This window comes from Gossypium raimondii, chromosome 10 (assembly GCF_025698545.1).
Source record: "Gossypium raimondii isolate GPD5lz chromosome 10, ASM2569854v1, whole genome shotgun sequence".
Classification (NCBI taxonomy): Eukaryota; Viridiplantae; Streptophyta; class Magnoliopsida; order Malvales; family Malvaceae; genus Gossypium; species Gossypium raimondii.
The window spans coordinates 49,243,726-49,315,620 of NC_068574.1; the positions used below are offsets into that span (position 1 = coordinate 49,243,726).

The following is a 71,895-nucleotide window of genomic DNA, read 5'->3' on the forward strand; positions in this document are numbered from 1 at the left end:
TCATTCGTCCTTGATTGCATTTACTGAATAGAAAATAAAATCGAATTGAATTAAATGCAATAATTGGAGTGAAGTATAGTAGATTGGATCAACATGGATTTGTTCATTGACTGGGCTATTCGTCCAAGTTCGAAGGCCCGCATGAAATTTGAAAGGGTTTAGACAAAAATATTAGGCTCGAAAAATGAACTTGGAAAAAAAAGACCCGTTTAACATATGGGTCGGGCTTGAACATTCAAGGCTTGAGCCCGGCCCAACCCGTTTTTAAGTTTATAATACTTTATATTACGTTATTTTTATATATTATGTAATTTATAATACATTAAAAATATAAACTTATACTAAATATATGATACTATTCTAATGTAAATATTAAAATAATGTTGAGATGACTATATAAAAGTTTTCAATAAATAAAAAAATAAAATTATTAATATTAAAACAATATAATATAAATATATTTTTAAAAATATTTAAAATATAATATGAGTGAGCTTTATGAGCTTAGATTAGTTTTTTAGAAATATGGACAAATTCAGACAAAATTTTAAGCTCATATTTCGGGCCAAGCCGAACTTAGACAAATATAAAATATATTAATATTATGTTTAGACCCAACCCGACACCTCTAGATCAACATGGAACATAGCTTTAAAAATGCCATGTCTGAAAGAAGCCTAACATAGTGACATAATGTTGAAATCAAACGAAGAAGAGAAGAGAAGTAGAAAAGGGCCTTTGGGCTTTAGGTGTCCACCAAATGGACTTATGTTTATTGAAAGACCCTCATACACAAAGAACCGAAAAAAATTAAATATAATTTTAGTCCTTATAATTTTTAATTTTTTGAAATTTAGTCCTTTATTTATTTAAAAAATCAAAATCCAATTGTTAACAACATTAATTTATTTCGGTTAAATTTTAATATTTTTATCAATTAGGCTTTAATTTTTAAATCAATCATTTGAATATTAGAATGCCACCGTTTCAAATTTAAAGGAACTTAATTAATAGTATTATCAATTGGACTTTAATTTTTAAATCAAAGGGACTAAATTTTAAAAATATAAAGAGTAAAATGACTGAGAACGTAATTAAACCAAAACAAAAATGCGACCATTAGCCATGGAAGAACTTTAAAAGGAGCGCATTTGCTCTATTCTTATTTCAACAGGTTGCGTAGCCTACAAGGCAAAGATACATGCTATACTTTTCTATTACCTTTTTTTTTCTTCACAGCTGCTTCTTTCGTATTGAAAACCATCTTTCATTCAGCAAGCAGAGAATGTATGCTTGTTAATTTATCACAAACAATCCTCAAATAAGCAAAGCATAAATGTCGAATCCTCCAAAAAGACCTTTTTACGTTTGGAATCACTTTCTGACTCTCCTTTTACTATATATTTGTATATATGTATATATGTATATATAGCAAACCATGTTTGAGCCAATTAGACGGTGTCTAACAATCCTTTCTTGTACAAAATCTGTCCCCATGGCCACTCTCGTATCCGATAACCTTGATGGTATCTATCATTAAACATCTCTGTATATGATTGTTCTTCATTCAAACACAATGTCTGGTTCATTGTTTTTTTAATTTCAGCTCATATTTTGTGTATGCTTGTTAAATTTGCAGAAGTTGAAAGATCTATATCAGATACAGCACCCTGTCATTACATACTAAAGATACAGTCATTTTCATTACTTTCAAAGAATGGCATTGAAAAATATGAATCTGGAGAGTTCCAAGCTGGTGGATACAAATGGTACTTTTGACTTATTAATGGCTGAATTATAGGACTGTATGTTTTATAAGTTAATGTTGGTTTTTTATCACTTGCTTAGCCTATAGTTTTTGTGCGCACTTGCAGGAAACTCGTACTGTATCCGAATGGGAACAGAAGCAGAAATGTGAAAGAACACCTTTCTCTATACTTGGTTTTTGTTGATGTTAGTTCTCTCTTTCGTCACGGTTTGGAGGTCCATGCCGATTTCCGGTTTTTCTTGCTTGATCAGAGCAAGGACAACTACTTGGTAGTTCATGGTATTTTGATTCCATGCAGCTTTCTTTTCTCATTTCAACTTTAGAATGTATGTATATACATGTATAGAAGATGTGAAATTGATTTTTGTTATTTGTCATGTCATGCCTAAGATGCCAAGGAAAAAAGCAGGCGCTTTCACAGATTAAAACATCAATGGGGATTTGATCAATTGATCCCCATTAGATCGTTTAATGATATTTCCAACGGATACCTACTCGATGACACTTGCGTATTCGGAGCTGAAGTGTTCATTACCAAGGAAACGAGCTCGGGAAGAGCAGAATGCTTGTCAGTGATGAAAGATGCCATCAGTTGCAAGCATGTTTGGAAAATTGAAAACTTTTCAAAATTAGAATCAGAATACTTGGAATCACAAGCATTTTTTTCTGGAGATCAGAATTGGTATGGTATCCATTGATATGAATATGAATACGGATATGATACGTTTTCAGGGCCTACTCAGGTTCGATTTTTCATGTTCATGATGCAGGAAAATACAGCTTTATCCGAAAGGAAGACGACATGGATCAGGCACTCATATCTCCCTGTATTTGGCTTTGGAAGATCCAGTCACTCTCACGGCTGGTTCTAAAATGTTTGTGGAATTCACTTTGCGTGTCCTGGATCAGATGCAAAGCAGGCACATCGCTGGAAAAGGTATAAACGCCGATACCATTCGTTTAATAACATTCATCTTCATCAAGCACATCATATCATAATCACACAAGTAAAAATATCGGTTTGTGTTGCAGTTAGTCACTGGTTTAGTGAGTCAAGCCCGGAAAGTGGGTGGGCAAAATTTGTTTCATTGCCGTATTTCCACCATACCGGCGCTGGCTGCCTGGTCAAGGATATCTGCATGGTGGAAGCAGAGGTGATCGTCCACGCGGTTGCTAGTATATTGTAACTATAACCATTATGTAAACAAATTTGTATTCGAACTTATTACAGCATGTTGTGTAACTTTTTTTGGTTGGATTTGCTTAGAATTTACAACATGCCTTGTTACTGTGATTGGTCCACCTGAAGCTTGTTATATTTACATATTGAGGATTTGCTTAGAGTTGAGACATATATATATATATATATATATATATATATATATATATTGAGTTGAATGACTTTCATAAGTAAAACCTGTCTCTTTATTAGTTTATCAGGGAATGTTTTGTACAGATAGCAGCAAGAGAGGCTGAGATTTGATTTAACTCCTTTGGAAATTTAATTTTCCGATAAAATAAGCGAAAAGAAGTGCCAATACGACAGGGAAGATGATGAGAACAATGGAAACTGAAGCTAGAGACGTATGATGATAACCAAAATAATTTTCTAAGAAAACAGAAACCGTTGTAGTTTCTCCGAAAGCATGTATTTCTTTATCGATATCTCCATACTGCGACGTGAAGATGGCATTCAGTGACCAAGACGTGGGGGTTAAATAATATAGCCAAACCCACCAACTCGGCATTTCCTGCAAGAGGGCATCAATTTCATGCTTAAACATGCCGAAATTCAGCAAGAATTGGCAAAACAAGGAGCAATCACATTCACTAGTATTTTTTATTTTTTTTTAGTATTAGGAGTTTTCAAAGCTTACGTACCGGTCTCGGCATGTAAAAGCCGGAGAACAAATTCAAGACGGAGTAAGAAGATGAAGCCATAATGAAAGCCACTGGAGTGTTGGGTGTCAATGACACTATCATCATCCCTAAGTAGGTGAAGCATAGCAGTGAACAAAACATGGTGTAAAATGACCACAATACTTTATAGGCTGACCAGTAGAAACCAATCATTGGATATGTGATCATCACATATAGAAGTGCAACACCAAGTAAGTATGGAATCTCAATTATGACCTACAAAATGAAAATCCCAAGTCCATTAGATAAAGAAAACAAAAATGGCAACATCTCAAGATATCCTTCACCTTTTACTAGAAACACCATGGATTTACTACATCTTACTTGGCACCATGCTGACCTTATCGGATTAATTAACTTCGCATCAAAAGAAAATGGTACTCAAATTATAGTGTAAAGCACCATCAAGTATATCTTGAAATGCTAGACAGAATAACTCAGATAAACTTTGAGGGAAGTTTAAACCTGTGCAAATGAGTACGCCCACGAAGAGTACATTCCTGCAAACATTTCACGGTACATAACTGTTCTCTGGATTGAAATGAATGGTAAAATTGATGAGCAACTGTTGATGCCAAAGAAGAATAGTGCTGAATACATCACACCAAGTGCATTGAACAGGTCTTGTTGGTTATTTCTGTAAAAAAAGAAGGGAAAAAAAAGGTATATTACACTAGTCTTGAATATTTTCAATTTTGAAGCTCATAGTTATCGGGATTACTGACATTTTGGTTCCTCTCTGCCAGAATAGTATGCCGAAGATAACAGATGAGACAGAGAAGAAAAAAAAGCGTGCCAAATTGTATGAAGGACTTCTCCAATAAGACAAGTGCTGTTTCCATAGGCATGCTTTGAACTGCTCCCAACCATTCTGAGGAAATCGGGTAGGGAACTCCAATTCTTTTGAATCAGGAGGTGGTGAACTCAATTGCTTAACCAACTCTATATTTTCCCTGTTATAGTAAGATGGCCATAAGAGTTACTTGCATGCTAAGCTAGTCAAAATGCAACCATATATAATATGTATGGAAGTCAGCAAATGAATGCCAATGCTGGTACTGGAAAAACCAGCTACTAAAGTTGTGACAGTGTTAGCCTGCGCCTAGCATTTGCCGTTGTACTTACTTATACAAAGTGGATGTCTCGTAAACATCAGCAAAATCTATGCTAGTTTGGGCCTCTGCAGATTTAGAAGTAACGTCTAGCATCCATGTCGCTGGATTATACTTGTCTTTAATCTTGGGAACTCCAGGGATGTTCTAAAGCATTAAATAGTAACAGAAACGGAATATCTCATTACAATTAATAATGATAATATGTTTCCAAGATTAGATAATACTTGCAACCGTCATATTGTTCATAATAAATCCTCTAGTATGCTGACCTGAAAGTACTGAATAACTCGACTGGAGTTCTGACCCAGCGGTCCAGAGTAGATAATGCGCCCTCCGGTTTTCATTAAAATCAACTGCCATGCCATGTGAGCAAGAAAAAAGTGCATGTTAGCTTTAGATCCCATTTCACCATAAGAAATGTATGTATATATCATATTATTCTACCTCATCAAATGCCTCAAATATATGAATACTAGGTTGGTGGATAGTGCAAACGACAGTTCTCCCAGTTTCAACAACATTCTTCACTGCCCTCATAACAATTGCTGCTGCTCTTGCATCTAAACCTGTAGTTGGTTCATCCATGAACATGATGGATGGATTGGCAACGAGCTCAACAGCTATGGTCAGCCTCTTACGCTGCTCAGTAGATAAACCATTAACTCCAGCTATGCCTACTATGGAATCTTTGATTTCATCAAGCTCTATGGTTTCAAGTACTTCATTTATGAAGCTCTGCAGGAAAAATAAAAAAGAAGAGACAAAGATGAATAAGAAAAAGGAAATCATTAATTATAATCTCAAGTAAGGTGCCTTCCATACAGCTTTAGTTTCTGAATCAATATAAGATGGAAGACGCAACCAAGCGGAATATATTAGTGATTCTTCTACGGTGAGATGGGGAGTATGTATATCAGTTTGCTCACAGTAGCCTGATACCCTTGCATATGCATCTTGAACCTTGAGGTACCCACCAATTCTAATCTCTCCTTCAATTATGCCCCCGGTTTTCCTTCCGGAAAGAACATCCATAAGAGTTGTTTTACCTGCTCCACTGACACCCATCAATGCTGTTAAAATACCAGGCCTAAATGCTCCGGTAATGTCCGATAAAAGCTGCACCTTTTTCTGCTTAAAACCCTGAAACAAGCATTTACAACTTCGTTCGAGTTAGAGAGCAATGAAGAATTTACAATGCCAACTACATGAACGAATCTAGAAGTAGGATTAGGATTGTTACCATAGGGATATTCACATAGTACTGCACATCCCGGAATGCCACAGTCAGTGGCTGGAAAGGCAAAACCATTTTTCCTATAGACATATTCATACAACACAAATTCTGTTGAAATACGTGAAACTCATATATTTTGGCATATATTTTAAAGTTATTAGATAAATCTTAGAATAAATCATTTGACATATTCTAAGAATATTTTATTTTATGTTTTAGTAGTTTATTAGAATAAGTGAATTATTTTCCTTATCTTTTAGTAGTTTATTAGAATAAGGGAATTATATTCCCAATTAGGTTAGACTCTTTTCTCTATTTAAATTCAGTTGTTTAGTTAATAAAATATAGAACGGTTTTATTAAATGCTCTTTTGAAAACTTTCATGGCATCTGAGCTAGGTTATCTCTAGTAGCATCATGGTTAAAACAACTTTCATTGGAGATAAGAGATCCAGCAATCAAACAGAGGAAGAAAGATTTACCGTTGAAACAACTAACGAAAATTATGAGGGCCAAAGTTCTCTAGAATGGTCTCCATTCACTAAGGAACAACTAGAGCATCTACACAAGTTTTTTCAATCACCACAATTTTGGATGAATTCTTATCTTCCTAACTCATCCAATAATCCTTCTTCCTCCTTTGCCCAATCAGGTACTGATTTTTTTTTTAGTGCCAAGCCTTGTAAAACAAACACGTGAATCGTTGATTCTGGAGCTAGTGATCACATGACTAGTAGTCATTTTCTTTTTTCAACTTACACACCTTGTACAGGAAACAAAATAATCAAAGTTGCAGATGGGTCGTTCTCGGCAATAGCCAGGAAAGGCACTGTTAAAATTTCGCCTTCCTTGGTTTTACATGATGTTTTACATGTGCCAAATCTAGCTTGTAATCTCATATCGGTTGGTAAATTATCCCAGTCCTTGAATTGTCATGTTATATTTGACTCATCTATATGTAAATTTCAGGACATAGTCTCTGGTAGGATGATTGACAATGCTAAAGAATTTGGTGGAATTTACTTTCTTGACGACAACCATCTAAGTCAACCATCAACTACTTTATGTTTAAATTCTACTTCTAGTTTTGATAAGGTTATGATTTGGCATTATAGGCTTGGACATCCTAATTTTTACTATTTAAGATATTTGTTACCTGATCTATTTAAAAATAAAAATCTTTCTTTATATCACTATGAATTTTGTGAATTGGTTAAACATCATCGGTCATTCTTCCCACCTCAAAAATATAAAGCTTCCAAACCTTTTTTGTTAAGTCATAGTGATGTTTAGGGACCTTCAAAATTCTCTACTTTTTCAGAAAAACATTGATTTGTCACATTTTTTGATGATCATACTCGCATTTGTTGGGTGTTTTTATTAAAAGATAAGTCTGAAGTTAAAAAAGTGTTTCAATCTTTTTATGCTATGGTGAAAACACAATTTAGTGTGAGAATAGAAATACTTCGGACTAACAATGGTGGGGGATTTTTTAGTGACCAATTAGGTGTTTTCTTAACCAAACATGGTATAGTCCACCAAAGCTCTTGTAGAAATACACCACAACAAAATGGGGTTGCAAAAAGAAAAAACCAACATCTTTTGGAAGTAACTAGAGCCTTGATGTTTACTAGTCAGGTACCACATTATCTTTGGGGTGAAGCCTTGTTAATAGTTACATATCTTATTAATAGAATGCCTAGTAAAACTCTAAACTATAGAACTCCTTTCAGTCTCTTTAAAAATAACTTTCCTAACTCTAAATTGATCACAGATTTATCCCTCCGAGTTTTTGGGTTTAGTGTTTTTGTTCATCTTCACAACCAAGGTAAACTAGATCCTAGAGCAAAAAAAATGCGTCTTTGTTGGCTATGCTTCTAATAAAAAGGGTTACAAATGTTACAATCCAATTGATAGGAAGATTATTGTTACCATGGATGTCACATTTGTTGAAACGCAATCTTACTTTGATTCTAATCTTCAGGGAGGGAATTATAGTAAGGAAGATTCTATAATTGGTCAAGAAAACACTAAGAATATACAACATAGAGATTCTAATAATGGGGAAGGTGAATTTATGATTAACACATAAATTAATGATGTTAATGTTGTTAATGAAAAGAAGTATGAAGGTGTAGAGTGATCATGAGAATAAAGAACAAACAAAGGAGTTAATTGTTTACTCAAGAAGAAATCGAAATCAAGAAAGTGGAATCCACCAGATTCATCACCAAGAATCTAACCCGCAATTGTCAAAAGTCTAGGTAAAGCTCATAATCCAACCAATGAATTTTCTAATTTAGATATTCCAATTGCTAAAAGAAAAGGTGTTAGAAATGTTGTCAAATATCCCATGTCTAACTTTGTGTCCTATAAAGCCTTGTCTTCGACATTCGCAACCTTTGTTTCGTGTCTTGATACTGCGAAATACCCAACAATGTGAAAGATGCTTTACAAGTCCCTGAGTGAAAGAAGGATATTTTAGAGGAGATGCGCGCTCTTGAAAAAACAGGTACATGGGAAACAATGAAATTACCTGTAGGGAAGAAAATTGTGGGCTGTAAATGAATGTTCACAACCAAATTCAAATCTGATGGATCTTTAGATAGATACAAAACCCGATTGGTGGTTAAAGGATACACTCAAACATACAGGATAAATTATCTTGAAACATTTGCTCCAGTAGCCAAATTAAATTCTGTTAGAGTTCTTTTATCAATTGTTGTTAATCTTGATTGGTCCTTACAATAGCTAGATGTGAAGAATGCTTTCCTAAATGGGAAACTTGAAGAAGAAGTTTACATGGATCCTCTTCCAGGTTTTGAAGAAAAATTTGGAACTCGAGCATGTAAGCTCAGGAAATCTTTGTATGGTCTAAAGCAATCTCCTTAAGCTTGGTTTGAACGGTTCACTCAAGTTGTTAAAAAACAAGGGGTTACTCACAAGGGCAAGCTGATCACACAATGTTCTATCGACACTCACAAAGAGGTAGAATAGCAGTTATTATAGTTTATGTCAATGATATCATTCTTACAGGAGATGATGTGGATGAAATAAAGGGTCTCAATGAGCATCTAGCATTGGAGTTTGAGATAAAAAACTTAGGTCCTTTGAAATACTTTCTTGGAATGGAAGTTGCTCGACCAAAGAAGGGTCTTGTGGTCTCTCAGAAAAAAAATATGTGATTGATCTTTTAAAAGAGGCTGGGATGAGTGGTTGCCGCCCAGCTAACACACGAATTGATCCAAATGTAAAATTCAAAAATAAAGAAGGTCGATTAATTGATAAAGGGCTGTACCAAAGATTAGTCGTAAGTTAATTTACTTATCACATACAAGGCCAAACATAGCTTTTACAGTGAGCTTAGTGAGTCAATTTATGCACTCCCTAATGGAGGAACATGAAAAAGCAGTGTTTCGGATTTTGAGATACTTGAAGAGTTCACCTGGAAAGGGCTTATTCTTCAAGAAATCTGAACAAAGAGGAATTGAAGCTTATACAGATGCAGACTGGGCAGGCTCAATAACAAATAGAAGATCTATATCATGATACTGTACATTTGTTTGGGGGAAACCTTGTGACTTGGCGAAGCAAAAAACAAAATGTTGTAGCAAGAAGTAGTGCAGAGGCTGAGTTTAGATCAATGGCTGAAGGAATTTGTGAAATGATGTGGTTAAAAAGAATTATGGAAGAGCTAAGGAAACCAATAACTTCACCAATGAAGTTGTACTGTGATAGCAAAGCTGCCATTAGTATTGCTCACAACCCGGTCTAGCATGACAGAACTAAACATGTTGAGATTGATAGACACTTTATCAAGGAAAAGATTGAAGAAGGCCAAGTGTGCATGCCGTTTGTTACTTCAAAACAATAGATTGCTGACATACTCACCAAAGGGCTCTCTAAGGCAAGCTTTGATTTTCTTGTAAGCAAGTTGGACATGATTGATATATATGCACCAACTTGAGCGAGGGTGTTAAAATTTGTGAAACCCATATATTTTGGGATATATTTTAAATTTATTTAGGTATATAAATCTTAGAATAAATCATTTGGGATATTCTATGAATATTTTATTTTATCTTTTAATAGTTTATTAGAATAAGGGAATTATTTAAATTCAGTTGTTTAGTTAATAAAATATAAAACAGTTTTATTAAAGAGGATTTGATATTCTCACCTGTTTCAGATCCAGAAAAAGTACTATCAGTTTCAACACTGATTTTGCTTTCATTGTGTATGCTTTCATCTCTGCTATCTTCTTGTCCTTGTAGTTGATAGTATCTTTCGAAAGAAACCATAGCACGAGACTTTCCTGGAGCTGAACTTCATCAATGTATTGATTAGCACAAAATTTATATATATTTTCCCTTTTAAAGAGGAGCTCTGGCCAGCAGTTGAAGATGAACTTACACTTCAAGAAAGTCAAAGCCAACATAAAAATGACATTGAGAAGCGCTGTTAATCCAAATAAAGCTGCAACTGATAACCAGTAAAAGGAGCTATCAAAGTTCAATCCACGACTTTCTAGAGTTTCTTGTCCAGCGCTTGTGTTTCCGGACTTAACCTATAAGCAAAATTAAACAAGTTAAGAACCAATATATGACTTTTGTCTAATGAATGAATCATTGATGGGGGCTCCAATGGATCAGAATTACTAAAGATAAGAAGCAGACAAAAATGAAAATCACATTGGTTCTTTGCATGCTAACACTAGTTTCTCTTGTTCTCAGCTTCTGGCCAAGGCCAAACAAAGATTTAAGATGATGACAATATGCCAAATCCTTTGGTTCATCCATATTCATAATGCATCAAAGTGCCCACTGCAACCACTGCAATTTATTGAGTAGTGAGTTTTACCTTTTCCCACCGAGGAGCAAGAAGTTCATTCAATGCCATGCCTATCTCCCCATATGATACAGGATTTAGCCAAAAACCCCAGTTTAACCAAGAAGGCATAGATGCTGCAACCATATAAGGTGCAAAAATTGTAAAGAAAAGCACTTGGCATTTATCTAAGCAAATGAATTTCAAATCAGATGGTGGAGAGCAGCTAATGACATTACGTTGTGTCACGATGAAGCCACCGAAGGATGACATAATCACTAGTGCAAGAGTGCCAGCGGTTGTAGAAGCAACTATAGTTTGGGACACCGAGGAAATTAAACGGAACATGGACATTCCTGCTACGTGCAGACCAAAGCTTACAAGGAACTGCCGAAAGAACCTAATAGGAGCATATATAATATACTTCAGATGAGATACACAAACACACACACATATATCAATCACAATGAAAACTTTAAAAATTTAGTACTTTGAAGAGTGAACTGTTAGACTTGATTTCATCCATATGTTTTCCCTAACCAACTTAAAGCTATTTTATAAAGTTACATTTTAGAGTCCATGCCAGTAAGGTTTATAGATCCTATGTGAATTGAAACATGTATTGCTCTATTCATGCCTGTATGTCTCCAATATTACGAAATCAGATTAATCTTTATCTTTTCATCTGCATTAGTACTCATTTTTTTTTGTAATGTACCCCTTCTGAATTGATGCATATACTAGTAAGTACTAATAGTCATGTCTAAGGGATAATTAAGCCACTCATGTATAATAAGTAACATACATTTGACACTTCAACTTAATCCCCAAAAACATAGAACTAAAGTTTCCATATGTGCAGATCTTACCTTCCAACCTCAGGGCTGTAACCAATGGTATAATAAGTGAGAGAGATCAATAAAAATGACTCTAAGAATGAAAGCGGGATTTTTAGGATTGCTGCAGGAATTGCATAAGCCCACGCAGGATAGAAGCATAACTCTCGCTGTTTGTAGAAAACTTCGAGTCTCGATACGGTTAAGCTCAATTCTGGAAATGCATCAACAATGATTAACATGAGAGTAAAAAATAGAGCACCCAAATAATAATTCGCATGGATGATGTCAACAGCCATTCGAGTGCGTAGGAAAACAGTCATAGTCATTGATGCACCCATGAGAAGCTGCAGAGAAAAATAATCCAACAATAATGCTCTCAGCTATAAAGGCTAAATATGAAAGTTGATCAGATGATGAAACGCGATGTCAATTACCTGTAAAGTCTTGAACACATACAGAAAAGAGTTCCTCTTCATCAAAAGGAATTCCCTCCTTGAGCAAGCCTTGAACAGTTCCCATTTACTTAGCGAGTACCTTTTAAAGGAAAGAGAATCTCTGCGGCTTTGAGTCTTTTCAAGTGGATCCGAGAGCTCCTTCTCTAAACTTACGCCGATTTTACATTCTTTGAACTTTTGGATGAATTGATTAACAGAAACATATCTGTAAGGCTGTTCCTTATGGTACCAGTACTGTGCTTGATCTTTTCTTGAGATTACCTGGAGCAGATAAAAAAGTATAATCATTTTAAGAGACCGATGAAGACATGGAGACAATGACGTTCACAAGTATGAGCCTCACAATCACAGGTATACCTCCTGAATGAAGTCAGCAATTCCTTTTCTTTCCAGGCACCTAAACCCGCAATTCTTGAAGAATTTGCGAATATAAGTGCGAGGGCCATGATACACAACTTTCCCTTCTGCCATCAGAATAACATCATCGAAGAGATCAAAGATCTCTGGTGCAGGTTGAAGAAGAGATATCAATGCTGTAGCATCAGTATGATGCACCAAATGCTGAATGCAGGAAACAACCTGGAAACTAGTAGAACTATCAAGGCCATTCGATATTTCGTCCATGAATAAAACTTTTGTTGGACCTACAATCATCTCCCCTGCACTTAAAAGAAAATCCAGTCCTATTCAACCCAATCCCTAGACGTTTTAAGTTTATTGCACTACATTCTGCTAACCAAATGACACATATTAGCAAGTCTACCCTCAAACATACACTACCTGTAGTCAATCTCTTCTTTTCACCACCTGAGATACCTCTTCTTATGGCATCACCAACCATTGTGTCAGCACAGTTGTCAAGTCCAAGAATCTGAAATAAAAAAACATGAGTTCATGTTTCGAGAAGGTATTCTTCCCTGTAAAAGAAACCCAGTGATTACCTTCAGAATATAATCTGTTTGAAGGGTACTTTCCGTACCTTCAACTGATATTGCCTGAAAGAAACGATAATAGTTTAGTCCATATAACATTGTGCAAAAGAACGGACGTTATGCATCATATATAAAAGTTATCTGTATTCTATGTGCATGTCTTATATCAAAATGGAAGAGCATTTTGATTAATTCGAGCACTGAAAATAAAATAGAAAGCTGAACAGAAACCTTCATGTAAGCATCTACATCAGGATCCGGAACTATCCCTGCCTGCTTCTCTCTTTGGCTGACTTCCTTAATGATTTCTTTATAAGCACACAAAAGATTAGGAAATACCAAACAAAAGGAAGTAGCTTAATATCAAAATCAACATATAAATTGAGCACTTACCAGCTCTGCTTCCTACACCCTGAAAGCGTGCAGAAAAAGCAAGTGTCTCCCTTACTGTCATCTCTGGAGTATGCAGATCATATTGGCTAACATAAGTTGACGTTTTCCGAGGATTAAACTCATCAAGTCCATAACCATTGTAAGTTATTTCCCCTGAAACCTTTTGCAGAAGGAAAAAGATAATAAGCATGCCATAGCTTAGCAATTACTAAATCAAGCAGCCCTAGGTTGTGGAATGCAGCTTCATATGGTGTTATTATAAACTTGTACTTTGACCCAAAACAGCATCAATGGTTGTGTTAACATTGAAACACTTCGGGAGAAATATATTTCGAATTAGTTAACAATGTCACCTCGAGAGTTTGGCTTAATTTCCCAGCAAGTGCCAGCAAAAATGTAGTTTTGCCACATCCTGGAGGGCCAAGCAATAAAGTCATCCTAGATGGAACCATATCCAAACAGAAGTTTAGTCAACCTAGTCCCCAATATGTATATAAATATAGAAGGTTTTATTCTCTTCTCTTGTTTAACGTAGAAGTATTTCCATTGGTGTACCTTCCGGGTTTTATGATGCCGTTGACATCTTTTAGGATGCTTATCTTGGCCTCTTGTTTTGAACCTAATAAATTAGATATACCCTGTCACAACGGTAGAAACTAGAAAACATTACTAAATTAATCACCAACTAGCAAACTGAAAACAAATACATACAAGAAATACTGTCATATTTGAGAAAAGACAAGTGAAATACCCAAGGTTTGATCATAACTTACAACTTAAGTATATTATGAATGAAATTTACTTATAGAATTACAAAAGTGATATCAACAAAATGGTGATCTACTCGCTGGTACTTACAGAAAAGACGCCTTTGGTGGCATTCCAGAGTGTGGGAAGAGGTTTGCCATGAACCACCTGGCACTCGGCTTGGACACTTAGATTTTTATACCTCACTTCCACAGAAGGCAACTGTACTCCAGCCCTGTAAAATTTAAGACATGCTCTTAACACGAACGGATTAGAGAATGCATCAATGCTGCTATACATGATGAGAGTGAGAGTTACCTGTCAATTCTGTGCCTAAGTTTTTCCAACAAACTCAGGTTATCATTTTGAACATGTTTTATGAGCTTGTCTATGAAACAATGCCGCTCATCAGGTCCAAGTTTGGTGACATTAACAAGTCGTTTTCTTCCAACTTTGTCATCGAAAAGAGCCGTAGTAATGCGTTCAAACAATGGTAGTCTCTCAACTGCAGCCCATTGGGACTCGTATTCATCATCATCATCATCGTAACAATAATCATCATCATCATCATCATCATCATCATAATCACCATCATCATCAAAAGAAGTCAGAGTACGTAAAGTCTGCACCTCCTCAGTTGAGACACTCCTTCCAATATTTGATAACTGTATTCTCACGGATTCCATCTCATCTGAACCATCCTGTTGGGCCATCATACAGTATTGGGATGATGAACCAAAGGGTTGAAAACATGCAGAGTTAAGATGCTGTGAGAGGTAAATATGTAGCAGGGAAACGTGGAAAGTAAACGATACGTTAAATTCAAAGACAGTTAAAGCCAAAGCGAAGCGATGCGCCTTATGAAAATGGAGTCGAAAGGGTAGAAACAAACAACAAATAAACAAGCATATTACAAGCATAACTCGAGGTGACATTAATTAATGGGCTATTTTTAGTTGTATTGTTTTGGAACCTTGTAAGGAGGACGAACAATGAACAAATCAATGTATTATTATATTTGATTAAATACTATGTTAAAATATGCTACAGTATCTCCTATTTTATTTCAAGAATCTATTTTTAATTAAAAATTCAAATCTTATTGTTAACATTCTTTCACTAAAGTCAGGTTTTTATTACATGAGTATTTTTTTGTTTCAAAATATTACACCAATAATTTTTTAAAAAATTAACTGAAATTAATAATTAAATTTAAATTTTGACTAAATTCGAAAAAATACTTAACAATTTTAATTTTTTGCTTCAAATGAGAGATTAGGGTAATTTAGATAGCATGGTGATGATTGTGGCAAAGCTCCATGTTTATGTATACATTTGAGTATTTGGCTCTACTCTTGTCCTCAATGGTTGGGTGCTTGACATTTAACCTTGAAAAGGTTCGAAAGCTTGTAAGCAAAATTAAATCAAAGAAAACATGTTTATAACTTAATATTACAAAGTCATTTGGATTATTAGATTGTAAACTGCACAATTTCGATTGAGAAAAATTTGAATTCCTATAACCTAATCTCTAGCTATACCACTCCATTCCAACAATTTATTAGCTTATCCAAAAAATATCATTTTCATTTTTCGATTTTTAAGTCTTTAAATTTACGTTTTCGTTAAATAACTTCAAAATAAATAAATTTTTTAACTTCACTGATGTAGCATACATATGGATGTGGATGACACGTCGACATTTAATTAATTTTTTAAAATTTTAAAATTTTAAAATATAAGAACTATTTTTAAAATTTAAAATCATTAAAATTATTAAAATAATAAAATATTTTTAAATTTAAAAAATTAAATAATCGCTACATGTCATCCACATGGCAATCCATGTATATGTCACATCATCATAGTTAATAAACCTCAACTTTTTATTCATTTTAAGGTGATTTAACAAAAATGTAAATTCAAGGGCTAAAAGAGACGAAAAATTAAATGAATGACTTAAATGACATTTTCTTTATAAAGTGAAAGGCCAAATAAGTCATTATACCTTGTTATATATTTATAATATTAAATTTCTACTTTACCCTTAGATGTATGCACTTAAAGTCCAACCTACGTTAATTATTTTAGTTGTCTTTTCTTCGTATTGTTAGTATAGATAGATTGGTTCAATTAGGTGAAATTCATTTCATTGAGAGATTTAAGTAAGAGTACATGGAATAAGCTTGTCGACTTGGGTATAAGCCCTTTATTTTCACTTTGTTTTGCTTTCCATTCCTTCTTATTATTAATGAATCTATTTTTCTTTTAAAAAAAAAGTATGTTGGTCATATACAATGCTTAATCAAACTGGACTCGAATTAGAATAAAAGTACAATGGTAGATATATCTTGATGATAATTTTCTCATGTACTTCTGATTTGTTGCAGAATGTTAGATGGAAAATCTTCTATGTTCATGTCAGCTATCTTTTTTTAGCAGATTGATGCCTTCCTCATTTTCTTCAATAAGATATGAATGATATGCTAATATTCTTCTTCCATCAGTTCTGAATTGATAATTTCTTTCCTAAAGAAGATATTTAGCTTTAGCCATTAAATCAACATCGGCTTGGATTTGATAATAGCTTGAATTTTCTTGACACTTGTCAATTGTTTTTGCCAAGTATTCTTTGTCTTCATTTACAGCTGATAGTCGTGGGCTTCCGAGCATTCTGTGGATTACCCATATTTGATATGGCTGAAAAAAATTTTCTTTTTCAGAAATACCAATAAGAGTACTTATTTGTATATAGAAATAATAGAAAAAGTCATCGCTTTTTTACGATGGTTTGTAATAAAGATTTTACTACAGCTGGAAAATCTTTTAAAAGATGAAAAGAAAGTTTTTGTACTAATATTTCTCTAACAAAACCCCATTCGATACTTGTTATATCAAACGGTTCATGATCTAGTCTAAATTTTATAGTGGATATTCTTTACTTATAAAATTTGTAAAACATAAGATTGTAGAAAATATTCGAAAAAGATTTTTGGAATTGAGTCTGCTGAGTTACGATAATTCCATTAATTTTGTTAAATATTTCTATCGGTTAAATCTGTCTAGATTTGTTATATAAACAGATTCTAAATACTTTATTCATAATAGAATTGTTTTTCCTTTATGAATAAAATATTGAATGATATCAAGAAGATTGTTTATCTCCTTTATATCCATGAATTCTAACCGAATTCATCCCATTCTCTATATAAAATAGATTTTAATAATAAATCTTCACTTCATTTTCTTTAGTTGTTTTTTCAACTAAAATTAATGAAAATCTGGTAAGAGCTTTTCGGAAATTGGCTCTTTGATTTGAAATATGGGTTTTCCATATTTCGTTTATAAAATCATAATTTTCTAGTGATAAACCAGGGTTATAAAAATCTTTAATTTTTGAAAGATCTTTTAATTCTTGAATTTGTTGTTGGTTCAACAAATTTTCAGCTCCCTTAATGACTTCAGCATAACTTGTTTGTGACACTGAATTTGGATTTTGGGACCATTGTAATTGACTCACCGTATTTGGGGTCAATGAAAAACTATTTCCCATTGGTTGGTTTACCATCGGGTAATTTAAAACATTTGATCTAAGTGGTTGGTTTACCATTGGATAGGACACATAATATCATTGGTTAGGATAAAATGGTATTTGTGCAGGTGCAAATCCTTTTTTGGAGTTTGATTCTGCTTTCCCTTTATTGGGCTTTTTGTGAACGGTTGTCCATTCACCGACTATTTCTTTTAGAGGCTGTTTACCTCAATCCATGAGGCCTGCTCAAAAAATCAGCAAATATTAGTAATAAACTACTAATTAATTTTAATAGGTGTAAATTTTTTATTACACACAATTTTATTATTTTCTTCAATTGGAATTTCTATAAAATCATCTTTTACTGATAACCAAATAGAATTTTTGTTTATCGTAAAAGGTAAATATTTACATATGAAATTATTTCCTAATAATATATCTCCTTTCATGTTAGGAAAACATACAATTTTAGGAATCACAAATCTAACATTGTTTATGTAGATTGGTAAATTTTAGCTTTATAATGTATAATAGTTTTACTACCATCTATTCCTATTATTTTATAGGTTTTTCATTAATTCCCATTTTTCTACAGAATTGCATTTCTTCCGCAACTACAAATTGTAGCTCCAGATCAATAAAAGCATTTAGAGAATATTTTTATACTTTCTAAATTGAAATGTGATTTTGATATTTATTCCAACTTTTGACTTTTATCAATTGTTGAAGTTTGAATTTCTTCCATTCTAGTTTTCCTAGAATTATTACTAGGATCAGAGGAAATATAGGAATTTGAGCAGTTTTAATTCCTATTGGTGTACTATTTGTACTAATATTATCCTCTTCTTCATCTGGTTGAGAATTAGAGGTAAAACTAAATTTTATTTGTATTTGTTATACAATTATTTTTAAAATACAATTTATTACCTGATGACATATATTCTATAGTACTAACTGGTTTAGAAGTACTAGAACTATTAATTTTTTCCATCATCCAATCTCTTGGAATTGACAGATCTCTTAAATCTAATAATTTTGGCTGTATTTCAGTAGTGAACCTGTTTGGTTCAAAGAGTTCAATAATTTTATTATTAATCTCTTTTATTTCTACTTCAGCAGTATTTGTATATTCATTAATGGAAGTCCAGCTGATTGCTAGATCTTCTGCCAAATCATTAATATCAGAATTTTTTGTCTGAATTCTAAGGCAAAGACACTCTTCTATTAGAGGATCTGTAATGGAAATAAAGTAATTTGGTTTAACTTTAAATCCTATTACTCATGTATGTAAATTAGACTGGATTCCTCCAATAAGTGCTTTTATTGGTATCAGAGGTGCCGGTGTAACGAGTTTCTGGAGAAATAATATCGTAATATTCATTGTAAGTTTTTGTCTTTGATTTACATTTCTGTTTGTTTCACAGTTGTTTGTTTCAAAACCTATATCTGTTTATTTGTCTTCTTGTTGCCGTTGAGTCCAGGGAGGACGTTAGGCGTTGTGTGAAGACGTTAGGATAACAGGCCGGTCTTAGGTACCCGAGACAAACATTATGGAGCAAATCGAGTGTCAGTTTAAAGATAAAACTTGTGATCATATTACGCATATAGACTCTAGAAATGAAAACAACGTTTCATCTCTGAATAAGGGTATTAATAGTCTTGTTGATATAACTTCTTTTTATTTTTGTAGGTTATTTAGTAAAGTCAGTTCTGTAGAAGAAAAAATAAATAACATAGGTAATATAAAAGATTTAGACTTAAACCATGAGTCTAAAGAAATATTAAATAGTGTTAATAATAAATTAGATCAAGTTTTTAATAATAATAATATCGAGTCCGATGTAAATTTAGGTCCTTTATATTACGGTAATGGTCAAGATCATATTTTTGTTTTATCGATGAAGAAAACACTTCATCCGATGAGTCATCATCTATGTTAAAAATTATAAAAACATAAAAACGTAAAAAAGATGATAAACAAAAGAATATGATTTCCATCCTATAAAACACTTATAGAACATTGGAAAGAAAAATTCACTAATAGTAATGATCAACTAGAAAGAGTTGAATATTTAAAACTAATAGAAGAACTTTATGAAAAACATAAAGATCTTTTTAGTATGTTTAATTATCATTATATGTTAAAATATGATGATAGTAGTAGTTCAAGTAATTCGAAAAATGTAATTATATAAGAAACAATCGATGAAGAAAAACTTCAATGATCGGGATGAAGACATAAAAGTCTCAACTTATAATTCTGATGAAGAAACCACTTCACTTGAAGAAGTAGACGAAGATATAGGTATCCCAGAATCCATGGATACTGAACCAACAGATCCTAGTGGAAAAAGAAAAATAGAGTCAGATAGTCAAACAGATGATTATTTGATTAAAAATTTAAGTAAAGAGCAATATACAACCAAGTATGTTGACTAGTAATATAAAAATTTAACTATTAATGAGAAAATCCTAAAAATATAAGAGATTATATTAGTAAAACTTCACTAGGATGGTTAGGTGTAAAACCAAATACTCATCATAGGCATAAAAAGATAAAATATAATAAACAAGTCAAAATGAAACTAGAAAATAAAAATTTTCTAGTTATATTATAAGTCGATTTTCTAGAAGAAAATCTTCTAAAGAACTTAAAGATATTTTAGATAATAAAATAAGTTATATAGTCAAAAATTTTCTAACAAAAGAAAATAAGTTAGAAAAAGAATTAAAAGTCTTGAAAAACAAGATTTACAGATAAGTTATAAAAAGGAAACAAATCCTAATAATATTAATTTGAAAATATATTTTATTAGAAAATCTAAAAAATAAAACCTATTATTCAACAAATGAAAATTGGGACAAAAGATATTATCACTCTTTCAAATTTTCAACCAAAGAAATATTATACATATATTGAAATTAATTTTCAATTTAGAGATTATAAAAATATTCTCTACATGCTTTATTAGATATCTGGAGCTACAACCAAGAGTTGCAGAAAAATGCAATTCTTATAGAAAAATGGGAACCTATGAATAATCCTATAAGAGCAATTGGAATAGATGGTAACGAAATCATAATCCAATATAAGGCTAGAAATATACCAATCTACATAAACAATGTTAGATTTGTAATACCTAAAATTTTGTGTTTTCCGAAATGCATGGAGACATATTACTTGGTAATAATTTTATATAACAACATTTACCTTTTTCTATTGATAAAATTTTGTTATTTTGTCTCAGAGAAAATTTCTCAATGGAAATACCACTTATAGAAAATCATAAGTTTGTGTGTGATGAAAATTTTATACCAACAAAAAGGAACAAATTAAACAACTAGAAACAAATCATTGGTTGTTTAAAATTCTTGAAAATAATTTTAGTGAAGAACCATTAAAATTATGGAAAAACAGTCCAAGATATCTTGTTAAATAAAATTAATTAATCCTAATAAAATCATTAGGGTTAAACTTATAATCTATACTAAACAAGATATAGATGAATTTGATGTTCAAATAAATGAACTTCTAGAAAAATGATTAATAGAAAAAACTAATAGTCCTCATTCCAGTCCAGCTTTTATGGTAAGAAACCATGCTGAAATTAAAAGAGGAAAAGCTAGGATGGTCATTATTTATAAGAGATTAAATCAGAATACTATTTTCGACGGATATTTTATTCCACGAAAAGAAGTATTAATTAATCAAGCTAAAAATGCTAAATATTTTAGTAAATTTGATTGTAAATCGGGATTTTGGCAAATCATGCTCACCGATAAATCAAAACCTTTAACAGCCTTTAGTGTTCCTAATGGTTATTATCAATGGAAGGTAATGCCATTTGGTTTATGTAATGCTCCACAAGTTTTCCAAAGATGAATGGATTCCATTTTTAATAAGTATAAAAAATTTTGTGTGGTATATATAGATGATATCTTAGTCTTTTCAAAAACACTTGAAGAGCATAGAAAACATCTAAATATTATTTCTCAAGAATTCCTAAAACATGGAATTATTTTAAGCCCTAAAAGATAGAGCTTGAAAAACAGAAATTGAATTTTAGGACTAAAATTATCAGCGCATGGTCTTCAACTTCAAGATCATATTATTGTAAAATAAAGAATTTCCTGAAAAAATTGAAGATAAAAACATCTTTCACAATTTTAGGAATAATTAATTATGGAAGAACCTTTTTTCCAAAATTAGCTAAAAAATAGGTTCATTATATGATAAATTAAAAAATATTTGTTTTGTTGGACTAAACAAGATGAAGAAGTTATAAAAATATATAAATAGAAATAACTTATAATCCAAAAGTTTATTTACCTAAAAAGGTGATAAACTAATTTTAGAAACCGATGCATCACAATATTATTGGGGATGTATTCAAAGCTAAAACGACTAATAATAATGAAGAACTAATATGTGGATATAGTTCAGAAAATTTAAACCTAATGAGGTTAATTATATTATTTATGAAAAGAATTACTAGCTATTAAAAAGGGATAAAACTTTCCTTATTTATTTAGCACCTGAAAAATTCATTATAAGAACTGATAATCAGGCGGTTAAATAATTTTTAACTAACAATAGTTTAGAAACTGTTCCTAGAAGAATTAGGTGATATAATGATTTATGTACTTTTAATTTTGAAGTTTTTTATATTAAAAGTGACGAAAATTTTCTTGCTGATTTTTTGAGCAGGCCTTATAATGGATAGAGGTAAACAGCCTCTAAAAGAAATAGTCGGTGAATGGACAACCGTTCACAAAAAGCCCAACAAAGGGAAAGCAGAATCAAACTCCAAAAAAGGATTTGCACCTGCACAAATACCATTTTATCCTAACCAAGGATATTATGTGTCCTATCCAATGGTAAACCAACCACTTGGATCAAATGTTTTAAATTACCCGATGGTAAACCAACAAATGGGAAATACTTTTTCATTGACCCCAAATACGGTGAGTCAATTACAATGGTTCCAAAATCCGAATTCAGTGTCACAAACAAGTTATGCTGAAGTCATTAAGGGAGTTGAGAATTTGTTGAACCAACAACAAATTCAAGAATTAAAAGATCTTTCAAAAATTAAAGATTTTTATAACCCTTTATCACCAGAAAATTATGATTTTATAAATGAGATATGGAAAACCCATATTTCAAATCAAAGAGTCTTTCCGAAGAGTTCTTACAGATTTTCATTATTTTTAGTTGAAAAACAATTAAAGAAAATGAAGCTAAAGATTTATTATTAAAATCTATTTTGTATAGAGAATGGGATGAATTCAGTTAGAATTCATGGATATAAAGGAGATAAACAATCTTCTTGATATCATTCAATATTTTATTCATAAAGGAAAAACAATTCTATTATGAATAAAGTATTTAGAATATGTATGTATAATAAAGCTAGGAAATTATTACCGGTAGAAGTATTTTCAAAATAAATAAAGTAATTTGCGACAACAAATTCAATTTCAAAAGCTTTTCGAATATTTTCTACAAGCATATGTTTTTACCGATTATTTAGATAATGAATTTTCTACTTTAAAATACGACTTGATCATGAACCATTTGATATAACCAATATTTAATGGGTTTTACTAAAGAAATAGTTATGCAAAATCTCTTTTCATCTTTTAAAAGATTTTCCAACTATTGTAAAGTCTGTTTTACAAAACATCATAAACAATGATGATTTTATTACTATTTTCATATCAATATCAGTAGTCTAATTGGTATAGCTGAACAAGAAAAATTTTATCAGCCGTATCAATTTTGGTTTATTAAAAAGATGATTGGATACCACCAATTATCTGTTGTTAATGAAGATAAAGAATATTTGTCAAAAACAATTGACAAATGTTATAATAAATTTGAAAATTATCAAGTCCAAACAGGATTAGAATTATTATCACAAGCTTATTATCTTCTCCATGATGAAGTCTACAAACTATGGACGGATGGAAGAAGAATATTGACATTTCCAAATGGAAACATCCAGGAGGAAAGAGATGAAGAATCTATGAAGCTATTAAAAAAGATTGCTGAAATGGAGATAGAAGAATTTCCATCTCACATCACAGAAAAAATCAAATATACATGGGAAATGTGGAACTCACCACCAAGACTCTCATCAGATTCTTTACATTTGGACGAGATTGAAGAAATGAATCTCAATAATATGCAAGAAGGTTGAAGTCAACAAAGGTAACAACCATTAATTACAATCAAGATAGATTAATGATGCAAGCAAGATGGAAGCAGCCATTAATGCTTGATGAAGACAAAAAGTCTTAATCGAGTCTTAATCATCATTCAAACAATGATGATGTAAGAGATGACAAAAGCAGCTGTGACACAAGCAGTGACAACAGCGTTCATAAATGCAAGCGTGACACATGGAAGCAACCATAGCCATGCAAAATGATGGAGACGTGGAAGCAACCACATCCACAAAGAAGTCAAGTCCTTATCAGAAACACTGTTCGGGATTCAAAATACAATTGTATAGCATTTTTAGAATTCCTCTATAAATAGGGAGGAAAGCTCAATTGTATAGCATCTTGTAAATTACCAAATACTTTACTTTTTAGTTTTCTCTTTTGTAACATTTTCCTTTTGTTAATAAAGAGTCTATATTCCCTTCCGCTCATACTCTCAAATCTTTTATCAAATCTTTTATTGGTTCAGAAGTACATGGGAATTGTCCTTTTCAATTACCTGCAAGTTTCAAAAGTTTGCTGCCACCAGCAAGTGCACCTCAATGGATTCTAATCTAAAACTTCACACATGGAGTATTGGTATTTACTCTGGTATCTGCTTTGCAAAACACACTTCTTTATATGTGAGGTTTTAGGATTGAATCAATTGAGGCATGACAAAATCTTGATATCTACTTCGTAAAGTAGATTTTTTGTATGTGAGATTTTAGGTTTGAATTTATTGAGATACACCTGTACATTGCAAAATCTTAAAGAGTTCTGTGAGTGCCTAAAAGGTTTCATATTGTGTATGAAGTGTCTCAAGTTTTGTTAACCTCACACGCAAAAGGTTCTTTACAAAATGCACTTCTTTGTACAAAAGATTCTAGGTTTGAATAGAGGACAATTTCTGATAGAGTATCACAGCATAACCCGAAGGGTCAGGTCGTGATAGAAAGTATGGTTCGGTCGTGGGTCGTGACAGAGAGTGCAAGTAAATATTAGATGGATCTATTCCATCACAATAACCTGATAAAAACCATCTATCTATAGCCTTTTGGATTCCAGAACTAGGGGTGAGCAAAACTCGATTCGATTCGAAAAAATCGAAAAAAAATTCGAATTTCGAGTTAAACGAATCGAGTTATTCGAATCAACTCGAATTTTTTTTCGAATTTCGAGTTCGAATCGAGTTGAGTTTTCGAATTCGAATAACTCGAATAATTCAAATAATTCAAATATCAAACTATAATATTTGACAGTTTTACCCTAAACTCCCAAACCTTTTTACTTTTCCCTCAAAACTTTTACTCCTTCCCACTTTCCCCCCAAAACTTTTACTCCTCTTCCCTCCCAACCTCCCAATCTACCCAAAATCCATTTCCCACCAAAGTTTTACTCTCCCATTTACCTTTTCTCAAAATTTTACTCCCAAAAACCCTCAAAACCTTTTATTTTCTCCCAAAATTTTTACTCATTCTCACTTTTCCCCTAAAACTTTTATTCACTTCCCATCCCACCTCCCATCTACCCCAAACCCTCCCCCCTCCATTTTTTTTTAATATTTTCTCTCCAAAATTTTACCCCCTATTTACTTTCCTTCAAACTTTTATTCCCCAAAACTTTTTATTTTCCCCCTAAACTTTTACTTCCCACCCTTTACTCTCAAATAAAAATCAAAATTATCCAAAAAATTACTAAACATAAATAGTAATAATTTTATTTATATCTACTATTTATATTATTAAATTCAATTTCACATTTTATATTATTGAATTGTTTAGTCATATTGAATATTTATATTAAAATTGAATTATTAATTATGCCATAAAATATTCAGTATTAAAATTTTATATTAGTATCAATTTCACATTTTATTTTTAAAATAACTTTTATTAAAAATCATATTTTACATTTAATATATTTTTAATTCCAAAATACATAGTGACAAGAATCAAGATAATTGAAACAACTAAGCAAGCAAAGAAGCTAACCAAGATATAAAAATTAATAAATAAACTATGAGGTGATGAAAGTTAATAAAAAATTTGATTAAGGTAGACAAATTTTATTACGATGGGTGACAACGGTTACAAGGACCCAAAATTATTTTTTAAAATTTAACTCGAACAAATATATTCGATTCGATTCGATTCGAATTCCATCTCACTCGACTCGATTCAAAAAAACTTCAAATAAAATTAGGATGATAAAATGAGATTCGAAAACTCGATTAACTCGAAAATTTTTAATTCGATTCGATTCGATCGAATGCTCACCCTATCGAGAACCCATAAATTCTAATCACTCACAAAAGTAGATAACCGATGAAGACCCTCTTCCCACAGTCAATAAAAAGAATAAATTACATCTTTGAAATTCCACTGGCATCTTTAGGTAACTGAACTATTCCCCTACATTCAACAACTTTGTACATAAAATGAAGTACCCGCAAGCTTCCATCCAAACATCAATGAACCCCCAAAGATATCAGTCACAGCAAATCTAAGAGGATAGGCAGTGATCAACCATCCATTCTAGAAAGCAAATGCAGCAGCTGATCTATCAGTGACTCGATTCATTAAGATCGCAAGCGCATTCAAGGAAAAGCTATGCTTCTCCGATTCGGTTGTGGGAGAAATACAGCAGCACTGTCATTGGTTTCACTCAAATGTCCTACTGAGATGGTAGACAACCATTATTAAGCAACTCCTGTTGTAGTTGCTCCAAATAGTAGATCTTGTCATTCATGCCTTCCTTTCTGTACGCATCCACCATGATGGAGAAGGTTAACTCATTAGGTGGGCATTGCTTGTCTTTCATTCGATTAAAAACTCTCTCCATTTCCATCAAATCCTCTGCCTTTGCACAAGCAAATATTACAGCATTGTAAAATGAGGTATTTTCAGGTATCTCAAACTTGGCAGCCAACTGAGCGGTGCTAATAACTTTATGAAAGAGACCAGCATTAGCATAGCCATTGATAAGGCAGCAAAAGGTCTTGGTGTCTGCCTTCATCCCTTCAGCACGCATTTGATCAAACGTGTATTCCATGTGTTTCACATCCCCGACATCAGCAAATGCCTCAATGACATTGTTGTAAGTAGAGGTTGTCCACGGAAATTGAAGCTTCCGCATGTATTCCATCACGGATGACATCTTATCATACATTCTTTTCTTCCCATAAGCACCGATCAAGATATTGAAAGAGCGTGTTTCCGGTTCAATGCCAAAATTTCGGAATTTCTCATACCATCTCTCCATCATATCAATCTGCCCTTTGTTACCAAACACACTGAGGATGGTGTTCATTGTCCACACATCAGGTTTGCATGCTGAGCTCTCCAACATGCCAGATAGGACTTTCTCCATCTGATCAAACTTCCCCGCCTTACCATATCCACTTAACACTATGTTCTGGGTAACTGTATTCGGAGTTATCAACCGCTCATCCATTTCCTCATACAGAGACTCAACCAAGTCGAATCGCGAGGCATCAACACACGCCTTAATCAAGGTACTGTAGGTGAAGACATCAGGCTGACAACGAGGAAGTGTTTTCATTTGGTTAAGCGTTGAGAAAGCATCGTCAATGAGATTGTTTCGACAATAAGCAGCGAGCAATGCCGTGTAAAGCTCTGGAGTTGGTTCACATCCTTCTTCAACCATTTCATCGAACAGCTGGCGGGCACGGTGGGGTTGCCCGGATTTCCCAAGAAGAACAAGTAGTTTCATGTACGTGCCTTCTTTTGGTTGATAAAAGGGTTGTTCCCTAAGCATCTCAAATACCTGAAGATTAAAAATTGGCTACCTTATCATCAGAATAAAGAATCCCACGACTGCTAAAAGGAGAGGAGAAGTAGAGAGTGAACCTGGAGAGCTTGAAGCCACTGCTTCTTTAGGATGCAATCGGACAAGGTTTCAGTGACGGTGGAGACCCAGGCCTTGGCGGCGTTCTTGCGGTCGAGTTTCTTCTTGAGATTCTTGAGGGGGGTTTTCTTGGAAGACCCAGGAATGGAATGGTGCGACAGGCCAGGGTACTCTCCTTCCTTCCAGTGCCTCTTCTTATCGGAAACAGCACCGGCGACGGCAGATGGAACAATGAAGGAGTTTGGGGGATGGGGCTTGGACTTGGGCATGGGTTCTGGGCGTAGCAGAGCAGAGGAGAGCAGAGAAGAAGAGAAGGAAAGGGACATTGAGGATGCCATAGGATTAAAGTGTGGATCTTTGGGAGCAATTCAACTAACAAGCAGCAGTTGAGCTTGAGTTCTCTCTCTATTGCTGCTGTTTAGTATAGGAAAGGATAATAATAAAATAGTCCAGGAATATGGTAAAATTATATTTTGCCCCTTTCATTCAAAAATAATAAAATAGTCTTTATATGTTAAAAAAATTATTTTTTTATTAAAAAAATCTCTTCCAAGCTCACGAAATAATCAAATAACTCCACATGGCATGTCACATATACCTTATGTTAATATATATTGACTGATTTAGAACAATACAAATAGATAAAATTTTTAAGAGGATCGATTTGTTATTTAATTTAACGCACTAGACTTAATTTGTCTATTTCTTTAGTAAAGAAAGTAAAATACAATTTAACTTTTAATATAGAGATCTTCATAATACTTTTACCATAGAGATATTTAAAAATAAAATTAGTATTAATATTATTTTATAAAAATTTAAGTCTTTCATTTGTAAAGGTTGAGTTCTTGGAGTTTTAAATATTCGACTCCCACATATGTGTAATGGCATAGGTATGGGACTATGGGTTCTAGTTTAAATTATTTTCCGTTTATCTATTTATATGTTGTAATGATTTGATTTTATTTTAAAATTAAGAGAAAAAGTGATAAAATAATTAGAACTAAAGTCACAAAAGAGAAAATCGTTTGGGTCTAATTTGTTTTATGGGTAAATTAATGAAATATGTTTGATTTTTTTAATATTTAAGTAAATAGGTTGTCTTTATTTTTTTATATTTATCGGTTATGTTATTTTTGGAGAGAAAAATGAAAACAAGTTTTCACTTTGTTAAAATTTTTTTTACAGTTGAAAATTAGAAATTTATAAATTTATTTTTGTTTGTGTTTGAGACCGATATAGTCATAGTTTTAAATTGTGTTTGGGTTCACAGTGATGTTGTAGAGCTCAGTGACCTAAACATTTCACCTTCCATATGAGGATGGAGTCATCACTTGAGAAGTCGATATTGCATTGCAACTCAAGGTCCCAATCGGCGTTGATTATACGGTCACGATTTGAAGTGTATCTCGGACTTCAAGTTTACAAAGGTTATACTGTCAAGGGATGAAGTATAACTGGGGCCTCAATTAACAGTGTTTATGCGGGCACTGAAACGAATAAAACCCATACAGAAGTCTAAGATCATAGTCATATCGAAAAGCACAGCAAGCACGGTACCGGTTGTTTGTTGACAACCTGTGCTTTTTGTTATGAGCTCTAATTCTCAAGTTAGTGGTTTTGTTTAGAGATAATGAATAAAGGTTGGAGATAATGAACAGTAAATATATCCAAAGACCTTTTTATGTTTACCTCTCGCGTGATAATCTTTCGTCCTTCTGCTTCGTTTGTTTGCTCTTTTAATCCCATTATGATCGTCTTAATCATTTGCAACATTAAAATTCTTTTGCTCTCTCACCATTCCGCGACTCCCTTTTATCTTCTTCATACTAAACATGTATTAAATATTTCATAGTGAGTATGACATAATAATAACATAACATATTACCAAGAATGTGCTCCAATTGAGTGGTCATCCACAAGGCCGTGGTGGCCATGTTATCTGCAGGTACTTCAATTCTATACTCCTCAATCCCTCACCACTCTCTCTGCTTTTCTGTTCTTTTTTTGCTTTACAATTTCCTTTCCACTTTGGGTATTCCATATTCATATAAAGAAACAACGAAAAAGATTTGAGAAAAGTAGTACCACAAACCAAATAAAATAAGAATGTTAACTAACTCAATAACTAATGATAAAATAAATAAACCATTGTCTCCGACGAAAGTAATCGAGAGAGTTTTCGTCGATCACTATCAGGTCAAGACTAGCTCCAATGGTGGAGTTGGAAAAATTTTTTTTGGTGGCTAAAATTAAATTGTATACTTTTACGATAATAAAAATATAATTTTATCATTTTAATAGCCTAAATCTTTATAATTTTTAAAGAGATAAATTAAAATTTTATCATTTTTAGGGGACGAAAATGTAATTTTACCATTATTAATTTAAAATTTTATAAATTATAAAGAACCTAAATTAAAATTTTACCATTTTAAGAGGCCAGGTCTCTACTGAACTCCGCCACTCACTAACTCGTAATAAACACTATATTAATGTTCTTGTCCTATAAATAAAATTAGTTTAATTCCATCACAAGTCCACAAAACTATTGTCTAGATTTTAAGTTAGTTACTAAATTTCAAATCTTTCTAATTGAAATTTTAAAATATTAGTATTAAGGTTACTATTTGGAACATTAATAGTGTATTTTTATATATTTCACAAGTAGTTTTAAAAATTTGTTGTTGTCGAAACCTTTTTTTGAAATCGACTTTTTATTTTAAAAACGAAAATGGAGTCGCCACTAATATTTTTTAATTAGATGTGATCGGATCACATCAAGGCTTTGTCATTTTAATAAAATGTTAGATTTATTAAAATTATTTTCGGTCTACAAAAATTCAAGAAATGGGTTCAGGAGTCAGTTACGTATGAGGAAGAATTAGCACCCTCATAACGCCCAAAATTGGTATCAAATTGATTACTTGATGTCTTAATGTCGAAAGTTGAAAATTCGAAAAGTAATTAAAATATGATCCCTCTTTGCATGATGTTCTTTTTAATTAAAATCACTTAGTTAAATTAAAACTTACGCAAAAGACCTTCTTATCTCGAGATAACCAAAACGAAAATGTCGTGTCCCGTAAGTTAAGGCACACATCTCAAATCCTTAAAAATAACATTGCTTATTATTTAATTATTATTTAAATCTCGTGTGTTTTTAGTTTTAAAAAGGATGTTTAGTTATTTAGATTTAAAGAGAAAGTCGAACCTCGTAAGTTAGGGCACAACTTCTCGAACTTCTAAATAAAGAACGTTGCCTCGGTTTTAAAATTTCCCTTTTTATGCATCGAGTAAAGATGAATATAACATTTAAAGCGATGTGCATTTGATTTATTTGGGCATAGTATGAAAATGGACAAATATATTTAAACATGATAGATGAGATGGAGATAGCAAAATAATATAAAATAACCATGTGGGTAAAACATCTATATTAGAATGATAAATAATAAATAAATAAATACCATAATAATAATGTAACTATAATAATAAAAATATTAATAGCAATAGTCATATCACTATCATAATACCAAAGTAAATAAATAAATAAAAATATGTAATAACCACCTAAAAATGCCCTAAAAGGAATATAAACAACATAATTTTTAAATGTTAAAAGAAAAAATAGTAATTAAAGGGATAAAATTAAATAAATGAATGATTAAATTGAAATTTAAATGGAATTTAAAGTATGAATTATAGAAAATAAATAAAGCAAAATAAGGGACTAAAATAGAACATGCTAAAAGGAATAGAGACCAAATGGGTAATTATTTCAAACCCAGTACACGTGCTATTTCCAGGAGTGACTAATGGTTAGAGGACCAAAATGAAAATAAAATAAAATTAATGGTAAATTTAAAAGAGAAACGAAAATTTTAAATCAGGACTATATCAAAACATGCTCAAAAGCGGGAGGACCTGGGCAACAATTATCCCATCCCTTTAAAAACACGCGAATCTAAAGGATTTCGGGTCGGGCATTCGGTTTGTGTCTTAAAACGATGTCGTTTTGGGGTCTCTAGAACTTGGCCAAAACGACGTCGTATCATGGTCCCTATATATATATATATAAATTTAAAATCATTTCTAAGCTTAGTTTAAAAAAAAAAACTTTAGAACCCCCTTTTTTTTTTCTCTCGTCCCTTCCTTATTCGGCCTTGGTTCCGGCAAGTCTCCGTCGTGGCCACCAATCATCAGCAGCGAAGACCGCCGCCTCCGGTGGCCAAACACCCCAAAAACTTCCCTTTTTTATCCTTATTTTTTGGGGGAAATCAGATCTTGGGTCAAAATCCCTAGAATCCAGTCAATATTCAACAACAAAAAAAGGAGACTTTTTGGCTTTTATCCCTTTTCGGCGCGGTCGTAAGTGAATCCTGGGGGATTCGGCAGCCTTTGAGGCCAAAAAAACCACCGACAATGGCGGTGCAGGTGAAAGCTTAAATCTTTTGTATTTTTATATATATATACTTCGAAATAAAAAAAAATGAAAATACCTTCTTCTTTTTAAGCACTTGTAGTTTTTTGCTTTCTTGTATTCTATTTTTGATTCTCTGTCCATAAAAATACAATCTATTCCTTAGGCTTTTATAGCCGATTACATATATATATATATTTCTTTTCCTTTTCCTTTTCTCTGTTTCTGCTATCTCTGTCCTCTATCTCGTTTCTTTTGATTTTTTTTTGCATGTATTCGTGGCAAGGTCAACGGTGCTGGAGAGCCACGCCTTGCCATTTCGGTGAAAGGAGGGGGAAAGGCCCCGGGCGGCGCATTCGCTGATGTGGCGAGGGAGTGGCGTCAAATCTGCTAGGGTTTCTGTTAGTTTTTTTGGGTTTTGGACTTGGGTTGATGTAGTATTGGGCTTTTAGGGTTTTGTTAGATTGGATAATATATTTGGGCCTCGATTTGGGCTTAGTATGATGGACTGGACTTTTGTTATTATTATTATTTTGTTTTGTTTATTGGATCGGATGAATTTGGGCCTTTACAACTCTCTTTTTTTTTACAAATATTTTACTGTACCCTTCCACTTGTCAACTTTTTATTCCACTTATAAAATCTAAAAACTTCACTGTAAAATACCAATTAGGTCTCTTCTAAATCTCAGTGTCAATTTTAGGCATTAACTTTCAATTCAAACTTGGAGTATAACATATTTAAAAAACATTGACAAAGCTGTAAACACATATATACCCATGACGTGTTAAAAAAGTATAAATAAAATTTAGAAGGATTATTTTTAATTTGATTTATATGTTTTAAATATGCAATAAGTTTATACGCATTTATAATTTGATTTATATGTTTTAAATACGTTCCAAGCCATATTTGAACGTCCATTTAATATTCGAGCTAATTTAGATTGATGAAGAACTTGATGTAAACAATCTTTAAGACTCAATTAAAACACTTTAAAGCTTAAGAATTAATTTAGAATCAAGCCATAACTTAAGGATATTTTATGGAATTAACCCTTAAAAAGTTATAAACGGTTCAAAAAGGTTTTTTTTTTTTTGTTTGTGTTAGAGATTGACCCGATTAAGCAAGTAACAAGTAAAAATAGCAAAAGAAATTGAGAAATTGAACATACAAATTTAACGTGGAAAAACTCCTCCAAAGAGGATAAAAAATCACGGGCAAAGATAATTTTACTATAATGACAAAAGAAACGAAGAGTACAAAAAGATAGAGATAAAAACTAAACCCCGAAAACCCGAAAATAAAGAACTCTCAAAACGTAAACACAAAATTCTCTAAATGTGTTTTGAGTTCTAATATCTAATGGTTATATTTTCTAAGGTTGTAAAATAGTCTATTTATAAGCTAAATTCATATGTCAAATAAAAATAAAATAATCTAAACTAATCAGTGTTTGATTGAAACAAATAAACAGAGTTTAACTAGAAGATTATTTCTCAAATTTGACTGAAATATGAGTCATACTTAACAAATCTCCACCTTGACTCATATTTCTACAACGCCATCTTTGCCAAAACCCGCCACGAGCCTATCTTGAACTATGCAGGAAATTAACCGAGTCGAATCTGTGCTTAGAAACTGGAAGACTTCTAGCCTTTGACTTGTACACTGCCAAATCAAAACTAAACCGGGTCTGATTTTCACGACCACAGTGCCCTAACTTTTCAAAACTTAGAACCAAAATAGAACCTCTCTTCAACGAAACGATCATACATTTTTCCCTCCTATGACCAAGTTGCATCCGCTCCAAACGAGTTAACTTTGACTCTATAACGGACGAGGGACATCCGATTTCACCAGTCACTGTAGAACTTTTCAGAATATAAGACTGCCAGTTCTTTTACTTTTTAACAAAACAGGAGCTCCACAAGATACTTTAATGCCGCTCGACTCGATGTTGATTTTGCATCCTTTCAAGTCTAAAATACTCAAGGAGATGAGATTCTTTCGTAAATCAGGTACATACCTGACATCTGAGAGTGTCTTAATCGTCCCATCGTGTATCCTAATTTTATCAGTACCAATACTAATTACCTTACTAGATGAATCGTTTCCTATGCGCACAACTCCACCTTCAACCGAACTGTATGTGAAGAATCACTCTCTATTGGGACATATGTGGAAAGAACATCCCGAATCTAGGATCCACTCGAACGTGAGCTTGTAGTTTTCGCTCGTTGACACTAACAAGAAATAATCACAGCTTTCATCGGCCAAATTAACACCAGCTACATCTTCCTCGTTACTCTCAGTAGCTCTTTTATTTCGCAGTTTATAACAATCTGCTTTGATGTGACCTAACTTTTTAAAATAGCGACACATTTTGTCTCGTTTCTTTGATTCTATCAAAATAGAAGCTTGCGTATCTGCCTTGCTATCCAAATGAAGCTCATTGTCGAGTTTGTCTCTATTCAACAAATGACCCTTCACATCTTCGAACGAGAGTTTATCTCTGCCATAAATCAGGGTCTCCCTGAAAGACTTGTATGAAGGGGGTAAGGAGCACAATAATAGTATAGCTTGATCTTTATCATCAATATGAGCCTCAATGTTCTTTAAATCATTTAAAAGAGTAATGAATTGACTGATGTGATCTCTAATAAGCTCACCTTCGTTCATGCGAAACGTAAATAGATGTTGTTTCAACACTAAACAATTAGCTAGAGACTTAGTCACATAAAGAGTTTCTAACATTTTCCATAAGGCGGATGAGGTCTTCTCCATCAATACCTCCTATAATACCGTATTTGCGAGGCATAACTGGATTGCAGACAAAGCCTTTTCATCAAGCTCTTCCCATTCTGTTTTATTTAGATTCTCAGGCTTTTTCCTGGTAACAACTTTTTTCAAACCGGATTGAATTAGAATTGCCATCATCCGAACTTGCCACAGATTGAAATTTGTCTCACCATCGAACTTCTCAATTTCAAACCTTATTGCTGTCATATTGAATGGGTTGATTTATGAAAATTAAACTAACTCTGATACCACTTGTTAGAGATTGACCCGATTAAGTAAGGAATAAGTAAAAATAGCAAAAGAAATTGAGAAATTGAACACACAAATTTAATGTGGAAAAACTCCTCCAAAGAGGATAAAAAAACTACGAGAAAAGATAATTTTACTATAATGGCAAAAGAAATGAAGAGTACAAAAAGATAGAGATAAAAACTAAACCCCGAAAACCTGAAAGCAAAGAACTCTCAAAACGTAAACACAAAATTCTCTAAATGTGTTATGAGTTCTAATATCTAATAGGTGCATGTTCTAAGGTTGTAAAAGAGCCTATTTATAGGCCAAATTCATATGTCAAATAATAATAAAATAATCTAAACTAATCAGTGTTTGATTGAAATAATTAAACAGAATTTAACTAGAGGATTATTTCTTAAATTTGACTGAAATATGAGTCATACTTAACCGTTTAAATAAATATGAGAACTTGAGTTTAGTAACAATAAATGATGTTAATATGGAATCACAAATTAACGTTCATATACTTAAAAAGTGCCAAAAAATCATAATTACTTGAATTAATAAATATTTCCTTATATTATCAAATATTAATGGTTTTTTATTGATATTTAATCTCTTTACAACAATAATAGATGAACATATCTCCCTATGGACCCTTAAAAAACCGGCTTTGCGAACTAATATGCAGATATATATATATATGTATGTATATATGCACTTTTCTCTTCTCCAATTTATATATGCATGCATTTTTCTTTGTTAATCGAAATAACCAAAAAAAAAAAACAAAAAGAAGATAAATTGATTGAACCATCATTTTACCAAAGGAATAGAGGTTTTCAGTTTTCAGCAGGGTCTGATAATTGCCCTTTTTTTGTTTTGTGTTTGATGCTTTAAAATCACAGTTAAAATTCTGGGGAAAGAATATACTATGATGGTCATGGGTTTTCAATGGCGTCTGCAATCGTAAAACCCAGTTTTCCATGGCTTTTTCCTTTTGTCATTTTCTTTTCTCTGTCTCTCTCTCTTTCGGTTTTAGTAATTATATTAGACGTTACATTATTGTCCAACTAAAATTCAATTAGTGTTAAGGCTTCTCCTTGTTTTGGGTGTTGTTTTTGTTTCTCTTATTTATTTTGGATAATCTTGAGCATTTTCCCTAGTAAAAGTTTCTGGCACTTGCATGGTGGGTTTCCTGGATGAATTATAATCGTTACAGCTAGGGGAGGTGGTGTGATGGCGGCCAAGAAGGCGTGTGAGTCTTTTTCCAAGAGCTTAATTGAGGATGTGCATAAATGGGGTTGCATGAAGCAGACAGGGGTGAGCTTGAGGCACATGATGGAGTTTGGGTCCAAACCCACTGACCGGAACTTGTTGATTTCGGGTCAGTTCCTCCACAAGGAGCTCCCCATTAGGATTGCTCGTAGAGCCATTGAGCTTGATACCCTCCCTTATGGCCTTTCTGAAAAGCCTGCTACCTTGAAGGTCTCTTCTTTTTCTTCCTCTTTCTCCTTTATTAAATTTCCATGTCTTGGATGGCTTGTTGCTTCACTTTTTTGGCCAAAAAAAAGGATCTTCAATCTTCAACTTCCACTTAGCCTTTAAATACCTGATTCTGCATAGTGGTTAGTAGATCTTAACCTTCAATTTCATGATTAGTAGTAATTCCTTCTTACTCTATTGTGAAGATTCTTCTTCATGTGGTCTGCCTTGTGATTTCAAGTTATTTGTTGCTCTTTGCTTACATTTTGATGCATGCAGTCCCTGCTGAGTTTTTTAGGGCCTCTAAATCTAATATAGACATAGAATTTCACTTAAAAATCCAAGAAATTGTTTGCTTTTTTCATAAAATTTTACCTATTGTGTCAATTGCAGTCCTTAATGGTTTAGCTTTGGAAATGGGGAGAGATATAACTTATTTACTTGAACTTGTGATTCGTAGGTCCGAGACTGGTACTTGGATTCCTTCCGTGACCTAAGATCTTTCCCTGAGATCAAAGATATAAATGATGAGAAGGAATTTACACAAATGATCAAGGCTATCAAGGTGCGACACAACAACGTCGTCCCTACAATGGCTTTGGGGGTTCAACAGTTGAAGAAAGGAATGGATCCCAAGATTGTTTATGAGGATCTTGATGAGATTCATCAGTTTCTCGATCGGTTTTACTTGTCACGGATCGGAATCCGCATGCTTATTGGTTAGTTTAGACTTCATTAGTTTTGGTGTGATGAATCTGTTGTTTTCTTGATGCAACACTTGCTGCTAAATGTTTTCCATTACCACATTTGCAACTGTATATTCAAGCTCGGTCTAAACACTCTGCATGGTTTAAATTTTGGTGAAACCAGGGCAGCACGTCAAGTTGCATAAACCAAATCCTGCTCCACATGTTGTGGGCTATATACATACAAAAATGTCTCCAGTGGAGGTGGCAAAAAATGCTAGCGAGGCTGCACGTGCTATTTGTTTGCGCGAATATGGGAGTGCACCTGATATTAATATCTACGGCGATCCTAGTTTTACATTCCCGTAAGTTGCTTTATCTCACATTTGTCGCATTTGATCCATTTAGTTTCCATCCTGGAGCCATTCTTTATCTTTAGTTCAGTCATACGTATGGTTAACCAATGATCTTGTGCTTCCCGTCCTGCATATTATCTGTTTTCTTGCATGACAGTTACGTTCCAACACACTTGCAACTTATGGTATTCGAGTTGGTAAAAAATTCCCTGCGTGCTGTCCAAGAGCGCTTTATGTATTCGGATAAAGTTGCACCACCTGTTCGAATAATAGTTGCCGAGGGAATCGAGGATGTAACTATAAAGGTAGTTTTATCATGCTTAATGTTTGTCCATACAATTTTCATTTAAATATGCAATTTCACTTGTTGTCTAACAACACTAATTGGTCTAACTGGCAATCCAGATCTCAGATGAGGGGGGTGGCATAAAAAGAAGTGGTCTTCCCAAAATTTTCACTTACCTTTATAGCACTGCCAAAAACCCCTTGGATGAGTATACAGATCTTGGGACAGATGATAGAATAACAATGGCAGGATACGGTTATGGAATACCTATAAGCCGCTTGTACGCAAAGTATTTCGGAGGGGATCTTCAAGTTATCTCCATGGAAGGATATGGTGAGTGCGTTTGCTACGATTTGATTGCTTAACAATCGAATGTTGATAGACAGTCATACTGTTTTGCTTTGTAAGCAAGCATATTTGGTTGTCATCATATGTATCTTTGCATATACATGAACATATAGTTGCATTATATATTGTTTAGGTGGCACTGGCACTGGCATCTCAAGGTAGATTTTAAGTAGAAAGCAACAGTCAAAAGGATTGTTCATATTATAGAAGCAGATAACTAACATATCTTTTGGGTTGTGATTGACAGGGACTGATGCATATCTTCATTTGTCTCGTTTGGGAGACTCACAAGAGCCATTGCCATGATTCTCTTTCTCTACTTGGTCTGCACCGCCAGGAGGGAAATATAGCGATGAACAAGGGGGGCCGGGGGGGGGGGAATTTTAATGTATCAAAGTGTTTGTATTAAAATAAATATTGTATAATCCAAGTACAATCACCTCACCTCCTGCATAGTTTTCTTATTTCCAGCTGGTGGAACATTGTTTTCAATGTCGAAACATGGAACCAAATAGTGTTTTTCAAGGCCAACAGTCTTGATTCAAACATGTAACTTGGTATGCTTCGATGCTATCCAGCTTCTACGAAACAAATGACTTTAAGAAGTAAAGAGATTGAGGTCATACCTTTTCAGTTGCAATTGCAAAGGGAGTCCACTATGGCTCATGGGAGTGCCATGGGACATGGGTCAAAGGCCCAAGGAGAATAAGCAAAATGAAACATGCTCTTTTATTATTACCACTCATGCAAGGAAAAACATAATTTAACAACAAATTCAATAAAAGAATCGGCCTTTCCATTTCTTTTTAACGTGAAATGTACCTTATCGTCACTGTAATATTCTAGCAGATATGCCTAATTTGGAAGGACTAAAATAATAGACGTGCAAATGAAGAAAAAGGGGGAAATACGGTTCAATGCTTCCTTTACTCTATTTTTCCTCATCAGAAAAGCAAAATTCTTGGACAATCTTCTCATGGGACAATCTTTTCATTCCATATGTGATGAATGTACACGTGAATGGCTTCCCTTTTATACTGAAACTAGCTTAAATAGTGCTATTCTCAATATTGCCCTTAGTCTATACAAATATTAATCCCGTACCATTAGCAATCCTCATTGTAGTCGGCTCATCGAACACTAAAAATTAATGTTGCTCTCATGGATGAACCTGTATTCCACAATCAAGCATAAGGATGATGAACTGGTAATGGAATATTGAATTATAAAATGAAAGTTTAAAGAGATATATACCTGATGTAACCTTTCTTCCTTAAAGCTTACGGTTCTAAGCTTCAATTCTCCTCTGTGCGTTGTCATTTCATCTAATATCTCAGCATCAGAAAAGTTGTCTTCAGACCCTTCATTGTGAGAAACAAATGATTCCCTTCCCTGTTTAAACATTACCATGCTTGCGATCAATGTGCATATGAAAAGAAGTATAAATTCATTTAAATCAAAGGAACATTTATAACTTAAACTGCGCTAGAGCATAGAAAGAAAAACTGTATCATAGATGCTAAGATTTTCAGTTATGGAGAGGAAACCCTTCCCATAAGTTCGTTCCACAGGTCGAAACGCCAAACAATTTAGTGTAATTACTACTACCATACGCAAATATTAGTGTAATTACTACTAGCATATGCAAATATTGCTCTGGATCTAAAACAACAAATTATAAGAAAGGACCAAAAAGGATGTACCTTGAATGATAAACTTAAGTTTCTGCGTGGTGTGCCAAGAATTTCTTCATATTCAGCTGCATCAAGTTCCCGCAGATGTTCAGGAGCAAAAAACTTTGGAAGGATGTGCTGTCTGATGCTGATGAGGAGGAAGAATGGCAGTGGAAACAGTATTCCAGCTATAGGTATCCATGTCACCCCGAAACATACCAGGAAGTATACCAACTGGAAGAGTGTAAACATCAAAATGGACTTGAAAGGTACTGACTCCACAAATGATGCATGAACACCTTCAAGGACTCTGTTCAAAGATATAAGATGCAAAACCATATCAACCATCACATTCAATTTCTTATCAGAGTTGTGCTACTGCTTCTATACAATATATCTTTGTATAAATCATCAAATATGTTTTCATAAAATGCCTGTTTTTTATGGAAGTTTATTCTTAAGGTACAATGACTTACTTGTAACGTCTGCTAGGGGTGATAAACAGTAGCAACATCCTTTCCCAGAACTGGTTCCCTGGGAGGCTGTCAATCGCCATGTAGGCAAAGTATCCCCACAGTACCGAGGTAGGTATCATTTTTACTACAGGCAGAGCACACAATGAAAGTCCAACAAGGAAGGACTGCAACAAGTTGCTCATTCTTTGCTCATTAACTCTAACTGGCAAATGAGCATCAATGTGTTTCTCAGGATCAAAATTTTCTTTTCCATTCTCCCTACCATCACGTTTCATTACAGCCTCTTTTAAGTTCTTCAACTCTTTATCTACTGAAGTAGGCTGCAATCCAAATTATGTTCTAATGAGACTTTCAGCCAATTAAATATTTTGCAAGCATGCATTACATATAAAGTAGTATATGCAGTATTACAAGCCTTTAGTACTTACAGCAGGAGATTCGTCCATTTCTATGAACACAGCTTGCATCCTCCCATAGATTTCTGAGTTGCTTGCTAGTTGCGATATGCCCTCCTTGGCACTTTGTACCATTTTTTTCCGAATCAGCTGCAATTGATTGATTATATAGTCTAAGAATCTAGATTGATGGGAATCATATGAATCAGGCAATTAGAGGAATGGTTCCCAAAAGTAAGATGTCTTACCTGCCTCTTGAGAACTGCAAGGCTTTTAGTGTGCATGGGAGATTGTGGAAGTACCCCATTTGAAGGAGGGAGTCCCAGCAACCCACAAATCAAAGTCTGAAATGACAAGAAGCGTTTAAGCCTGATATTAGTATGAAATATATATATATATATTTGAAAAATATAAATTGTAAAAAAAAAGGGGGTGGTGGGAACTATGGAGAGAGAATAGGTCGGAAGATAAGTACCATAATTCCTAGCAATAAGATATCATAATGGTAAGCAGAAGGATTTTTAAGGTTGAACTCCTTTTGTTGTGCCAACTGTGAAGCAACACTGTGATCGAAGAAGTATAGACCTGCTATCATTACTGCTGGTATAAAGGCAGCAAAGATGTACATTATTGGTACCTTTCCCATATCCTGTAACAAGAGTTGAATATAAAATTATTGCGGCTTTCATCTGATTAGAAAAACCAGGTATGCACCAAACAAACATTCCAATGTTTCCTAGATTGTAGCTTAAGGTTATGAATTTTAGAGACAGTTCAATTATAAGATATCAATAACATAAGATCCCTGGAAAGGGAACAAATAAAGTAATGGATTCATAACTTACCTTTATCACTGTCCAATGATGTAATGATTCAGATTCCCAAAGAAGTGGACAGAACAGCCTCCTGGGGACTCCAGAACTAACTTGTCCAGGTATCATGTAAGACAATGCTGTCCAACACAAGATCATAAGGGGAACCCCATAATCTGCAAGAAAACCTCGAATCCAACCTGAAAGAAAAGCCATTAAAAACAAGATTTAAAAAAAAAAAAAAAGCCCCACAAATAATATCAAGTGAAACTGTCAAATAAGTAAATGTCAGTTAGTGAGTTGATGTACCTGTTCCATAACGCCACAATCTTGCCTTACGAGTCTTTAGGGAAGTGAATAGAACCCCAAATGAGAAAATGACTGCAAGCAACCCATTTGTATATAGCCAGGGGAACTGATATTTCTCCAACTTAGGATTTTCACCTTTGGGAACATTGAACTCACTGATCACTCCCTATGATCCAAACATTATAGTTATCAAGGTTAAACCACAGAACTTTGTCATCATAAACATCACAATTCCTTTGTTGCATAAGACATTCAATACCTTAACAGCCTCTTGAAGGAAAAGAACAGTTATCAACATGCCGAAAAGCTCTCCAGCAACTCTTGTAAATCTGTTGATTATGGTGCATGCATTGAATATAGCAAGAAAAATGAGCAGCATAGCTGTCCATACACACACCCTGGGAAAAGAGAACAAAAGAAATGAAATTAAGCAATGAGAACATTTCTGCTGAATCAAGAAGCTCGAAAAATATTAAATAATAATTTTAAAATTACAATCAGGGAAAAGAAAGAAGAAGGAATGACATTCATTACCATGCAGCCCAAGCCAAAAAGAGCTCCTGGCCCAACTCAGGCCTTCGTTTGCAGAAATTGTACAAATAAGTGTACATTATAATTGTTGGCTCTGCAACACCTACTATTAACAAAGGTTGCCCACCTAAAATGGAGTGAATGATTCCACAAATAGCTGTGGAAGCCAATGTTTCCACTGTGCTGAGGGCACCGTCTGAAACAAGAAAAACAAAAACAATCGTATGGTTTATTCATGAAAAGCCATAAACTCGACAAAAATAGGATAAATAAGTTTTCAGCACTAATATCCAGCATTAATAATCTTAGAGATAAGATGATTTGCATTGAAGTAACCTCATCCTTGATCATGCTAGCTTTTGAACATTCTCATTTTAAGGAGAAAGCAAATGCACTACCTGTATCTCGACTCAATTGCTCTCCAAAGGCAATAACAGGAAGAGCAGAAGCAAAGAAGATATAGAAAGTAGGAGCAAAAATCCTGTTAGAAATAAAAAAAAATGAAATACGAATCAAAATCGAAAATATCTTCATCAGAGGAACAAAATGTAGTGCCAGAAACATCAAAACGAAGAACATGAACATACCGAAAGCCTGAGCAAAGTCCATTGACCCAATCTTGCTTGTAGCACACGCTTCTTCCCTTGATGTCTTTGGTTATCCCCTTGAATGGACTTTTCATGTTTCCCATAACTGATTCAACAAGGGCAATTAAAATTAAAAAAAAAAAAAAAAAGCTTTTACATAAATCTATTTTCTACAATGATAGAAACACATATATCCAAACATCCTCTTAATCACATAGGCAAAACAGCGCAAAGAATAAAATATCTCTAAGAAGTTGGCAAAGCACATCACTAAAGAGAACATGTATATATCATGTATGCATGTGGATTTTGTGAACACCAGTGGTAATCATGATACAATTGCCTTAATAAAGAGAAAATCAATTACCAACATTAATGGGATACATGTGATTTGTAATTTACTATTAACGACATCATAGAATATAGCAGAACCATCCAAAATAAAGCTAATATAAAAACCATCTGATCTGCTGTTACTGACACAGTTCATAGAAATCTCATAAAACAATACATATGACAACCGTTCAGATGAATGATCTGTGGCAGGCTGAATCAAGGGGGGGAAAACCAATAATGTGTAAAAGAAGATGAATTTCTGAAAGAACCAAGAATACTACCCGAAAAAATCAGCATAATGCAAACTACAAAACATAGTAATTTTACTCACATTTTTCTTTTTTTAAGACAAAAAAAAAAGGTTGATATTCAAGATTCAACTAGAGAACAGTGGAACATTTCCATTTCTACTATAAAACAAGCAGGGGAAAACCCCACATTTTCTACATTGGGAAAAAAATCAAAATCTCCAAGGAAAAAAACAACAGAGAAGTTACTCACATTTAAAGTTGTTTTTTTCTTTTTCATTGTTTTGATTCTACGTTTGAAAGGCCATGCACGTAAAATCCAACAAAAAAAGAAAGAAAGAGCATGTAACATCACTGAAATGAAAATTGGAAAAGAAAAATGGCGACGGACCTCGAAACTCCGGCGCCGGAGACAGTTTTCAAGTTAGATTTTACTTCTGCTTCTTCTTTTTCTCTCTCTCCTATGCCTCCTTTAAAATGGAAATGGAAATCAAACTGTCTAAAATCTTCTTCCCTGTTTGCAGTTTACACAGAGAAGAGAGGCTGAGAAGGTGAGGGAGGGGTTCCATGCCACTGACCCTTTATACTATACCAACCTATATTTTCATCATTTTTCTCATAGCTTTATATATATATTTATCCGGTCCCTGTACTTTTTGGACTTATAAAATTTACTCCCTCTATTTTTATTTTAAATTTAGTCCTCAAATTGATACTACTGTCAATCAATTTTCGTTACATTTTGTTATGTGATAACAGATTCAAATTTAACAAGAGTCAGTTAACATTGTTATGAATTAGATTTTGATATTTAAATCAGACTAAAACTAAAGTTGAAAATTCTGAAGAATACAGGGACTGGAGCATAATTATACCTTTGTCATATGTTGTATGTTTTTTTTCACTCGTTTATTTCATTTTTTATTTGGCAGTGTAGGAGAAGTCCAAGATGTTGCCAGCTAATCATATTGTCAAAAACATTGTACTAGGGAAATACAAACAACATTCTTTTCCTTTGGGTTAAATGCTTTCACACGTCAATGGTTTTGTTTTAGTAATACAAATAATATATGATTATTGTAGTTTATGATCAAATATCAACATCAATTTTAGTAATAGAAATAATTATTCATAACAATTTATTTCTTCCTTTAATTTTATTTATATATATTAAAAATTAAAATCATTAAAATTATTAAAAAAATTTAAAAGATATTTTTAAATTTTAAAAAAATAATAATTAAATATTGACGTGTCATTTATGTGGTAATCCACGTGTATGCCACATCGGCAAAGTTGACAAACGATAACTTTTCTATCCATTTTGAGATAATTTGACAAAAAAATATAAGTTCAAAGGCTAAAGAGACAAAAAAATGAAGGGTTAAAATATTTTTTTTTTGTAAAGTTGGAGGGCTAAAAAATTCATGATGTCTAATAATTATATTAATCCTTTTTTTATTATTTCTCAATGTATCTACCGGAGCGAACACAATAACTAATCTTTCGTATTCTGTAGGCCCATTAAGGGGGTAGATGTTGGCCACGAGTTTTAAATATGATTATATTAGTCTTTAACTAAATATGAAGTTAAGGTACGAGAGACTTTTTATTCATTGATCCAACATGCAGGGGCGAAATCAGAAAATTCTTTTAGGGGGCCGAAATTAAATTGTAATTTTTACGATAGTAAAAATGTAATTTTTAAACGATTAAATCAAAAAAAATATTTTTAAAGAGGCCAAAGTGCAATTTTACCTTTACTAAAAATGACCAAAATAGAAAATTTTTCATTTTAAGAGAAGCCGGGCCCTGCTAGCCCCCCTAAATTTGCCTCTGCCAACATGTATTAATAATGATAATTATATTTAAGGGAGAGATCCATTTACATTGTAGTTTTACACAACTTTTATAACATTTTCTATAATCAATATTTTAGCAATTCAACCATTAAATTTATTAATATAGTTGTATTTTTCATTTATATAAGTTTTCAAATTGATCGATATCTCTACCATATCAACCCAAAATATTGTCTTTATTAATATATATTTAAGGGTTGAATTTTTTTACATAAATCATATAGTTAGACATTTTAATTTACTCAAAACTTAACATGCATTGTCTACATAAATGGAACATAAAATAAGACAGTTGGATTGTTAAAATATTGATCATAGAATAAATTATAGAAGTGTGTAAAACTACTTGAGTTTACACCGATATAAGTGGATCCTCTCCTATATTTAATATTTAATATTTGACTTAATTTACTAAATTGTAAATCACTCAATGTTCGAATATTTTCATGCATTAAATCTTTATGAAGTAGTTTTGTATCATTTCGTACAATTTTGTACAATTAATTTTGTAACAATCTAACCATCGATTTCATATTCCATTCATATAGATCATGCATGTCAAATGTGACAAAAATTAAAAAAATTAAATATTTATTTTATGTAAAAAGAAACTTTCAACTGTTCAATAAATACTAGTACATACATTATTTTAGATATATGATAAACAGATCGGATCGGTTTGAAGTTTTACACGCATGACAAGTACAATTGTATTGATAAATCATAATTATAATAAATTATGAAAAGTGATTGTATTACCAACCATAATTTATATATCATAATTATAATAGTAATTAATATACTAATAAATAAATCTTTAGAACCAATATTATAATTATAATTTTAAAGTTTGAGATTTGTTATTTAAAAATATAGACTTTATATACGAAATAAAGTATGAAATTGATTAAAATAATAAGAATAAAGAGTAAATTTGTTCAATTTTTAGATTATGTCGTAATCTTAAATAATTTAAAAGGAATGTGTGGTATTAAGATTACACTCTATATTTTGACATCCGGCACTATTTGAGAAAATAAGATTATAAGGTAATCCGAATGTTTCAAATCCAAACAAGGTAATCTTTGACTAGAATGTGAGATTACAAGGTATAACGGAAGATAACAAAAACCAAATGCACCATTAAGGTTAAAATGTTCTCTTTTTTTACCATTAATATGTCTTAGACGGGTTTAGTAAGAAAGGGTTCAATGTTTTTAAGTAAAAATTTGAGTTTAAGTTCAGTAGATAGAGAAAATAGTGATAAAAGAGGTTTTACTCCCTTTCAAGGGTCTAACCCGACTTGACTTTAGATTTAATCAAATCCACAATGGCTATTGGACACCGAATGTTTTGTATTAAGAGGATTAAAATGTACAAACTATTTTTTAAAAAATATTAAGAATATTTTTCAAAAACTAGTTTTATGGAAATAAAGTGATACTAAAATTTGTTACATCCATCATGGGGATAGAAAAATATTTCACCTACAAAATTTTTATTTAAAAGATTGAAAAAAAATAGTATGAAATTATGATCTCATGTCATCCTTATTCCCTTTTTAATAGGAGAATGACAAATCAGATTTTTTCTCTTGAGTTTTAGTAGTTTTAATTGGATTTTAAATTTTTCAAGAGAAAAAAGTTGAAAATCAGGAGGATAAATCTGATTTGTCATTCTCCTATTGGAAAAAGATAAATGACGATATAGAATCAAAGTTTTATACAATCCCAATTAAATTGAAAACCATTAAATTTTTATTTTGAAAATTAAGTGGGTAAAATATACTAAAAAATCATATGTTTTAAAAGGTAATAATTTAACAAACTTTATTTTAATTTTAAATTTGAATTGACATCGTTATAGTTTCATCAATTAGAGAAATTTGTCAGAAATCAATGAAGAATCCATCCGGCTTAAGAAGTCTCCGCGTGAGGAATTTGTTGCATTGGGCGGGCAGACGAAGGACACCAGCCAAAACCGCGTAGACCCCACCCCAGTCATGAACCTTTCTTGTTTTTTTTTCCTATTCAATCTAATAATTTTAGAATTAATAAATAATATTAATACGAAACAATTAAATAATTAAAATATATGTCAAAAAACCCTTAAAATTGTAAAAAATTAATTCAACTTCTGTATTAAATTCGCATCTTATTAAGTTCCCAACGTTAATTAAAATAATTAGTTAAACTTCTCTGTTAATAATTTTCATCATTGACCATATTGATGGCCAAAATAAATTGACGGATCAATCAAATGGTGACATGTGGAGTTTCGATTGAATCTAATATTTTCTCATAAAATTTATAAAAATAAAATAAAATTATAAAAATATTAAAATTGATATAAACTTATTAAAGTTATAAAAATTATAAATTATTATAATTATTATAAAAATATAAAAATCTAATAAATTATAAAATTAATAAAAATATTTAAAATATTTCGAATTAAAAAAATTATTAAAATCCTTAAAAACAATAAAAAATTATAAAAATTATAAAAATATTAAAATTGATTAAATTTATAAAAAAATATAATAAAAAAAACATAAAAACTTGAACTAAACTGGTTGGGCTGAAATCGGAAAGCGTATCAGTCTGGGAAAATTTATTAGACCAGTTAACTTGGGAATCGAGCGGTTGAACTGATTTTTTATTTTTTAAATTTTTTTATCAAATTAAAATTTCATTATCCAACTATTAGCATATGTAAGAATGAAATATTTTGACCAATATTTTCAAAATCGGACCGATGGTCGAACCGGTTTGCCAATTCAATTGATCCGTTCATTTCAATTAAATAAAAATAAAATATTAAAAAATTGGTTCAAACATTCAATTTCCAAGTCAATTGATTTAATGGCTTTCTCCAAATCGATACCCTTGTCGACTTTGATCTAATCAGTCCAATCGGCTGATCTGGTCCAGTTCAAGTTTTTATGATTTTTTTATAATTTTTATAAGTTCATATCAATTTTAATACTATTTATGATTTTAATAGAATTTTAATACGTTTTTATAAATTTTTAAATATGTTTTATTACTTTTATAAATTTTATAGAATTTTTATGTTTTTGATAATATTTATAAGTTTATATCAATTTTCATATTTTTTAATATTTATATTTTTTATAAAGATTTTCTGTTATTATTATTATTTTTATGGGAAAAAAGTATTAGATTAAATCAAAAGTTGTCACGTGTCACAATTTGATTTGTCACGTGTCACAATTTGATTGGTCTGTCAATTTATTTTTACAGTCAATGTGGTCAATGACGGAAACCGTTAACGGATGGACTTAATTGATTATTTTAGTTAATGGTAGGGGGCTTAATTGAATGTGAATTTAATATAGGGGCTTAATTGATTTTTTTGCATTTTTCTTAAGGACTTTTATATATATAAGCCATTTATATACCGTAAATTACTAATATTAAAATTAATTTTGATATAAAATATATGTGAGGCAGTTGGAAATTGTGATTAATTTGTTAGCGAGTGACGACAAGTGAACACTGACAAAATTCAATAACGACGCTCACATGATTTGCAGTTAGGCTACCAGGCTATATAATTTTATGGGAAAAGTATTTGGTTAAATTTTGATGTTAGTCCCCATACTTTACGAAATTTGTGGATTTAGTTCATGTACTTTAATTTAATCAATAATAGTCTCTTTGTTTTCCGAACTGGTCAATTTTAGTCCTTACACTGTTCAAAATTAAAATTTTAGTCTTGACCCAAATAGTAACAGTTAAATTTAGTTGGTTCACTTTAATTACTAGTCATGCACTATGCGTATAATTGTAGACTTCATCCATATTCTTCAATTATATCATTCTAAGTCCCTACACTTTTCCAATTTTGAAATTTCAGTATTGATGCAAATGACAGTCGTTAATCCATTAATTGGAATTTTAGTGAGTAATATGTGGAAATAACAAACCGACTTGGTATTATACATATTATAATATGTTTGCCATATCATATTTTGAAACTAACATTATTTAACTTACTAAATTTAATAGTTATCATTTGGTGAGGATTGAAACTGTAAAATTGAAAAATAAAAGGACTAAAATGACCAAATTAAAATATAGAGACTAAATGTATAACTTTCAAGTATAGGGCTATTAGCAAAATTTAACCAAATTTCATATCCGAAATGCTTAGGTTGACTATTGCAATTGAAATCAAATGTCATTATGACATTTAAGAATAAACCAACTGTCAGAATATATGTGATTATATACCATTTATAATAATAACTTTATATAGAAGTTCCTAAAACCCTATATATAAAAGTCCTCCCAATGCATGGGATAGGTTAACTCAACAAGGGTATTTATAGTATTTAAGAAAAATTATTGAGAATTAATTAAGATATCGATTTTATTATTTTTACATGTATTTTAATTATTTTAAATTTAGTACATTGAGTCTTAGCTCGATTGGTATGAATATTATTGTCAATGTAAAAGGACGTGGGATCGAGTGCATTGAAACATATTATCCTGCTATTTATGGGTTAAGGAGGGGCTATGAGTAGTTTTAATCATTGTGTTAAAAATAGCAGATATGACAACAACTTATAATAAAATTGTTAAAAAAAGTATTTTAAATTTAATTAACTTTTAAATGTTACTATTTAATTATATATATGCATTCGTATATTTATATTATATTTATGTTATTTTTCGAGTTTTACACGTTTTTAAAATTTTTTGTATATTTTTATGCATTTGTGAATTTGGTGTTGTGTTAATGTTATTTGTTTTAATTATTTTAAATTGTTTAAGTCATGTATTAATTCATCTCACATTTAGTATAGCTTTTTCGAGTTGATTAAAAAAGTATATAATCTTATCGATAAATGTTGAGTATAGCGGCAAAACATGTTGCACTCTAAAGGAGAGAATTTATGTTCAAACTTTAGAGGCAACATGGTTGGAAAGAGTAACCATGAACCCAAAATGATTAGTTTTCATAAACCGTAAAATGAACATGAAAGATACCTTACTCATACTCCCAAATGTATATATAATTTTCATACATTAAAAATTGATTATATGTATGTTTTTAGGGGTGTTCAAATAGTCCGAATTACTCAAAATGTAAAAATCTTTAACCGTTAACCGAATTGAATTTTTTTCAAATACATTAACTGAACCGAAATATTTTGGTTAATTCGATCGGTTAACTGAATTAACCGAAATTTATATGTTTTTGTCTTTTAGTTAAAATAAGTATAAAACATATAAAAATATATTGCTAATGTTCATTTTTTAATAGTTAAAAATATATTATATTTAACACATTATTTATTTCGATTAATATAAAAATAATAGTTTAAAAATACATTACTAATAAAAATATTATATATAATATATTATTTATTTCGGTTAATTTAGTCGGTTCAAAATTGGGTAATTAACCGAATTAATTGATAACCGAAATTTCAAAAAATCATTAACCGACCTTCGACCGAACTAAATTTGGCCACCAATCCATTAACCGAATTAGATCGGTTTGGTTGATTAATTCAGTTTTAATCAAACTATGAACACCCCTATATATTTTAACACATTATGTATGCGTGTCATGTTTACGTTACTTTGATAATATAATATATTTTATATAACTTTTTCATAATTATTCAATTTAAAGAAATAGTTACATGTTAATAATTTGTTTATTTAGATTTTAATGCGTTTGGTATTTATGTCATGTACATCTAGTTTTGATGACGCCAAGACTACTCTTTTTTATATAATACCTACAACTACCTATAGTCTCTCACTAACCCTTAAATAGGAACCCACATCCTTCTGCACTAATAACAATATCGATGTCAATCGAACTAAGACTCAATCGACTATTATATCTTAAATTATTTCATATTTCTTATAATTTTCATAATAATTTAAATTTAAAGTTATTTACTTAAAAATTCCATCAACACTTACCACCATAATATTATATTCAAAAGTTTAATTTATTTTCCGAAGCGAAGGTGTATATTATAATTATATAAAAGTTAGTACCATGAATGAGCTTTGCCGATTTGAAACTTAGAATCATCAAAATTTGACAAATAACACCTATCTTACATCATAATGTGTGTGGTGGGGCTAGGGCTATTTATTTGATGCGAGTTTAAATCATGTTATTTCATTTTATTTTCGATATTGTATAAAAGTTTAATTTTAAATTTAATATTTTATGTTAATTAAGATATTTAGTCAATGCTTAACAGTAATAAAGATGGGATGGAATGTAAAATTATTTAGTACACTATCGGGTATGTAATATTATCTTATTTGATTCATTTAGTTGGAGGGTAAAATTTTACTATTTGGTTGATGGAATGTAAGATTATTCAAGAAACCTCGGGTATGTAATATTTTCTTATTTGTTTCATTTAGCTGGAGGGTAATTTTTTTATAAAATGTAAGATTATTTGAAAACACATTTTACTAAATTGACATTCTAACATTTGTTTTCCTTTTTATTGCTTCCTACACAGAAGTTGAAGCTTATAATATTTTATTGGCATAATGATAAATTTAGCCATCACCGTTTACATTTTCTGTCAATTTGGTCATTAATCTATTTTTGAGCTAAACTTAGCCCTTAACCTTTCAAAAAAGAGTCAATTTGTTTTCTTTTTAATGAAAATGATGACTAAAACATTAATTATTAACTTTGTTGCTGTGAACTTGCATGGGAATTCATGTGCACATCGTGCTAATATAACATCACTTGTCTTATATGTCACATCAATAAATAATTCAAATATTATAAAAATTAAAAATATATAAAAATAAGTTTATAAAAAATTAAAAAATTTAGCATGGAGCACACGAGATTGTCATGCGGGGTTATCGTGTTTAAAAATTAACATTTTAGTTAGTATTATATTATTAAAAAATCATTTCGACTATTAGTCAAAAGGTTTATGGTCAAATTTAACTCTTTTAAAAAATTGAAGGCCAAATTTAACTAAAAAAATAATGATAAAATTGACAAAAGATGTAAACATTAAAAACTAAATGGCATTATGTCTATTTTATTTTACTATTAAATGAATATATTTATTTAATAAACTAATTTCATATCTCTTTTTCAAATAAATAAATTAAAGTTGAGGAAAAGTGATAAGCTGCTAAGGCTTTTCTTTTAATCAAAGTGACAAAGGAAAAAAAAGAAAAATATATTTTTATTATTAAAACATATTACATGTTGGGACTTAAATATTAATTTTCCTCAACTTATAATAATAAATAAATATGATTGAAATATTACTTGAAGAATATATTAAATAATTAAAATTTTGATTAATCGATTATTGTTATTTTGTATTGGTTTAGAAAAACTGAATCAATGTTATTGATAATAAGGATAAAATTGTCAATAATGTCACATTACCAAGGGAATATAAGATTACAAAAGGAAGTTATGGGGTAAATGTACCATGGAGATCATATACTAAGAGTTAGATTGTATTTTGTCCTATTTACTAAAAAAATGAGCAAATTAGTCCTTATACGTTAGATCAAAGAACATACAAATTGTTTCTGTTAAAAATTCCATCGATTTCTACTATTAAAAATTGGTATGACTAACAAAATAACTAGACAGTTACACATGGCACGCCTCGTGTACCTCATTCTTGTTGGAACATTTTCACATATTTATGGTATCCCAATAACTATAAATGAATGGGTGTAATTAATCAAAAGATAAAACTTTTGTTCATTGGTCAAAAGTTATATCATTTGATTAAAAAAAAAAGAATTATAACTATTCAAATAATATTATTTGAATAGTTACAAAATTAAATGAATAAGTATTATTATTTATTTATTCATAAAGACACCTATTGAAAGATGTCTCTACGAAGAGACATGAAAATTCCTATAAATAGGAATGAGATTTCATTTGGAAATCATATCAACAAATTCTAATATTCTTTCTTTCCTTCCTTCATTTTCTAATATTATTAGATTATTCTATAAAGTATTACTGCATAAATCTTTTGTAGAAATTGAGATTTTTGTTATACATTGCTCAGTGCATAGTGGACTATTCTCGTCAGTGCAAAACGCAAATAGTCATTGGCTTCATTGTATCCTCGAGGTTAATTTTCTTGGAACTCATTTGTATATCGAAGGTAGGTGGGGGCGAATATAACCTTAAAGATAGTGGCTTGATACACGCCTTGGAGCCTATCCTATTTCTTCTTTTTCTGTTCGAGTTTTGATCGTGTGTTCAAGTTTTTCCTTACCGGAGTTTTGAACTAACAATTTTAAGGTTATATTTCATTATGACTACCACAACACATGAAAGTGGAACACTAAGGGAGTTGGCTTCCAAATTTGTTAAACTTGATCGGTTTGATGGTGGCAATTTTCGACGATGGCAGAAAAAGATGCACTTCTTATTATCAACTTTGAAGATTGCTTATGTTATGAATACTCTAAGACCTGAAGAGAATGAAAATGAATCTGTTGCTACAATCCGAGAAAGACAAAAATGGACAATGCTGATTACATGTGCATGGGCCATATATTGAATGGTTTATCTGTTGGTTTGTTCGACACCTACCAAAACGAGGTCACCGCTAAAGAATTATGGGAAAAATTGGAGGCAAGATACATGACCGAAGATGTTACAAGTAAGAAATTTCTTGTCAGTCGTTTTAATAATTATCAAATGGTTAATGGTCGTTCTGTTATGGAACAATTTCGTGATATTGAAAAGATGCTGAATCAATTTAAGCAATATGATATGAAAATGGATGAAATGATTGTGGTATCCTTCATAATAGACAAACTTCCTCTATCTTGGAAAGACTTTAAAAGAAGTCTAAAACATAAGAAAGAGGAAATATCTCTTGAGGCTTTGGCAAATCATCTTCGTATTGAAGAAAAGTATCGAAAACAAGATCAGAACCTAAATTCTGAAAATGCCAAAGTACATGTTACGGAGGAAGTACAGACTACTAAACCATTCAAGAGAAAGTTCAAACAGACTGATAGAGCACCTAAGTTCAAAAAGAAACAAAAGGACTCATGCTACCATTGTGGAAAGCCAAGACATTTCAAGAATGAATGTCGATTTTTAAAGAAGAAATCATCTTTTAAGGCTGATAATAACAAAAAGTTCGTTGCAATGATATCTGAAATTAATATGGCACAAGATGATAATACATGGTGGATTGATACCGGAGCAACCAAACATGTGTGCAAAGACAAAAGCATGTTCACAAAGTTCACACAATGTGAAAATGACAATGTCTTGTACATGGGAAATTCTTCCACCGCAAACAATGAAAGGCAAAGGGTCATTAAACTACAATTCACTACGGAAAAGTTTTAACCTTAAATGATGTATATTATGTACCGAAGTTAGGAAGAATTTAGTGTCCTGAAGTCTCATTGAATAAGTTTGGTTTCAAACTTGTTTTGAGGCGATAAGTTTATTTTGTCTAAGGGAGGAATTTTTGTGGGAAAGAGTACATGTATGAGAGCTTGTTCAAACTCAATATTATTAATAAGAATAAAAATACTATTTCGCTTATATGGATGAATCTTTTGTTTGTGGCATTATAGATTAGGTCATTTGAATTATAGAAAATTGAATGACATGTATAAATTAGATTTAATTCTTGTTTTTAATAATAATATTGAAAATGCAATACATGTATGTTGACTAAAATTACAAGAAACCCTTTCCCTAAGGTTAAAAGGAAAACAAAATTGCTTGATTTGATACATAGTGATTTATGTGACATGCATAATACTCCTACATTAGGTGGAAAGAAATATTTTGTTACTTTTATTGATGATTGTTCTAGATATTGTTATGTATATTTATTGCATTTAAAAGATGAAGCGCTTGATAAATTTAAATTTTATAAATCTGAAGTTGAACTTCAGTGTGAATCATTTATCAAGTGCTTAAGATCGAATAGAGGTGGAGAATACTATAATCCAAGTTATTTTGAACTCACTGGAATTGTCCATCAAGTTTCAGCCCCTTACACACCACAACAAAATGGTGTAGCTGAAAGAAAAAATAGAGTCTTGACTGAAATGGTAAATTCAATGTTATCATATTCAGGTCTTGGACAAGGTTTTTGGGGAGAAGCTGCTCTAACAACTTGTCATATATTGAATAGAGTTCCTAATAAGGAAACTAAAATAACCCCCTATGAACAATGGAAGAAAAGGAAACCAAACCTTAATTATTTGAAGGTTTAGGGTTGTAGAGTTATTGTAAAAGTTCCAACACCTAAACATAAAAAGTTAGGTGAAAGAGGAATTGAATGCATATTTATAGGTTATGCACATAATAGCAATGCATATAGGTTCATGGTAATTGAACCAAATGATTCAATTTCAATTAATACTGTTATTGAATCAAGATATGCTATTTTGATGAAAATAGATTTAATTCTATATCAAGACAATTACAACCACAACAATTGATTCATTCTTCAAATGAGAATGAGATTCCATTGAAACAAGTTGATAATAATGATGGATCTTGTCAAGAATTAAAAGAAGTAAAATGATTAAAAAGTTCAAAGATTTTGGACCAGATTTCATTATGTTTCTTGTAGAAGGAAAAGGTGAAAGTATATGCAATAAGGTACCTTATTGTTATAATACTGAATCTGATCCTATTACATTTGAAGAGACAGTGAAATCTCAAGACTCTGCTTTTTAGAAAAAAAGCAATAAATGATGAGATGGATTCAATAATGGGAAATCAAACTTGGATATTAGTTGATCTTCCACCAGGTTCCAAACCAATAGGTTGTAAATGGATCTTCAAAAAGAAAATGAAGGTCGATGGAACTATCGATAAATTTAAAGCAAGGTTGGTATCAAAAGGTTTTACACAAAGACAAGGTATTGATTACTTTGATACCTATGCTCCAGTAGCAAGAATTGCTACAATTAGACTCTTAATATCACTTACCTCTATATATAATTTGGTTGTTCACCAAATGGATGTTAAAACTGCATTTGTAAATGGTGAATTGGAATAGGAAGTGTACATGGAGCAACTGGAAGGATTTGTTGTTCCAGGACAAGAGCATAAGGTATGTAAGCTTGTTAAATCTTTATATGAGATTAAACAAGCACCAAAACAATGGCACCAAAAGTTTGACAAGGTTGTTTTAGCTAATGGCTATAAAATAAATGAATCTGATAAGTGCATATATAGCAAATTTGAAAATGGAAAAGGTGTCATAATTTCCTTATATGTAGATGACATGCTCATTTTTGGCACGGATTTGGAACAAATAGAAAACACAAAGAAATTCTTGTCAAGCAACTTTGCTATGAAGGATATGGGTGTAGCAGATGTTATTCTTGGGATTAAAATAACCTGAAATGAAAGCAATATAGCTTTATCACAATCACATTACATTGAAAATGTGCTTAAAAAGTTTGATCTTTTCAACTGTATACCAGCATCTACACCCATGGATCCTCAATTAAAATTAGTATCTAATGCTGGTAGGAAAATTTATCAATTGAAATATTCAAGTCTAACTGGTTGTCTTATGTATATAATGACTTGTACAAGACCAGATATTGCATATGCTGTTGGAAAATTGAGTAGGTACACAAGTAATCTAAGTAGTTTGCATTGGCAAGCTTTGAATAGAGTACTTAGGTACTTAAAGAAAACTATTAACTATGGATTGTATTATAATGGATATCCTCCAGTTTTAGAAGGGTATTCGGATGCTAGTTGGATTACAAGTTTGGAAGATCATGCATCTACTAGTGGATGGATCTTCATTCTTGGTAGAGGAGTCATTTCTTGGGGTTCCAAGAAACAAACATGTATTACTAATTCCACCATGGCAGCAGAATTTATTGCATTAGCCGCTGCATCTAAAGAAGCAGAATGGTTAAGAAATTTGCTTTATGATGTACCTTTATGGCCTAAGCCAATTTCACCTATTTCTATCTGTTGTGATAGTGAGGCTACTCTAACAAAGACATATAGCCAAGTATATAATGGAAAGTCTAGACACATTGGATTAAGACATAGTTATGTCCGACAATTAATCTCTGATGGAGTGATCTAGGGGTGAGCAAAACTCGATTCGACTCGAAAAAATCGAAAAAAAATTCGAATTTCGAGTTAAACGAATTGAGTTATTCGAATCAATTCGAATTTTTTTTTCGAATTTCGAGTTCGAATCGAGTTGAATTTTCGAATTCGAATAACTCGAATAATTCAAATATCAAACTATAATATTTTACATTTTTACCCCAAACTCCCAAACCTTTTTACTTTTCCCTCAAAACTTTTACTCCTTCCCACTTTCCCCCCAAAACTTTTACTCCCCTCCCCTCCCCTCCCAACCCCCCAATCTACCCAAAATCCATTTCTCACCAAAATTTTACTCTCCCATTTATTTTTTCTCAAAATTTTACTCCCAAAAACCCTCAAAATCTTTTATTTTCCCCAAAATTTTACTCCTCCCACTTTTCCTTAAAACTTTTATTCCCTTCCCATCCCACCTCCCATCTATCCCAAACCCTCCCCCCTCCAATTTTTTTTAATATTTTCCCTCCAAAATTTTACTCCCCCCTATTTACTTTCCCTCAAACTTTTATTCACCAAAACTTTTATTTTTCCCTAAACTTTTACTTCTCACCCTTTACTCTCAAATAAAAACCAAAATTATCCAAAAAATCACTAAACATAAATAGTAATAATTTTATTTATATCTACTATTTATATTATTAAATTAAATTTCACATTTTATATTATTTATATTATTGTATTGTTTAGTCATATTGAATATTTACATTAAAATTGAATTATTAATTATGCCATAAAATATTCGTGTTAAAATTTTATATTGGTATCAATTTTACATTTTATTTTTAAAATAACTTTTATTAAAAATCATATTTTTACATTTAATATATTTTTAATTCTAAAATACATAGTGACAAGAATCAAGATAATTGAAACAACTAAGCAAGCAAAGAAGCTAACCAAGATATAAAAATTAATAAATAAATTATGAAGTGATGAAAGTTAATAAAAAATTTGATTAAGGTGGACAAATTTTATTACGATAGGTGACAATGGTTACAAAGACCCAAAATTATTTTTTAAAATTTAACTCGAACAAATATATTCGATTCGATTCGATTCGAATTCCATCTCACTCGACTCGATTCGAGAAAACTTCAAATAACGTTAGGATGATAAAATGAGATTCGAAAACTTGATTAACTCAAAAATTTTCGATTTGATTCGATTCGATTCGATCGAATGCTCACCCCTAGAGTGATCACTATTAATAATGTGAGGTCAAGTGAAAATTTGGCAGATCCTTTGACAAAAAGTCTTACTAGAGATGCAGTAAAAAGGACCTCAAAAGGGATGTGATTCAAGCCTATTAATTAAAGTCACCCAAGATGGAAACTCGACTTAACGCTTGGTATAATGTCAAGTCTTGAGTTCAATGAGACAAAGTACATCATTAGTATGTGACTGTTAGCACTATAAATAAATCCATCCTAAGATTAAAGTGCTAGGTACCTGTAATGATAAGGGAAGGATGAGTAATGTATTCTTAATGGACCCATAACATAAATATGTTAGAGTGTTATAATTACGGGAACACTTTTGATGGGATCTACCTATGTGACTGGAAGTGTGGCCACTTCTAGGAGCTCAAGGGCTTGGCTCTGACAGCACTCATGAAAAGAGGACATAGACACATGGCCAAAATAGTGTCCCTAGATACTATGCATTGACCGATGTTGAAATCATTGTGTGAGATGTGTTCAGTTAATCAAATGGAATAGTTGGTTCAAAGCTTAGTCTACCATGCAATTTTGATTAACTTTAACATGTTTTCACTAAGTGAAGGTTCAATCGTAAGACACCTTTATTTATGCAAATTGATTTCCAAGATTATCAAAATCTAAATATTTTGAAAATGGGGGGAGATTGTTGGAACATTTTCAAATATTTATAGTATCCCAATAACTATAAATGAATGGGTGTAATTAATCAAAAGATAAAACTTTTGGTCATTGGTCAATGATTATATCATTTTATTTTTTTAAAAGAATTATAACTATTCAAAAATATTATTTGAATAGGTACAAAATTAAATGAATAATAATATTTATTTATTTATTGATAAAGACACCTATTGAAAGATGTCTCTATGAAGAGACATGAAAATTCCTATAAATAGGAATGGGATTTCATTTGGAAATCATATCAACAAATTCTAATATTGTTTCTTTCCTTCCTTCATTTTCTAATATTATTAGATTATTCTATAAAGTATTACTGCAGAAATCTTTTGTAGAAATTGAGTTTTTTTGTTATACATTGCTCAGTGCATAGTGGACTATTCTCGTCAGTGCAAAATGCAAATAGTCATTGGCTTCATTGTATCCTCGAGGTTAATTTTCTTGGAACTCATTTGCACACCGAAGGTAGGTGGGGGCGAATATAACCTTAAAGATAGTGGCTTGATACACGCCTTGGAGCCTATCCTATTTCTTCTTTTTCTGTTCGAGTTTCGATCGTGTGTTCGAGATTTTCCTTACCGGAGTTTTGAACTAACAATTCTGACGCACATGGATCAATTTTTAATAGTAGAAATGGATGGAATTTTCAATAGTAGGACAAGTTTACCCATTGATCTAATTTATAGGGAGTAATTTGCCCATTTTTTAATAGAGGGAGCAAAGTGCAATATGATTCTTATTAAAGAGACCTCCATGGTATTTTTACTAAAGTTGTGGTATTGAGATTGCCCCCTATATTCCCAAATATTGGCACTATTGAGAATGTGAAATTATCAACCTAAGGTAATTATCAAAATCTAAATATGGGAATTCTATATCGAAATCCAACATTACCCTTAGGAATGTTACTGTTAAGGCATATAAGGTCTTGGTGGATGGTTCGATCCTCTGTAGATGCAATATGCATAATGAATATTTCTAACAATATTGACACCTCTTCCATGAGCTTGCAGGTCATATCTACATTAACTATTGACTGAGGTGGTACCCCGAATGGGAGACAAAACTTCTGAATGGGTAAATACCTTTCGTTAAGGATCCAAGACCTAACTCCCCTCAATAGTTGCAATCCTTGAATCAAATGCACCCTAAGAATGTAAGATTACCTCTACCAATAAAGTTACTAGAATGAAAAATTACTTAACACATTTTAAAATATAAGATTTTGGTTTTTAGTTGATAGAATCAAATATTACCTAAAATCACATTTTACTAAATTATCCTTATTGTTTTGTTTTAATAACAACTCCAGTTCCTTTAATATTTTCAATATCCATTTTTCATGCAATTATGATAATTTATGAATTCAATCAAATAACGATTGAATTTTTTTCGAACAATTGAACCTAATTATGATAGTTTTATATCATTTATCACTTGTATAGTTTTTATTATGAAAAGGGAAGTGAAATCAATTTCTTCACAAAATGATTAATATACACATATCTATATTAAGATTTGCAATGTCCTCTAATAAATACTAATAATTTTTTATAGAATTATATTAAGAAAATTAATTATCTTTTGGCTTGATGCAAATGGATTGCACTAACTCATTTACTAGCATCTACGAAAAGAACAAATTTCTTTTTGTTTAACTAGACTTATATTTTTTGGTGTTATATATTACTAAGAAAAACCCTAAAAAATTCTCTCTTTTTCTCCAAACTGTTGTTTCATATTTTCTGTTTTGCCCAACAACAGTGTCAGTCTTCGGGCTGGTTATTTTTCTTATTTATTACACATGTCTTCTCTCTTTTCAATTTACAGATCTATTTTATGGGTATTTTTGTTGTCTTCACAAGTTGTAATAGACAGATGACAATGCTTGTCGTTCGCTAACACTCCACCGGCCACCAGTAGTTTTTCTTGGAAAGTAGGTGACTTTTCGTAAACTTCTTAATCTGTTTGAGAGTATTTCAAAATAATAAATGATTTCACAAGTTGATTTAGACTCGTGTTATCTTAAGTTTTTTATATGTTTTTTGTTTGTTTTTTCTATTGTTTAATAAGTCTTCAGTTTTAGAAGTTTTTGTCTGCTCTTGTAGCATGTTTTTTTGGTCTTACTTATGCATGTAATCTTAGTTCTACAAGTGATTTTAGGGATGATTTTGTTGTCGTCCTCTCTAGTTTGGTGAATGCTCGATTCTTTTATCAATTTTCACTCGTCGCTTTGGACCATCCATGGCTGATTTCCTTATCGTATTAGGTGCTTGCAATCACTCCAGATATGTCGTGCTTGAGTTGTGACAAAGCCAATTGTTAACGTGTCATAATGTTTTATTGATGCTGAGGCTAATCCTTTTGTTGTGTTGATAAAGCTTTTCCTTCACCATCTACAATGAGTGTTTGTTATTTTTTTTCTCTGAATTGTATGGTTCCATTCATTGAATGAATTAATTAATTTATCTTTCAAAAAAAAACTAGACTTATATTTTATTAGCAAAAAGGGATGAAATTTATTAAAACAATAAAACAAAGGATGAAATTGTTCAAAATTTTAGATTCCATCCGAATGTGAGATAACTAAAAAAGAGGTGGTATTGAACTTATTTTCTATATTTCGTAATTTTGACAACATTTAGTATGTAAGATTAACGCTTCAAAGGAATGCTTGAAATCCAAACATGGTAATCCTATTCTAAAATCTTACATTACCATCAAGAATGTAAGATTTTGCAAACCAAACAATCCCTTAAAGTAATATATATTATACTAGTTATCATTCGTTTTATGTAAGTTTCACCATGTTTATGTGTCGTGTTCATGTTATTTTCATTTCATGTCATGCTTTATATATTTTTCATGGTGATTAAGTTTAGAGCATAATGTGTTCATTAATGTCATGTTCATGCTGTGTTTTAATTGAAACATATAGTGCGTAATCAGTCATTGAAATTCAATTTAGAGAAAGATTATTTGTTTATATTGTATTCTCATTATCGTTTATCATACAAAGTATTATATAATCTTTTACACGTTAATAATTGATTTTATATAGAATTTTTTTCGAATTTCTTTTTATAGATTTTGATATATTCACGTATATATTTTCATATTCATTTTATTTTTCTAGAACATGTTTTTTTTTTGGAAGAAAAATAATATTATTAAAAAAAGAAAAAAATAATATCAATGTAACAAGCTAACGAGAGAAACGCAACTCAAGCCAACATGCTTCCCTAATACATCCAGACCTAACTCTCTTGAAGGCCATATTATCACAACGCTCGTAATAAGACACGGTTGGCAAGACAATGAGTAATCGTATTTGCATCCCGACATATCCAATGGAAGGATAACGCTTGAAAATGCTTCAATTTATTATATTTGTTATTTGTAGTACGAGTTTCCGTTTATTGAATCATAATTACATCCAAGGAAAACAAACCAGAGTTGCAGCCATAATTTTAGAGAAAAATGCCCAAGGAGAAATTGCAAAGGGAATCCACCATGGCTCATGGGCATGCCATGGGACATCGTTCAAAAGGCCAAAGGAGAAAAAGCAAAATGAAACAGGCTCTTTTATTATTATTACTCATGTAAGGAAGAACATATTTTAACAATAAGACCAATAAAAGAAATTGGCCTTTCAATTTGTCAAAAACCATGAAGAAAAAAGGGGAAATACTGTGTTGAATCTATACAAAAGGCAACATTCTTGGACATTCTTTCCATAGGATCATGATTGTTTCTTCAATCAACCACAGGATGACGGTTATCGTTGCCGGTTCACCGGACACTAAAGTTTAATGTTGCTCTCATGGACGAACCCGTATCCCATATTCAAGCACAAGGATGATGAGCTATATAATCTGGTAATGGAATATCATATTGCAAAATGTAGATTTAAATATATAACATATATATATATACCTTATGTAACCTTTCTTCCTTTCTAAACTTCAACTCTCCTCTGTGGGTTGTCATTTCATCCAATATCTCAGCATCACAAATGCTGTCTTTAGTCCCTTCACTTGTTGATTCTCTTTCTGGTCTAAACACTACCTTGTCTATGCTTTTGCATGGTTTGCCTACAATTTCTTGGTACTCGGCAGCATCAAGTTCCCGAAGACATTCAGGAGTGAAAAGCTTTGGAAGGATGTACTGTCTGATGCTGATGAGGAGGAAGAACGGCATCGGGAACAGTATTCCAGCTGTCGGGAACTATGTCACCCCGTAACATGCCACAAAATATACCAATTGGAACAATGTAAACATCAAAATGGACTTGAAAGGTAGTCTCCAAATACGGTGCATGAACACCTTCCAAGACTCTGCTCAATGATACAAGAAACAAAACCATGTCAACCCTCCCATTCAGTTTCATAAAACGTCTGTTTTAAGGTACAATGACTTACTTGTAACGCCAGCTGGGGTGATGAACAGTAGCAACAACCTTCCCCAGAACTGGTTCCCTGGGAGGCTGTCAGGCAAAGTATCCCCACAGTATCGAGGTAGGAATCTTTTTTACGATAGGCAGAGCAGACAATGAAAGTCCAACAAGCAATGACTGCAACAAGTTGCTCATCCTTTGCTCATTAACTCTTACTGGCAAATAAGCATCGATATATTTCTCAGGATCGGAATTTTCTTTCGCAATTGCCTTCCCGTCACGTTTCATTACAGCCTCTTTCAAGTTCTTCAACTCTTATCTACTGAAGTAGATTGCAATCCAAAAATTATTATTTAGTGAGTCTTGTAGCCAATCAAATATGCTTGCAAGCATGTCTATAGTACTTACAGTAACAGATTCGTCCATTTCTATGAACACAGCTTTCATCCTTCCTTAAATTTCTGAGTTGCTTTCTAGTTGTGATATGCCCTCCTTGGCACTTTTTACCCTTTTTTTTTTCTGAATAATAGAGGAATGGTCTCTAAAAAAGTACAATGTCATACCTGCTTTTTGAGAACTGCAAGGCTCTTAATGTGCATGGGAGATTGTGGAAGGACCCCATATGAAGGAGGGAGTCCCAACAACCCACAAATCAAAGTATGGAACCATGATTGACAACAAGCATTTAAGCCTCATATATTATGAAATACGTATATAATGAAAATATAACTTGTAAGAGGAGTTTAAGTACCATAACTCCTAGCAGTAAGATATCATAATGGTAAGCAGAGGGAATTTTAAGGTTGAACTCCTTTTGTTGTGCCATCTGTGAAGCAACACTGTGATCAAAGAAGTATAAACCTGCTATCATTACTGCTGGTATAATGGCAACAAAGATGTACATAATTGGCACCTTTCCCATATCCTGTAACAAGGAAAAAAAAACATTTTAGATCTTCAACACATGCTCATTTTAGAGACAGTTCAATGGTAAGTATATCTAATAATGGATTCTTAACATACCTTTATCACAGTCCAATGATGGAATGTTTCAGGGTCCCAAAGCTGTGGACAGAACAGCCTCCTAGGAACTCCAGAACTAACTTGTCCGGGTATCGTGTAAGACAATGCTGTCCAACACAAGATCATAAGGGGAACCCCATAATCTGCAACAAAACCTCGAAGCCAACCTGAAAGAAGAGCCGACAGAAACATGACTTTTAAAGACCGGTGAAACTATCAAATCAGTAAAATCCCAATTAGTGAGTTAATGTAGGTACCTGTTCCATAACGCCACAATCTTGCCTTAAGTGTCTTTAAGGAAGTTAATAGAACCCCAAATGAGAAAATGATTGCAAGCAACCCATTTGTGTAAAGCCAGGGGAACTGATATTTCTCTAACTTGGGATTTTCACCTTTGGGAACATGGAACTCACTGATCACTCCCTATCATCCAAACATTATTATTATGGAGGTTAAAAGTTAAAACCACAAGAATCTGTCATCATAAACAACATAATTTCTTTGTTGTTTAAGTCATTCAATACCTTAATAGCCTCTTGAAGGAAAAGAACAGTTATCAACATGCCCAAACCCTCTCCTGCAATTCTTGTAAATCTTGTGATTATGGTTCATGCATTGAATATAGCAAGAAGAATGAACAGCATAGCTGTCCATACGCACACCCTGGTAAAAGAAAGCAAATAAGAACATTTCTGTGGAATCAAGAAGCTAGAAAAAATATTAAAATCCATTACCATGCAGTCCAAGCTAAGAAGAGTTCCCGACCCAAGTCTGGTCTTTGTTTGCAGAAATGGTACAAATAAGTATACATTATAATTGTTGTCTCTGCAACACCTACTATCAACAAAGGCTGTCCACCTAGAATGGAGTGAATGATTCCACAACTAGTTGCCGAAGTCAATGTTTCCACCGCGCCGAGGGCATCATCTGAAACAAGAAAAGAACAAAAACAATATAAGGTTTATGAGTTTTCAGCACTAATAACAATTGAACATTCTAGTTTTTAAGGTGATAAACAAATGGAGTACCTGTGTCTCGACTCAATTGCTCTCCAAAGGCAATTACAGGCAGTGCAGAAGCAAAGAAGATGTAGAAAGTTGGAGCTAATATCCTGGTAGAAATAACAATTGAAATATGAATCAAAATCGGAAATGTCTTTATCAAAGGAACATAACGTAGTGCCAAAAACATCAAAAATACCGAAAGCCAGAGCGAAGTCCATTGGTCCAATCTTGCTTGTAGAAAGCGCTTCTACCCTTGATGTCTTTGATCATCCCTTCGAATGCAGTTCTCATGTTTCCCATAGCTGATTCAATAGAAGTAGAAAAAAATTGGTTTTACATGAATCTTATATTCTACAATGACAGCAACACATGTATCCAAAAACATCCTCCTAATCACATAGGCAAAACAGTGCAGTGTATAAAATGCATGTGTGTGGATTTTGTGAAGACCAATGATAGTCGTGACTACTCATAGAGTTGTGAATGGTCCGGGCCGGGTGCTGGACCCGATTGATAGGCTCAAGTCTAGCCTAAAAAATGGGTTTAAAATTTTGTTTAAGTCTTGTTTGAATAAAAATGTTAAAATTCGGGCTCAACTTGGCCTGTCTATATTAATTTTTCTTTTTATATATGAAAATATAATACATCAAAAACATTAAAATAAATATTTCTCAACAAATTGAAAATAAATTAAAAAAAAATTACAATTAAATAACACTAAGATATGTGCAACTTAACAAGCAAATGTCTCTAAAATAGTAGCAAAATTAACAATAAAACAAACTTTTACAATATCCAAACAATAACAATATAATAGTTAAATGACAATAAAACAATGAAAAAATAACAACAAAGTAGAAGCAAAATAGTAGGATTTTTTTTTGAAAATTTGGATCGGGCCGAGCGAAAAGAACTTATTCAAGGCCCAATCCATTTAGAAAACAGGTCTTTTTTTTTTTTTGGTCAAGCTCATTTTTCAATACTATAATTTTGCCCAAATCCTTTTACTTTTAACATGATTCAATTCATGAACAAGTCTAAACCATTAGATAATAAAAGAGAGAATCAATTACCAAAATAAACACAATTTAATTTATCAGAATTTAAAATAATTTATCAGACCTATTTTTAAAGTATAAGTCAGCCGAACCGAACTTAACATTGGTCGGATCAATCACACGTCCCGGTGAAATAAAATTCCTTTATTATTATTATTTTTTATGTGACAGCGGAGGTTTTTCATTTCACTGTATTGAATACTTAACCATTTTAAAATAAATATATTATAAATACAGTTAAAATAATTTAATTTACTTAATCCACTTATATATAAATATATTTAAAAATATTAACTATTATGGATATAATTAAACAAACGGAGCTATTTAACCACCAAAACCGCTAAAATCGAAATCCACCTAACATAATTCATCAGTTAAGTCAGATAAGATGTTTAATCCACTTATGCTCGTACAAATTTTTACGTACCACCACTAAAATGAAAATGGGGAGAAAAATGGTGTCGGACCTCGATTCTCCGGCGCTGGACACTGCTTTCAAGTCAGATTTTATTTCTTCTCTTCAACTTTTGCCTCCCCTTTAAAATGAAAAATATGTAAAAGGTCCAAATGAAGGATCAAACTTTCTAAAATCTTCTTCCCTGTTTGCAGTTTACACAGAGAAGAGAGGCTGAGAGGGAGAGGGAGAGGGAGAGGCTCCATGCACAGACCCTTTATACTATACCACCAATTAATTTATTTGGTATTTTATATTTGATTTAATTTACTAAACCTTATATCTTATGCGCCAATATTTTATCATTCAAATTAATTAAATATTTTAACTTATTAAATTATTCAAATATATATTTAAAAATAGATGAAGACTAAATATGTAAATGAATATTGGTTCGAATAATCGAATTCATTATCCAATAATAAAATAGATCCCAAACTTTGATATTCGACGCTATTTGAATTAAAATAGATTTAAATGTTTTTTTTTTGAATCAAGGTATCATTTATGTCTATTTTACGGTTCGTAGAGATTAACTCTTTCAAAGTTCATGATTGTCCTTCTCAACAATGTCATCTTTAGGGCACGTTTAGTTCACTGTATTGGAATAGAGGCGTAATAGCAAATCAATTGTTTGGTTGAATGTAATGGAATAGAAGCGTAATAGCATTCTTGTGTTTGGTTGAATGGAATGGAGGTGTAATAGCATAATGAAAAAACTAAAATGTCTAGAATCCCCTTAGCATAAATTTGTTTAGGTAAATGATTATTGTTATTGTTATTAAATTTTAATAAGATTATTAATATCAATAATAAATAATTTAATCATATTTTAACATAATTATTATTAAATATATTATAATTAAAATATATAATTTAATAAAATTCTTAATAATCAATATTCTTATATGAATTTACTCAAATCATAATATATGATACTATAAAATATAATTTAACATAATTATTATTAAATATATTTTAATTAAAATATATAATTTAATAAAATTTTTAATAATCAATATTCTTATATGAATTTACTAAAATCATAATATATGATACTATAAAATATAATTTGAAATAATTATTATTAAATAAAATTTAATTAAAATATATGATTTAATAAAATTCTTAATAATCAATATTCTTATATGAATTTACTAAAATCATAATATATGATACTATAAAATATAATTTGAAATAATAATTATTAAATATATTTTAATTAAAATATATGATTTAATAAAATTTAAAATAATTATTACTAATAAATTTTCTTATATGAATTTGTATAATTTAAAATAATTATTATTAAATATAATTTAATAATAATATATAATTTCATAAAATTCTTGATAATAAATTTTCTTATATGAATAATTAATATTAAATATAATTTAATAATGATATATAATTTCATAAAATTCTTGATAATTTAATCATGATATCGTATTAATCAAAATAAAATATTTAAATTAACTAATGATATTATCAAAGTTGAGATACCAAATTATATAAAGATTAAATCTTAAATATACCAAAAGTGGAAATTCATCATTGATAGATAAAAAAGTGTTGATAGGTGTTACGATAAGGAATAGGATGGACATTACTTTTATGTAGTTTGTATACCTCTTGGATATTTAATTTGTAAATATACAAGCAAATTACAGTATAATTTAAGTTCATGCAAATAAAACTTACAGATATTAAAATATATTATTAACACAGGGTATTAGAAGAAAAAGCATATCAGGGAGCAGTTTGTAATTCAAAATATCAGCTGTTTGAATCCATCTTTATAATTTAAATCCTGAATCTCCATGATTATCTACTGAAACAAGCAAGGACTTGAAACATTTTACTGACGTTTATGGGTACAGATTAAAACAGACAGATAACTTACATGAACTACTCCTTCAAAGATTTGTTGATAAGTGATTTGTGAATGTGCGGGATAGCACCGCCGCCTGCTATAGTTCCTTTAATCAAGGTGTCAAGTTCTTCATCACCCCGGATAGCTAGTTGCAAATGTCTTGGTGTGATTCGCTTAACCTTCAGATCCTTGCTCGCGTTACCTGCCAGTTCTAGCACTTCTGCAGTCAAGTACTCGAGAATTGCAGCTGTGTATACAGCAGCTGTTGCTCCGACCCTTCCGTTTGCACTAACCCTTGTTTTCAGCAGTCGATGGACACGACCCACCGGGAACTATAGGAGAACATACAAAAATAAGAAAAGTAACTGATTATGATTTAGAAGAACCAACTGGCATTCTACTTGTATACAAACTATAATAAAATGTTCAGTCTATCATGTATCCTACAGAAGATGATGCTAATATGCCGTGATAGCATGCAAACTGCAAAACAATTTAGGATGCAGTGAATACACATACACTCTTAATTCAAACACGGAAAAGGAAGCTGATTTCAAGATTCCAGAAACCTATTGGCAATAACCAAGTCAAGTTCCAGATAACACAAGAACCATTGATAAGCTTGTAACTGAGGAAACCTATCCCAACTGGCTGAAGAATATAACCAACTCAACCATCATATCCACCAAAACCTACCAAATGGCAAAAGTTCAGGGTAGTAGGCTATTCCTATGGTGGCCATAATGAACCTAAGAAGATGCAGAACCAAGATTGAGGAGGTGCAGTATGTTGACAGCATATAGGAATAGACCAACTCATACATACCTTTTGATTCATAAATTAATGAAGCCTGCCCCCCTCCCTTTTTCCTTTCTCTCTATCTCTAACACATGATGGCAAATGTTGTTGGGTGTAGACTTTATCGGACCAGAAAAAAATTGGTTTATAATTGACAATACTATGAGCCATCTTTTTAGATGAAACTAAAATACCTGCTTTGTATATAAAAGTAACACGCATAGCATTTATCACAGTCAACAAGACCTTAACAGACATCCACATCGCTTTATTCAACAACTCAGTTATCTTCCAAATTGGTAAAGACTTCAGATAACAAAATGTCAATGTCTACTAATGACATGGCAAGTAGCTGTAGCAAGAAAATTGCAAGCAAGTCATATGCAGATAAATTTCAATTCAATTAGATCAACCAAAACAGATAAATTGAACCGATATTTAATAATCAAAATAATTGTAAGAGACAAATCATCTTTGAAGTGTCAATGCTTTATCAAATGAGCATATCCTGAAATGTTGGCATTTGACAGGAGCAAGGTTACTATCTAATCATTTCTCACAGACGAGATCCTCCTTCACTTTAAATTTCAACAGCTCCTTGGCATAAGGAAATTACATTCAAATCTAAGATGCTATAAAACTAATCCACTAGATGTAAAAGCCCGAACGAGTAATCAACAGGAGCATATTGTCCAAACTCCAATTGTGTTGCTCGCTCTTCATTTTTTCAAGGTACCTATGTCGACATCCATATCGGACATCGGTATAGGGTATGATCCTTCAAATACAAGGAAAGCTTAAAAGATTGTTGTCTGCACACATTCTGTATCCAACACTTATGTCCAGTCCAAGTAACATAGAACCCTACACCCCATCATTCCCCCCTTTCTTTGCCCTACTCATGGAAATAGTAATTAATAAGGCAGAAATCTAGACCATAATTGTTCATAGAATACATAAGGTAACCAACAAAGAGCGTAAAACGCAATTGTTCCAGTATTGTCAAAAGTGCAAAGGCGCACTCATGGGTGCTGGAACCCAGTATTGTCAGGTGCAAGGCACAAAAAAAGAGAAGGAATTGTTCCAGTATATTCCTTACCGGTTCCAATGGACAGAACGCAGTTTCACCGATGGAGAGGAACGAAAAACGTGAGATGGAGGCTACTTTCTGATCGGTGTTCGAAGTCCAGTTGTGACGCCAAAGAGAGGTAAAAAAGAGAAGGAGAAGATGACGAGGAGAGTGGAGAAGAAAGGTAGAAGGAAGAAACAGAAGACGGTGGATTTTGGGTAAGACAGAAGCGTGAATCGAGGGTAAAACAGGGACCAAAACTGAATCAGGACCTAATCTGAGCGCAAGGAAGGGATTAGAAATCGGTGGATTTTGGAATTACATCCGTAATGTAATAGACCCGTATTAGGCCAATACACCCAACCAAACAATGTATTGAGTAGGGCCCACGATTAGGGGTGTAATGGCTATGCCGATACACCCAACCAAACATGGTGTTAATGTTTGTACCTATGTTTTTTTCTTGAAAGTACACCTAACACTGG

At 32.0% G+C, this 71,895-nt stretch overlaps 6 protein-coding genes and 1 pseudogene across 7 annotated transcripts in view; 2 read left to right on the forward strand and 5 right to left on the reverse strand.

Moving 5' to 3' along the window:
• Positions 1 to 1,389: 1,389 nt before the first annotated feature.
• Positions 1,390 to 3,109, forward strand: LOC105778309 (MATH domain and coiled-coil domain-containing protein At3g58370). The gene is made up of 6 exons (XM_012601995.2): positions 1,390 to 1,526; positions 1,640 to 1,769; positions 1,875 to 2,047; positions 2,159 to 2,450; positions 2,539 to 2,705; positions 2,801 to 3,109. The coding sequence occupies exons 1-6, from the start codon at positions 1,439 to 1,441 to the stop codon at positions 2,953 to 2,955; spliced, it is 1,005 nt and encodes a 334-aa protein (XP_012457449.1). The 5' UTR covers positions 1,390 to 1,438; the 3' UTR covers positions 2,956 to 3,109.
• Positions 3,110 to 3,170: 61 nt separating this feature from the next.
• Positions 3,171 to 14,474, reverse strand: LOC105778307 (pleiotropic drug resistance protein 3). Of its 2 annotated transcripts, XM_012601993.2 has the most exons (23): positions 14,341 to 14,474; positions 14,038 to 14,120; positions 13,836 to 13,920; positions 13,483 to 13,642; positions 13,321 to 13,397; positions 13,099 to 13,152; positions 12,938 to 13,028; positions 12,515 to 12,816; positions 12,137 to 12,418; positions 11,733 to 12,046; positions 11,103 to 11,263; positions 10,897 to 11,000; positions 10,450 to 10,603; positions 10,217 to 10,357; positions 6,044 to 6,117; positions 5,626 to 5,943; positions 5,248 to 5,538; positions 5,073 to 5,156; positions 4,814 to 4,947; positions 4,414 to 4,641; positions 4,154 to 4,325; positions 3,650 to 3,904; positions 3,171 to 3,519 (listed from the first exon to the last, which is right to left on the reverse strand). In XM_012601993.2, the coding sequence occupies exons 3-23, from the start codon at positions 13,917 to 13,919 to the stop codon at positions 3,253 to 3,255; spliced, it is 3,747 nt and encodes a 1,248-aa protein (XP_012457447.1). In that variant the 5' UTR covers position 13,920; positions 14,038 to 14,120; positions 14,341 to 14,474; the 3' UTR covers positions 3,171 to 3,252. The 2 variants fall into 2 exon arrangements, with proteins under 2 accessions (XP_012457447.1, XP_052477647.1); XM_052621687.1 differs by lacking the exons at positions 14,038 to 14,120; positions 14,341 to 14,474 and having other exon boundaries at positions 13,836 to 13,934.
• An 11,701-nt stretch (positions 14,475 to 26,175) lies between these two features.
• Positions 26,176 to 28,279, reverse strand: LOC105777727 (pentatricopeptide repeat-containing protein At3g06430, chloroplastic). The gene is made up of 2 exons (XM_012601120.2): positions 27,841 to 28,279; positions 26,176 to 27,757 (listed from the first exon to the last, which is right to left on the reverse strand). The coding sequence occupies exons 1-2, from the start codon at positions 28,174 to 28,176 to the stop codon at positions 26,645 to 26,647; spliced, it is 1,449 nt and encodes a 482-aa protein (XP_012456574.1). The 5' UTR covers positions 28,177 to 28,279; the 3' UTR covers positions 26,176 to 26,644.
• Positions 28,280 to 36,072: 7,793 nt separating this feature from the next.
• Positions 36,073 to 39,098, forward strand: LOC105776969 (pyruvate dehydrogenase (acetyl-transferring) kinase, mitochondrial). The gene is made up of 6 exons (XM_012599958.2): positions 36,073 to 36,785; positions 37,243 to 37,501; positions 37,653 to 37,833; positions 37,982 to 38,129; positions 38,230 to 38,443; positions 38,706 to 39,098. The coding sequence occupies exons 1-6, from the start codon at positions 36,537 to 36,539 to the stop codon at positions 38,762 to 38,764; spliced, it is 1,110 nt and encodes a 369-aa protein (XP_012455412.1). The 5' UTR covers positions 36,073 to 36,536; the 3' UTR covers positions 38,765 to 39,098.
• Positions 39,099 to 39,232: 134 nt separating this feature from the next.
• Positions 39,233 to 44,387, reverse strand: LOC105776968 (probable boron transporter 7). Its single transcript, XM_012599957.2, has 14 exons — positions 44,217 to 44,387; positions 43,242 to 43,347; positions 43,053 to 43,135; positions 42,658 to 42,850; positions 42,383 to 42,521; positions 42,124 to 42,289; positions 41,848 to 42,014; positions 41,478 to 41,651; positions 41,251 to 41,346; positions 41,036 to 41,152; positions 40,608 to 40,927; positions 40,162 to 40,441; positions 39,713 to 39,850; positions 39,233 to 39,629 (listed from the first exon to the last, which is right to left on the reverse strand). Exons 2-14 carry the CDS (start codon positions 43,343 to 43,345, stop codon positions 39,618 to 39,620), a joined length of 1,989 nt encoding a protein of 662 aa, XP_012455411.1. The 5' UTR covers positions 43,346 to 43,347; positions 44,217 to 44,387; the 3' UTR covers positions 39,233 to 39,617.
• An 18,905-nt stretch (positions 44,388 to 63,292) lies between these two features.
• Positions 63,293 to 66,455, reverse strand: LOC105776970 (boron transporter 4-like; annotated as a pseudogene).
• Positions 66,456 to 69,430: 2,975 nt separating this feature from the next.
• The window catches only part of LOC105778264 (probable histone H2A variant 3), a 2,902-nt gene continuing 437 nt past the window's right edge, over positions 69,431 to 71,895 (reverse strand). The window contains exons 2-3 of the mRNA XM_052622497.1: positions 71,441 to 71,687; positions 69,431 to 69,875 (exon numbers count right to left, since the gene is read on the reverse strand). Of these exons, the coding sequence (XP_052478457.1) occupies positions 69,579 to 69,875; positions 71,441 to 71,687 (544 nt within the window). The 3' untranslated portion in view covers positions 69,431 to 69,578. The remainder of the gene's footprint in view (positions 69,876 to 71,440; positions 71,688 to 71,895) is intronic.

Excerpts from the sequence above, each read along its gene's own strand:
- LOC105778309 (XM_012601995.2), top strand. The coding sequence starts at position 1,439 with ATGTTTGAGCCAATTAGACGGTGTCTAACAATCCTTTCTTGTACAAAA. Across the intron at positions 2,451-2,538 it reads TTTTCTGGAGATCAGAATTG|GAAAATACAGCTTTATCCGA; the intron begins GTATGGTATCCA and ends TTCATGATGCAG. Across the intron at positions 2,706-2,800 it reads CAGGCACATCGCTGGAAAAG|TTAGTCACTGGTTTAGTGAG; the intron begins GTATAAACGCCG and ends TTTGTGTTGCAG.
- LOC105778307 (XM_052621687.1), bottom strand. The coding sequence starts at position 13,934 with ATGGTTCCATCTAGGATGACTTTATTGCTTGGCCCTCCAGGATGTGGC. Across the intron at positions 13,643-13,835 it reads AATTAAGCCAAACTCTCGAG|GTTTCAGGGGAAATAACTTA; the intron begins GTGACATTGTTA and ends CTTCTGCAAAAG. Across the intron at positions 4,326-4,413 it reads TGGCAGAGAGGAACCAAAAT|AAATAACCAACAAGACCTGT; the intron begins GTCAGTAATCCC and ends CTTTTTTTACAG.
- LOC105777727 (XM_012601120.2), bottom strand. The coding sequence starts at position 28,176 with ATGGCATCCTCAATGTCCCTTTCCTTCTCTTCTTCTCTGCTCTCCTCT. Across the intron at positions 27,758-27,840 it reads AGTGGCTTCAAGCTCTCCAG|GTATTTGAGATGCTTAGGGA; the intron begins GTTCACTCTCTA and ends TTTAATCTTCAG.
- LOC105776969 (XM_012599958.2), top strand. The coding sequence starts at position 36,537 with ATGGCGGCCAAGAAGGCGTGTGAGTCTTTTTCCAAGAGCTTAATTGAG. Across the intron at positions 36,786-37,242 it reads AAAAGCCTGCTACCTTGAAG|GTCCGAGACTGGTACTTGGA; the intron begins GTCTCTTCTTTT and ends TGTGATTCGTAG. Across the intron at positions 37,834-37,981 it reads GATCCTAGTTTTACATTCCC|TTACGTTCCAACACACTTGC; the intron begins GTAAGTTGCTTT and ends CTTGCATGACAG.
- LOC105776968 (XM_012599957.2), bottom strand. The coding sequence starts at position 43,345 with ATGGGAAACATGAAAAGTCCATTCAAGGGGATAACCAAAGACATCAAG. Across the intron at positions 42,851-43,052 it reads GCAATTGAGTCGAGATACAG|ACGGTGCCCTCAGCACAGTG; the intron begins GTAGTGCATTTG and ends TTCTTGTTTCAG. Across the intron at positions 40,928-41,035 it reads AAATGGACGAATCTCCTGCT|CCTACTTCAGTAGATAAAGA; the intron begins GTAAGTACTAAA and ends TTTGGATTGCAG.